Genomic DNA, 72,089 nt, shown 5'->3' on the forward strand with positions numbered 1-72,089 from the left:
TTTATTTTATTTCCAAATTAATTGATAAATAAAAGTTATAGTTTTTATTTATTTTATTTTACAGAATTTAATATTCTGTGGAATTAATTTGTTTAAATAAAATTTTATTTTATTTTCAAATTAATTGAAAAATAAAAGTTACATTCTTGTTTCTTTTATTTTTACAGAATTTAATTCTGTGAATTTGGTTTAATTTTCTGTATAGTATAAATTCTAATTATAATTTTGTTTTTATAATTTAGAATTTATGGCTACTAAAACTGGTCAAACTTATGTTCAAACCAGTACTGGTATGGTAATTGCCATTACGCCAATTTCTCCTTTTGTTGGGACTGTGCCAGTGAATAATAGTGAAAAGGCAGAGAAGTTCTTAAGAACTAATTTTTGCAAAGGCAAAGGAAGAACAAGTAAGAAGGTTACTAAAGTCGATATAACCAAAATGGATATAATTTCCAATGGTGTAGATGTCATAAATCTTTCTGTAGTTGTTTCCGAGGCAAATCTTGTCGGAAATCCTAAAGAATGGTGGGTGGACACTGGTGCTACTCGCCATATTTGTGCCGACAAAAAGATGTTCACATCTTATTCTTTAGTGGACAATGGTGAACAACTTTTTATGGGCAACTCCTCAACTTCCAAAGTTGAAGGACAAGGAAAGATTGTACTCAAGATGACATCTGGAAAGGAACTCACTCTCAACAATGTGTTGCATGTACCGGACATTCGCAAGAATTTAGTTTCCGGATCTTTGTTGAGTAAGAATGGGTTTAGGCTAGTTTTTGAAAGTGACAAGTTTGTACTTACCAAAAACGGGATGTATGTAGGAAAAGGTTATATGTCTGATGGCATTTTCAAGTTAAATGTAATGACCGTTGTACCCTCAGTTATTAATAATACTACATCTTCTTCTTACTTGCTTGAGTCTTCAAATTTATGGCATGGTAGACTAGGACATGTTAATTATGGATCTTTGCGTAGATTAATTAATATGGAATGTTTACCTAAATTTAACATTGATTCAAATCATAAATGTGAAATTTGCGTTGAGGCAAAATTATCTAAAACTCCTTTTCATTCAATTGAAAGAAGTACGGAACCACTTGAATTAATTCATAGTGACATTTGTGATTTTAAATCAATTCAAACCAGAGGTGGAAAAAAGTATGTAATCACTTTTATAGATGACTATACTAGATATAGTTATATTTATTTAATTCGAACCAAGGATGAAGCTTTGGAAACTTTCATTCAATATAAGAATGAAGTAGAAAATCAACTTGGTAAGAAAATCAAGAAACTTAGAAGTGATAGAGGTGGTGAATATGAATCACCTTTTGGTGAGTTTTGTAAAGAACATGGAATAATTCATCAAACCACTGCTCCTTACTCACCTCAGCAAAATGGAATTGCTGAAAGGAAAAATAGGACTTTAAAAGAAATGATGAATGCCATGTTAATTAGTTCTGGATTACCTCAGAACTTGTGGGGGGAAGCAATACTTTCTGCTAATTATATTTTAAATAAAGTACCCCGAAAGAAAATAAATCAAACACCTTATGAATTATGGCATGGAAGAGTCCCATCCTACAAATACTTAAAAGTGTGGGGGTGTTTGGCTAAAGTGGCTATTCCTAGTCCTAAAAAGACTAAGATAGGTCCTAAGACCATTGATTGCATTTTCATTGGTTATGCCAAGAATAGTAGTGCATATCGGTTTTTGATTCATAAATCAAAACATTCCGAAATGCATGTAAATACTATTATTGAATCTCGGAATGCATCGTTCTTTGAACATGTATTTCCGAATAAGATTGGACAAGAGACTAGTAATAAGAAAAGATCTTTTGATGCTATTACTAGTAATGATCAAGAACATGATCAAGAACAAGAGTTAGATCAAAATGAGGAAGAAGAACCTAGGCGTAGTAAACGTGCTAGAACCTCAAAATCTTTTGGTCCAGATTTTCTAACATATATGGTAGAAAATGAGCCTTTAACTTTTAAAGAGGCTATGTCCAGTCCTGAAGCTCCTTTATGGAAAGAAGCTGTCAACAGTGAAGTTGAATCCATCTTACAAAATCACACTTGGGAATTAGTGGATTTACCTCCAGGTTGTAAACCTCTTGGATATAAATGGATTTTCAAAAGGAAAATGAAAGCGGATGGATCAATTGACAAATACAAGGCAAGACTTGTAGTCAAAGGATTTAGACAAAAAGAAGGTCTTGATTACTTTGACACGTACTCACCGGTTACTAGAATAACATCCATTAGAATGCTAATTGCCATTGCATCTCTATACAATCTAGAAATTCATCAAATGGATGTTAAAACCGCTTTCTTAAATGGTGAGTTAAATGAAGAAATTTACATGGAACAACCAGAAGGGTTTTCTGTTCCAGGGAAAGAAAAGAAAGTGTGTAAATTGGTTAAATCATTATATGGTTTAAAACAAGCGCCAAAGCAATGGCATGAGAAATTTGACAAGGCAATGATGTCAAATGGATTTAAAATTAATGAGTGTGACAAATGTGTTTATATTAAAAACACAGATAAAGGTTATGTCATTGTATGTCTTTATGTAGATGATATGCTCATCATTGGTAGTAATAATGACATGATTAAAACTACCAAGAAAATGTTGAATAAACATTTTGACATGAAGGACATGGGCATTGCTGATGTAATACTTGGTATGAAAATTACCAAAACATCAGAAGGATATGCTTTGTCACAATCTCATTACATCGAGAAAATACTTGACAAATTCAGCAAAGATGATGATCATCTTGCTAGAACTCCTGTAGATGTTAATTTGTATCTTTCTAAAAATATACAGGAAAGTATTTCTCAATTAGAGTATGCCCAAATTATTGGAAGCTTAATGTACTTGATGAACTGCACCCGCCCAGATATAGCTTATGTAGTAAGTAAATTAAGTAGATACACGAGTAATCCGGGAGTAGAACACTGGAAAGCAATGATAAGGGTTCTAAGATATCTTTGATTTACTCGTAACATTGGGCTTCACTATACTAGATATCCAGCAGTACTTGAAGGATACTGTGATGCAAATTGGATATCGGATACTAGAGACTCGAAGTCCACCAGTGGGTATGTCTTTACTCTTGGTGGGGCGGCTGTATCTTGGAAATCTTCCAAACAGACTTGTATTGCTAGGTCTACTATGGAATCTGAATTCATAGCTTTAGACAAAGCAGGGGAAGAGGCAGAATGGCTTCGCCACTTCCTTGAAGATATTCCAATATGGCCAAAACCGGTGCCTGCTATATGCATACATTGTGATAGTCAATCAGCAATTGGTAGAGCACAGAGTCATATGTATAACGGTAAGTCACGACACATTCGTCGTCGACATAACACCGTACGACAACTACTCTCTAATGGAATTATTTCCATAGAATATGTTAAGTCTAAAGACAACATAGCGGATCCACTAACCAAAGGGTTAGCAAGAGAGTTAGTTGAAAATTCATCGAGGGGAATGGGACTTAAGCCTATTAAATAAGAGTTACCACAACGGCAACCCAACCTAGTTGACTGGAGATCCCAAGATCTAGGTTCAAAGGGACAACCGAGTTGTGATTGACTCAGAAGGATCACTGTGGAGTCCAACTCCTACCCATTTCTATGATGAAATAAGTGATGTCTGCAGCGATTTAGGTTAAGTAATACTTTTAATGATTCTTATATCTAGGTAAACCTAGTTGAGTATGGCAGGATACTTTTCATAAGAATCACCTATGTGAGTGTGAACTGGGCCGGTTCTATAAGATTTGGGAAGGGCTACAAGTCTTTAGAGCACTCATGAAGACCAGGTTGTTCAGGGCCAAAATGAACACAATAGTGAGAACTAAACTGTGTCTGGGGATAATCTGTGTGAGTTCTATTGTCTTGGTTTACACAAACGGCTGAACAGTTCAAGACATCATGTTCACTGGTTAGCTAGTAAATCCGATAGTGTCTCACAAGGGAAGGTTCAAAGCCAAAAGCTACCTATCCTTTGCAGAATATTTTCATTTTTTACTCTCTGTAATTAGATCATGTTGTTGCATTTTCTCTCCGTCAAATTCCTTTCATGTGGGGGATTGTTGGAAAAATGGTATTTATATGGCATATTTTTGAGGCCAACTTTGAGTGGGCTCCAAACGTTGTTTGGGGTGGGTCCGAAGAGGTGACGTGTTCTTTGCCGCGAGGCAAGTCACACGGTGAAGACGGAACGTCAAAACCATTTATGAGTGAATGGGAAGTTGACGTCGTTTTCGGGTCTAACATTAATTTTTTAGATAAAATTCATTTGAATTTTTTCAATAAAAATTATTGTGGGAATTTAATTTAATTCTAAATTCAAATTTTGGATTCCTAAGTGGTTTCCTAAAATTTGTAATTGTGAGAATTTAATTTAATTCTAAATTTAAATTTTAGGTTCCTATATAAAGTTTCCTAAAGTTTGTACCTCTTTATTTATTTATTTATTTAACTATTTCATTAGTTTAATATATATATATATATATGTATTTGAAATAGTTTAAATAATAATAAAGTTCCTAACAGGTTAATTTTCCACCAACGGTCCTATTTTCAAAGTATTTGAAAATATGTTCCAAGGAACAAACGGTGAGGTTCAATTATTCTTTGTACCTGTTCATTTTTAAATTCTACCTGTTCGGGTAAAGATTGATTGGTCACCTTGTGCCTATAAATAGTAGTTTCCTGCAATCTAAATATTAAGTATTTGAGAGATTCCAAAAAACAGTCTGTTCCTTTGTTACTGTCCAAGTTGTTATCTTTTGTCCATTGGTGCATTATTCTTCATTTTAGTATTAGAATAAATTTCAGAGAGTTAGAACACAGGTTTAGTTCGCCGAACAAATTGTTTGGAGTGCTACTACAATTTGTGAAGATCATTGTATCCTGGGAGATAGACGCCGCTCAACCGTCAGTACCATAGCGGGGCGAATCTGTCTTAAGGACAGAGTGTCACACACTCGACTTGGTCTTAAATTATTTATTCGGTTTAATAAATAAATTCGGTACGTTATTTATTTATTTGTTTGGATTTATTTCTATTTATTTTATTTACACAGAAGATTGTTCCAACAGGTTCACTCAAGCCTAATTAATCAATTCCCTAATCAAGCCTATATAAGGCATAAGTGGACCCTTGACTATACTTTACACTCTCTCATTTTGTTGGCTTGAGATCAAACATGAGAAGAGAGGGAGAGAAAAGCTTGAGAATTGAATACATCAAACAATGAAGGAAAGAGAGGGATTGCTAAACCTTGGAAGAGAATTTGGAAGATTTTAGCACTCTAGAGCATAATTGCGCATCTAAGGTGAGAATTCAACCTTTAGGTTTGAGTTTAAGTCATTCCATTCATGAATTCAAGAGAATAAGCTAAGTTAAGCAAGAATTCAACTAGGAGGTAAAAAAGAAGAGCATCTCATGCATGCATGTCCATTTGAACACAATTTGAGTTTGATGCCAAAGAATTCTCTCATGTATGTATCCATCTTACCTTTATTTTGAGAATCCATCTTGATTAATACCATTTCATGCCAATTGATCATGTTTGGAAGTTTTGAAGTCAAGACAATACATGCATGTTATGTTTTTCAAAGAATTGAGCTTAGTTTTAAGCATTTGGCATGATTTTGGGCCTTAATTTCATGAAACAATCTTGAATTCTCAATGTTTTCCAAACTTAAATGTGTTTTCTTAAGTATTTGGCCTAAAAGGATGAGTTTTATAGCTTTGAAGTTGAGTTTGAAAGCTTGGAGGTGAATCTGGAAATTCCAGAATTCGACCTCTCTACTCGAGCGACAGATTCTACACTCGAGCAGCCACTTTTGTTTTTGCATATCTGCTCAAGCGACTAGATGTCCGCTCGAGCGTGAAATGCAAGCTCCCAGAAGTTTCATGTTTTTACAGACCAATCAAGCGACAAGAGCTGTACTCAAGCGATAACTTGAGTCTCACGCTCAACCGTCCGTCGAGCATGAAAATCACATAACTAGTACTTTTGCAGAAGTTTACAGGCCGCTCGAGCGACAAAAGTTGCACTCGAGCGACCACTCATATTTTGTATGTCCGCTCAAGCGGGAACCTTATTTTCAGCAATTTTTTTTAAGTGTTTCTAAGTTCATTTTAGCATCCTCATTGCATCTTAGGCATTCCTAGGTCAAGGATAAGACATAATAAGTAGAAACACACAAAGATAAGAAGGGATTAAGATAATGATTCTGAGTGTGTAATTCAATATGTGTTCGTTTTGTAACTGTGTAGGTCATGCGCTGTAAGATGTCTGATTTGCCCATTCTGTCTGTTTGCTTTGGAGCCAATTGTGAGTAATAACTTAGTAAAGCTATGTTCAATTCTAATTATTTTCTGTATAATGAAATAAGATCTATTCTATGAAATGTTATATTCTGTAAAATGAATGATTGTTCAAATTCTGATAAGTATTCGGGGCTCAAGTAAGTTATACCTACTCGGTCCGGAGGTTTTTTTATGGAACTGATAAGTTATCCATACCCAGCCGGAGGTTCCTATATGGAACTGACAAGTTATCCGTAACCGGTCTGGAGGTTCTTTTATGAAACTGACAAGTTATCCGTACCCGGCAGGAGGTTCCTTTATGGAACTGACAAGTATAATCTTTGATGCCCCGTATGTGATCTGTTAGCGCTAATGGATGTAAGATTAAGTATGTATTCTGTTTTTTGCCATTGACTTGAACAAGAATATGAATATAAATCTATTTCTGATATGAACTCTAATTTCTGAATATGTTATGAACATTATTCATCAAATCCTTTACTCTATTATTATTCACTGGGTTTTCGCTCACCGTTTATATTATGTATGTAGGTGAGCAGGCGCGTGACCAGGCCTAAGTCGCTGCCTAACGAGTTTTGGAGTCCATCAGCCGTCGTGCCTTCCGTGGAGGTTCCCTTTTGAGATCTAACCAAGTTGTTGAGTCTTTGGGATTTTTGTACTTTCTGATGTTTATGTTTTGTCTGAACATGTTTTGGAAGTTCTGTATATGTGGCTTTGGTGACGTAAGACTAATGTATTTATAGTATATATATATATATATATATAAATTTGTTAAAAAGATTTATGTCTCATATAAGTTAACACAACTCTATGGACAATGTATATTTCTATATTTGCTTCTGCAACCCCTTATTATATGTCATTCTGTTAAGAGGTCTTTGGTAATTTAAGAATTACTGGCCAGTTACGACACTAAACCTATAAGACGGGTTTGGGTCGTTATATAGTTATGGCAGTGTGAAGGGATGCAAAAGGTGAAAAGAGAGCATTTTAGACATATTGAAGGGTGAAAAATAAAATAGAACTTATAGATAAACTAGTTAAGCCGGTACAAGTGCCCCTAATATAAAAAGGGAAAAATTTATAATATTATCCTAAAAAGGTGGTGTATTATATATTGTAGTCATCTTATGTGATTTTTAGTTTTGAAGTATAACTTCATTTTTAAAAGAATAAATGGTTTATTTAAAAAACATACTTGCTATCTATTTATTTGGAAACGAACACGTTAAAATAAAATAAAAAAATATATGATTTTTTTATGTGAATTATATACACTAAATTTTTTACAAAATAAATGATTTAAATTATCAAAACGAAACTCATAGTAAACTTTACATGCCTTTTAAATTCTCTCAGAAGCCAAACCTGTGCAGTATAATCATTCAAAGGTTTGGATTCTCTTGTTGAGTAAAATATTTATATAAAAAATTATGTTGATCGAATATTGGTACCTATATCTTTAAATCTCATTTGTTTTAAAACAATAGATAACAAATATATAATTTTAAGAATAACTATACACTTTTTAAGATACAAATGTAATTGAGATATATAATTATGGATATCCGATCATCTTACTTTTTTACATAAATATTTTACTCAAATAAAACATAAAAAATTATTAGCTTAGATTAATAAATAGAATATTTAACCTAATAATTATATAACACCTTTTATAATGTAAAGTTTTTTTTAAAAAAAGAGTTTAATTTATGAGTCGTGCTGGGTAGCTCGAAATGAGCTACCCCGAATCCCCCTAATTATATATATATATATATATATTTTTTTTTCAGAAGCAGAGAAGGAGGAGAGGAGGAGGAAGGAGGGAGGGGGAGGAGGAGGAGGAGGAGGAAGGAGGGGGCCTTTCAGAAGCAGAGAAAGAGAAGAGAAGGAAGAAGGAGGGAAGAGGAGGAGGAAGGAGGGGACTGCGACGACGGGGCTAGACTGCGATGACGACCGGCGGTTGGGCGACGATCGGCGACTGGGCATCGGCGATCGACGATCGTCTTCTCTCTCTCTCTTTCTCTCTTCCCCTCCCCTCTGCTTCTCTCCCTCTTCCTCTACCTGTTTCAGAGTCGAAAATGGAGAAAGAAAAAAAAAAAATCTCCAAAACGACGTCGTTTTGGGGATTAAAAAGGCCAAATTCAAGCTCTCAAACATTATTATTAATTTATGGTGATTTATGTTCTGGATTTTTATTACTTTCTAGCTACTGTGATTGTTTGACAATTCAGGAAATCGGTGAATCCAAGCCAAATAAATGAAAATGCTTTTGTCTCTTATAATCGCAGTCCCATCCATAAAACATAATAACTGCCACGCAATGACTATTTTGCCCACAGTTTTTTTCGCGTCAAATTGTTCGATTATTTTTAGGGAAAGTCTGCTAACCAGATTTATCCACTTATAATTTTTTATAAATTGATTTGTGTAATGTAAAATTTATATAAGATATGGTAAAAATTAATTTTTGTGTTAATAAAGGTATATTTGTAACATTACTATTTTTTTAATATAAAAAAGAAAAAAAAAAGAAAAAGAAATTTGATGAAAACTCCACTATTTGACCCTTCTTTAGTGAAAATGACCTCCCATAAATTTTTTTTTCATAATCCCCTTACTTGGAGACCCATATGGAGGACACCAAAATATTGTTATATTTTTTTGGGATAAATTTTGCCCTTCCAACCCCTCAATAACACTAACCCGTCAAATTCTCTCTCTACTGTTCCCAACTCTCTCTTTCTCACTTTCTCTATCTCACGTTATCTCTCTTCACCCATTGAAATTGCTTTTGGAGTTGAAACAAAACTTCTTGAATAAACAAATTGATTCTTCGCCGCTTCATGTTACGATGTTATTAGTTGAGATTCAAGAACAACAGAGCTTGATAGAGATGTATGAGATTACAATAAAAAAAATTAGAATCTAAATTGAAAACAAAAGAGAATAGTATCTATGCACTTGACGAAGAGCTTAATTAATTAATTTCCAATAACAAGTCCCCCGGAGAGAGACAATTTTTGGTGCTCGATGGTACATGTATCTTTAGGTCTCGTTTATTTTTAGAGATAGAATGGAGGGGATTCATAGTGAGAGGATTAATATTGAGGAGATTGTTAGTTAGGGGGTTAATAGTGAGGGGATTAATAGTGAGCAATTATTAAATTATTTTTATATAAAATAATAAAACAAATAAAAAAATATAAAAAATTAAACATTATATTTTAAAAAAAATTCCCAATATATAAAAAATAAAAATAAATAAAAAATTTCTAATCCCCTCACTATTTTTCTAATACCATCTCTACCTCTTCCTTACCAATCCCCCTTCCTCCTCCTTACTAATACCAAGGGATTACTAATCCCCTCCTCATCTCTCAAAACAAACACCCCATTCTCAATCCCCTCTTTACTACTAAATCCAATCTCCTTCCTAAAACTCCAAATAAACGGGCGTTATTGTTGATTTGACTATGAATTTATAGTGAAGGAACTTATAAAGTTTCCGTTAGACCATCTCCAACGCTTCAGCAAACGTGATATCAAATTCAAAATTTGATGAAAAAGTCACTTTTTTGAGCTCCAACCGTTTCACCAAATCGATATCAAATTCAGAATTCAGCAAATCTTGTACCAAAATGAGAACAGGCGAAGCATTTTACCATATCACTGTTCCTAACTGTTGGGAGAGACCAACCGGTCAACCAGCCGGTTGCCCGGCCGGTTGACCAACCGGTTGACCGCCTAAAGGTTCAAACGGTTCGAAAAAAAGGTTCGAACAGTAAAAAAAAAAAAAAAAAAAAAATTTTGCCTAACCGGTCGACCAGCCGGTCGACCACTAAAAGGTTCAAAAAGTTCAAAATAAAAAAAAAAAAAAAAATTCGCTTAACCGGTCGACCAACCGATTGTCCCTGGCACAAATTTGATGAAAGTGCACCGTTGGAGCGAGTGGTATCAAATTGGTAAAATGAGTCATTTTTGACTCAAATTTGGTGAAAAATCTGAGTAACCGTTGGAGATGCTCTTAGTTCCTACTTTTTTTTTTATTTTTTTATTAGTGATACTCTATTTAAGAAGATAATGTTATTCTGATAATCAATAATATGTTATTGTGAATTTTTTTTTTATGAATTTTATAGTCAATATAAATCTTATTTGTTTACAAATATTAATTTTATTAAAAATTGATATATAAATCAAAAGTTATATTATTTTAAATTTTAAAATATTAAATTAGTCATTAAAGATATTTTGATATTAAAATAGTACATGTTAGATTTTTCAACAAAATTTTTTTGTACTTATTCTTTATGTATTAAAATTTTGGATCTAGCTTGACTCAAGTTGAGATCAAGATTAGACCCGTCCGTCCGGCCCATGAGGCCTATTTTTTTGATCCGTTTTGATAATCTGAACCGTTAATGTGTAGAACTCATCGAGTACTCTCTATTTATAAAAAATCACGTTGATCGGATAACAATAGCTATGTGATCAAATCAGTTTTATATATAAAAAAAAAAATGGAAGGTGAAAAAATTAACAGCTGATAAAAAATTATTTTGTTCACATAACTATCGATATCCGATCAACGTGGTTTTTTACAGGTATATAGTACTCGACGAGTTCTACACATTGAACGGTTCGAATTATCAAAACGGGACTCGTGGTGGGCCCTCACGGACCTAACAGTATGATTCAGTCCGATCTTGGACTGGACCAAAGCTACTGCCTAAAATTTTATGGGTTTGTTTTTTTTTTTTTTTTGATAGAAAAAAGTTTAGGTGACGAGAGAGCTATCTTAGCTTAGGGTCAAGACAAGCCACATGTCTCAGCGAAGATTAATATTAGACTTATTGATCACTCACTAATTCTGTCTTTGATTAAAGGATTTGAAAAGAAATTTAGAAAGAAAAAGAATATTTTACTCACATTTCATCTTCTTTTTCTATTTTTTTTTAAATCTTTTCTTAAATTTTTCAAGCAAACAAAGCATAAAAATGACTGCTAGCATCGAAATCATGAAGACAAAAAATTCGATCCTTACCAACTCAGCTAACTCTGTTAATTTTTTTTATATATATTTATTATGGACTTTCACCAAATCCCCTCGTCGGGTTATTTCGTCCCACTATCCCCACTTTGATTTCGTGGGTCCTCCTCGATTCGTAATTCATTGCAGAGTCTTTCGACCCTAAATTAAATTTACAACAATGCTAGGTAGCTCAAAATTTTGTGGCTCAAATTGCTCAAATCACTCAAAACGACGTCGTTTTGACAAATTTTGAGTATAAAACGACGTTGTTTTGACAGATTTGAGCCATTTGAGCCACAAAATTTTGGGCTACCAAACATTTTCCTTAAATTTAAGCCTCTAACTTATTTTGAAAAATGAGTTAAAAATTTTTTAATTTATTTTTAAAAAAATATAAAAAAATAATTATACGATTTATCTTTAGTTTTCAGAATTTATTTAAAAAAAAAATTCTACTTTATCATTTTTTGTATTTTTATTGAATTTTTTTAATATTTTAAGTAATTTTTTTAATTTTTAAACACACCTAATATAAATATACTTTAAAAATATAATATTTGTGAAAAAATCTTTAAAAAAATCACTAATTACCAAAAATACAAAAAAAAATGAAAATTTAGTACATTTTTTATATTTTTGTGTATTTATTAATTTTTTAAAATATTTTTTTACAAATATTTTATTTAAAATTTTAAAAATATTCACTAAAAATAAAAAATAAAAAAATTAATTTTTAAAAAATTAAATTTAAAAAATCGAAACCAAACACACATAATATAATTGAAAAAAAAAAGTTAAGAAGTCAAAAAAAAAAAAAAAACTTTTAAACTACTTTTTAAAATGGATTGCGTCAGTCAACCTATGGAATCAAAAGTTGCGTCACATATGATATGGAATCAAAAATTGCTTAATGCTTACCACAACACGCAAGGGGTATTTCCGTCATTTCATCCCTCAACATTTCACTGCACGTCCTGCAGTCTATTTGTACACCTCCATTACACTCTATGCACATATTTCTTAATAAATAATTTGTTCAAGAATAGTATTATAAAAATAAACAATTTGTTCGAAATTAACATTTCAAAAATTATCATTCCTTTCAAGAATTTCAATTTCTTTTATATTTTTTTCGTTATTCAATTTTTGAATGTATTTATTTAAATTATATGTAATGTCTCTAATAATAATTTTACTTAAAAATAAAATTTTAATAAAAATAATTATCATTCGGTACGTGCAGGGTGGAATGGGTGCTGCAAATAGAAGTTGCCTGCCAACTCCCTCCCCCTCCTTCTTCTTCTTCTTCTTCTTCTTGTCTATATATAAAACGAAAACGCTCCCCAACAACCCACCCTTTTTCACACACAAAAGTCGAGTTTGTCTGTTTGTTTGTTTTTTTTCCCCCCTTCTCTGAAAGCTCATTCGAAATCACAACAATGGAGCGAAGCAATTATGGCCGTGGAGGTCGTGGTGGTGGTGGTGGTCGTGGAGGAAGAGGTGGTGGTGGTGGTGGTCGAGGTAGTGTCGATCGCCAGTATCAGGGCGGAGGAGGACGAGGAGGAGGTTGGGCTAGAGGCTCCACCTTCCAACAACCGACTCAACAGTGGGGCCCTCGGCCTCAGCCACCGCCGCCGAGGCCCGAATCGGCCGAATCCTCCACCGCAAGAGGCGGCGAACGAGGAGCTTGGGGTCGCCCTGCTCCTGCTCCTGCTCCTGTTCCTGTTCCTGTTCCTGTTCAGTTACAGAGGGCTCCTGCACCTCGTTCTGGTACAGATCTGCTACTCTGTCTCTTCTAGATCGTATTTGTAGATGTTTGATTTTATTTAATTTGGTTGATGAATTTATGTAACTTGGTGATCATTGTTGTAATTCTATTAGATTTCTTGTCTGTTTGGTAGTTTAAATTTTGTTGTTTTAATTTTGTTTTCGAAACTTCAATTCATAAAGGATTAGATTAGATGTGTGTACAGAGAAGAAGTTCACTATGGTGGGTCTTTTGTAATTTTTGGTTATTAGATTTTATTATTGGATTGTTGTCTTAATTGGGTGTTCAAATTTCAATTCATACCTAAATAGATGCGTGTACAGAAGAAAAATAAATAAATAAGGGAGAAAGAACGTTTACAAAAAAGTGAAATTTTTTATAATTTTAATTATTAATATTTATGACCTTTTTGTAATTATTTGTTTGTTGGGTTAATTGGGTGTTCAAAATTTCAATGCATACGAAAATTGATGTATGTACGGATAAAATATCCACAATTGTGGGTCTTTTGCAACTTTATTGTGGTTTCTGGAAATTATTCTTGATTAAGATAATGTATTTGTTTGGTTTTCATTTGGAAAAATTATATTTTACCCATCTTCATTTGCTCCAAAAATGGAGATCTGTAATCAAATTTTCAATTCATACATAACTATATTTGTGTACAGGAAAAAAAAAAAAAATACAATGGTGGGTCTTTTGCAACTTTGGTTATTATATTTAACTATTACATTGTTGTGTTAATTGGGTGTTCAAAAATTCTATGCATACATGAATAAGAGAAAAAAAAATCACTATGCTGGGTCAATTGCAATGATTCTAGATTAAGGTAATGTATTAGACTGGTTTTTCATTCGGGAAAATTATACTTTGGCCATGTTCATTTGCTTAAAAAGTACATCATCTACATTGGTTTAAAGCAGATACTCAATCCCTTGTGGTTGTGATTGCACTGCAACCGTCAAGTTTTCAGCACATATTAGAAGTTTTCAGTTCTTACCCATGTTAAATTTGGTTTGTTCTTCTATGCAGATCCTTCTATTCCAGATATCTCGTCACTGAAGATAAGTTCGGGGAGTAATCTGCTCCCTGTAAGAAGACCGGACACAGGTGGCACACTTGCCATTCAGTCTCCCAAACTTAGTGTCAACCATTTCCCAGTGAGGTTCAATGAGAAAACCATCATTATACATTATGATATAGATATTAAACCGGATGTTTCTTCCAAGAGTCGTCCTGCAAGAGTATCAAAATCTGTTCTGAGTATGGTCAAGGACAAGCTGTTCTCTGATGATCCTGCCCAATTTCCTCTGTCGAGGACTGCCTATGATGGTGAGAGGAATGTATTCAGTGCAGTTCCACTGCCCACTGGAACATACAAAGTGGATTTCTCTGGTGGGGAGGACATGAAGAGTAGTTCTTACACAGTTACTATAAAGCATGTAAATGAGCTGGAATTAGGCAAGCTCAAGGAGTACTTGAGTGGGAAAGTCCTGTCCATCCCTCGTGACGTACTACAGGGTATGGATTTGGTAATGAAAGAGAATCCATCTAGACATAGAATCTGTGCCGGTCGAGGCTTTTATTCTGCAACATCCGCAGATGATCTCGGGGTTGGTATTATAGCATCTAAAGGCTTCCAACAAAGTCTAAAGCCCACCTCCCAGGGTCTTGCCTTGTGTTTGGACTATTCTGTTTTGGCATTCCGCAAGCGATTGCCAGTTATAGATTTCCTTAAGGAACATGTTAGGGGATTTCGAGGAGTAAATGATGTGACAAGGTTGAGAACAGATGTCAAGAATGCATTGGAAGGCCTGAAAGTTACAGTAAATCATCGTATTACCAAACAAAAATACACCATTGCTGGGTTAACTGATCGCAGCACACGAGATCTTTCATTTGATAATGTGGATCCAGAGGGCAAAGCTCCACCAAGGCGAGTTAGCCTTGTTGAGTATTTCAGGGGAAAATATGGTAAGGAAATTATGTACAAGGATATTCCAAGCTTGGATTTGGGGAAAAATGGTAGAATAAACTATGTACCAATGGAATTCTGCATCTTGGTTGAGGGGCAGAGGTTCCCAAAGGAGAACTTGAACGACAGAGGAGCCAAGTTGTTGAAGGAAATGTCGCTGATTCGGCCAGCGGTCAGAAGGAAAACAATTTGTGAAATGGTGCAGGCTGAGGATGGACCTTGCGGGTAAATTTCATTACTTAAAGACCTTCATGTTTTCATACTGTGTATGTTTGATTGTGTTGCTTTTAAAAATATTTGTATTTCTATTGGTGTGATAAGTTTTGGTCAGATCAGTGCATCCCATAGTCAGCAGGTGGTTGTTTTCTTCCTTTGCTGCCAGAGGAGTAATTTGAGCATGCACATGCTCAAACAAGTCGGTGATGCACTTGATTTTGCATGCAAAATATTTTGAGGGCGTTTTAAACTCATTCATGTTATATTGATTCTAATTCTTTCTTTTCTATGTTTCAAAACTTTCTTTTGATACTAGTTTTGGCCAAGGAATTTCTAGGCAGTTACCTTACTTGGGCTCCAGTATTTTCATAATATAAGTAAAAGAAATTTTTTGGAGAAATTGGTGTTATTTATTTGATTATCCAATTCATGATTCCCAAATTTCTAGGCATTTAAACATTAATAAAGGATGCATCACAAGTCATCAATTTGCAGTGAAATTCATATAATTCATAAACGAAGGGTTACTTTGCACATGTTTGTGTTTGTTGGTTGCCAAATATATTCTTCTTAAATTTTGTTTTGTTTCTCTTCTATATATAAACGTTTTCAGTTTTTTTGACATACTGGCAGGGGGAATGTTGCTCGAGGTTTTGACATAGAAGTCATCAAGGACATGACAATGGTGAAAGGCCGTGTCATTGGGCCACCTCAGTTGAAGCTTCGAGCTCCCGATGGCAACCTAAATGCAGTAAGCGTGGACAGGGTGAAATGTCATTGGAATCTCGTCAGGAGATCAGTGGTGGAAGGCAAACCAGTTCAGAGCTGGGCTTTACTAGATTTCAGCTCTTCTGATCTAAACTATTTTGTTCCACAACTCATAAAAAAGTGCAATAATCTAGGGATTCGAATGAATGAGCCTCTCGTCTATCGGTCCACAAACATGCGCCCATTTTCTGATATTGATCAGCTTCGAAGTCTTATCGAAAATGTCATTAAGGAGGCTAATGAGAAATACAAGAGTCAATTACAAATCGTTGTCTGTGTAATGGATGGGAAGCATCCTGGCTACAAGTCTCTCAAATGGCTAACCGAGACCCAGATTGGGATACTGACTCAATGTTGCTTGTCCAATCATGCTTACGAAGCAAAAGATCAATATCTTGCCAATCTTGCTCTCAAGATTAATGCCAAGCTTGGAGGTAGCAACGTTGAGCTCAATCAACGCCTCCCTCGTTTTGATGGCGAAGGACACGTTATGTTTGTGGGAGCCGATGTCAATCACCCTGCTGCTCGAAATTCAACCTGTCCATCAATGGCAGCGGTGGTTGCTACACTCAATTGGCCTGCTGCAAATCGTTATGCTGCACGTGTTTGCCCCCAGTACCACCGGAAAGAGAATATTTTGAATTTTGGGGTCATGTGTCAGGAACTTATCCGAACTTATGCTCAGATCAACAAGGTAAAGCCAGCAAGAATCGTCGTCTTCCGAGATGGGGTGAGTGAGGGCCAATTCGATATGGTTCTCAATGAGGAATTGCTTGATCTGAAAATGGCCATTTATGAGGAACATTACCGGCCAACGATTACTCTTGTTGTTGCCCAGAAGCGACACCAAACTCGTTTGTTTCCCGAGAGCATGAAGGATGGGAGTCCTGACGGCAATGTGGTTCCTGGAACAGTCGTCGACACGGTAATCACTCATCCATATGATTTTGATTTTTACCTTTGCAGCCATTATGGGAGCATGGGGACAAGCAAGCCTACCCACTACTATGTCCTCTGGGACGAGCACAACTTCACATCCGATCAGTTGCAGAAGCTCATATACGACATGTGCTTCACTTTCGCTCGATGCACGAAACCGGTCTCTCTTGTCCCGCCAGTGTACTACGCTGACCTTGTCGCGTTCAGGGGGCGTATGTTCCAAGAGGTGGTTATGAAATTGCCTCCTGGCTCAGCATCATCATCATCCTGCTCGTCATCATCTTCGCATGCTATGGTTTCAATAACCCAGCAGTCCGCTTCATTCGATGAGAAGTTCTACAAGCTGCATCCTGAGCTTGAGAACATCATGTTTTTCATCTGAAGGCTCAGAAATGGTCACCCAATCTCCTTTGCAACACTCAATGGAGGAAAAAACAGCCCAGCGTACGCTGATCAAATCTCCTTTTCTAGACCAGTGAAGGAGTTTGTGCGTGAATCTAATGGGTTTTCTGTTTCTGCTTTTGTTTTTGTTTTTGTTTTTGCTGTGGGTTTATCGTGGTTGGTGTGGAACCTTGTACTTTGTGTTTATGTTTCTTTTTGCTTGTATTATGTTTGAAGGTTATGGTGTCTTTTGGATTTCATGTGTCTGTATGTGAACTGATGAAATATTTGGCTTTAGATTTGTTTGAAGATTGATCAAAATTTATGTCCTTCGTTTGGATTTTGGATTTTGGGGTTTTTGTTTATTTTTATTTTTTATCAGATTGGCACAATATAACAGTTGAATTTCCATATGTTTGAGCTAATTGTTTGTGCAAAACATATGCACAGGTGAAAAGCACATTCTGTTTGATTTTGATTTTAATGTTTAAAAAATAGTTGAGTTTTTCATTTTTTTTTTTGGTTTTTTTGCCGTGATTTTTTTTATTATATAATTTGCACTTAAAAATATAAAAGTATACTAATTTTGTATTTTTTATATTTAGTGATTTTTTAAAAAAAATAAATTCATTTAGTACAAACTTCTGTGGGATAATTAGAGTCTTATAGTATTAAGGGAGACTCTCAAGTTTTGTAGTTCATTTCACAATATTTGATTTGCAACCAAAATTGTGACTTGGGTTTTTTTTTTCTTTCAAGAAGTGATTGAGACTTCCTCCAATCACCAACCCTACACGCACGTGAGGGCTGTTGATTGGAGGAGAAGTAAAAAAAAAACTGGCCAATCAAAAAAAGAGGGGATCGTGGGAGTGCCTTTTGTGGGAGTCCAAGTTATTTTTCTTTTTTTCCCCATGAAGATTGATGAAGAATTCCACAAAATCAACTTCATTATTAATGTCAAAAAAACCCAAATAAGATTCTCCTAAGGCCCTGCTTGTTTAGGGTTTTTTTTTTTTTTTTTTTTTTACATGTTTGGCATCTGTTTTTGAACATTAATATTTAATTTTTTGTATTTTTTGTTAAGTAAAAATCATAATTTTATTTGTTTTATTTTTTTCTATTTATTTATTTATTTTTTATATGTTGGGCATTTTTATTTTTGAACATTAATGTTTAATGTTTTTGTATTTTTTTTATTTCTTTTATTATTTTATATAAAAATAATTTAACAATTCCTACACTAATAACTATAATCAAAACAAATACCCTCACTATTAATCCCCTCACTATGAATGCTCTCCATTCTATCTCTAAAAACAAATGGAGCCTAGAGTTATAACTCCACTAATTTTCAAAAAAAAATTTGGAGAGAGTTTAGAAATTTTTTTGGTTTGTTTGGTTGTACATTCTAAGGGTGTGTCTATTTGGACGGACTGAATAAGGGGGGATTGTAATCCATCGGACTGTTAGTCCTGAGATACATTGTCCCGGGACTATTTGGTTGGATTGGATTTGTATCTTATGTTTGTTTAGTCATAGGATTAGATGTCTGGATTGGACTATTTTTAGTAAATCCAATGTTTGGTTAGACGGACTGGATAAGGATAAATGTTCAAAAGACTATTTTACCCTTATAATCTATAATTTATAATTTAACAACACTATAAAAATTTAATTTATAAGGCCACAATTTTTAATTTATTATTTTCAATTAAATTAAATTTATATTTTATATTTTATATTTTTATTTAATATATAATTTTAAATAACGACAATAAAAAAATAATTTTATTTAATATATAAATTAAATTTTCAACAACACTAAAAAAATTTAATTTATAAGGTCATAATTTATAATTTATTATTTATTATTTTTAAATAAATTTAATTTATAATTTATATTTTTTATTTAATATATAATTTTAAATTAACAATACTAAAAAAAAATTATTTAATATGTAAATTTAATTTTTTAACAATACTAAAAAAATTTAATTTATAAGGCCATAATTTATAATTTATTATTTTTAATTAAATTTAATTTATAATTTATAATTTAATTTTTTTATTTAATATATAGTTTTAAATTAACAACACTAAAAAAATAATTTATAAATGTTCAAAAGACTATTTTACCCTTTTCTAATTGTTCACTAAGTAATAGCATGGAGGGTAAAATGGACATTTCACAAAATAATCCCATGGGATACTAATCCCATGGTTTCTACCCCACACCCTCCCATGGGATAGGATAGTCCCATGTTTGTGGGACTAATAATCCGGAGGGACTATTAGTCCGGAGCAAAAATTTTCAAACAAACAATGGACTATTAGTCCGGTGGGACTAATAGTCCAATCCCACCCTCTTATCCCTCAAAACAAACATGCTCTAAAAGTAATTTTGGAATTTGAGGGTTTAAGATGATTAGATATTTTGTTGTAATTGAGTAGATATGTGTAAGAGAAAAAATGATTAATTGATTTGTAAGATAAAGAGTGATTTTGAAATTTTTTTGAGAAAAATTATAAATCAAACAAAATTTTGAATTTTTTTTCAAAAACAACTCTCCCAAAAATGAACCAAACAAGCCCTTAATTTTTTGAAAAACTAGTGAGTCATAAGTTAGCAACCATGCATGACAAATGTAGAAGCTATTCATGGTCACACGTTCAAATTGTTTCACAAAAACTTCATTATTAATGTCCAAAAACTCAAATAAGATTCTCCCAAAGTAGTAACTCCACAGATTTTTATTTTTTGAGAAATTATCGAGTTATGAGTTAGCAATGGACAAATGTAGAAGCTATCCATGGTCACACGTCCATATTGCATTGTAAAACGTGTAAGCAAAACTTTATTACACATTTAGAGTGACACGTGACAACAGATAACATGTGTGCTTGTCAGTTACATTTATAACATGTGTGCTTGTCAGTTGCATTTATAGATGTAGTCCAATGACATCCATATTTGCAGTTAGAGGTGACAAACGATTAGATTAGATCAAATCAAAATAAGTTATACATTTATAATAATTTAATCCGGTTGGACAAATGAAACCAACTTAACCCATTTACTTTATCAATTTATTTCATCAAGATGAGTGAACATGGCATATGCATATACTTTAGAACACCAAGCAAACGACTCTTCAATAAATAAACCAAAAATGGTTATTTTCATTTCGCAAGGCCAAAAAAAAAAAAAAAATAGTAATTAGTTCCATCCAAGCATTTTTCTAGCTACACAAACACAATGTTGTGGGTTCTTGAAGGAACTATTTTGTACCAATGTTTGCCTGCTGAATATTGAAAGCGAAAAGATTCATAATACACAAATCCATTAGTCGGTCCAGCAACCAAACTCAGCTGATAAAAGCAAATCATTTCCCTATAAATAGTAATTGCAAGTGAATTTCCAAGCTCAATTACACAAGGGGTGTTTTATGGAGCTAACTTTGCTCTTCTAAAGATATTACACAAATTGAGCCCATACTTAACTGGCTCTCACTATAACTAGCGTCAAAACCGGGAACATATATATGTTGTTAAACTTAATAGAGACATTTGTCATATCAACACAATTTTCTAAATTTGGAACTTACACCGTTTCTCAGAGAAGATGAGGATGACGAGGAAGAGAAACCAGAACGGTGAAGCTCGGCCTTGTCCTTGTTAAATGCCTTCTGAACGTCTTCCTTGAGCTCTACAAAGCGCTTCCTCTTAATTAACTGCTCCTCTGGAGTCCCCTTCTCTAGGTAAAACAAATCAGGTAGGTCGTCCTCCATGAACTTATCCAACACCTCTGAGCAATGTGGGAAGTAACGTCGACCCATTTCCACTGCGCCGTGACAACCACAAATGTGTAGGAAAGTAATTGTGAAAATGAATTCATGTACGAGGATTGTAAATAACTTCCCTAATGATCAGCGTCATATCATAGTCTCAGTGTTGCAAGTAGCATATGGTCATCATCTCCAATTTAATATAGGCTGTTTGGTGCAACTTAAGGAGCTGTTTATAAGGGGTGTTTGGTGGGGCTTTTTTGAGCCAACTTATGACTTCTGGCTTTTAAAAAGTTATTTTGAACTGTTTGGTTAAACTTATTTCAAACAATTTCTGATTCTAACTTATTTTAAATCAAAAAAGCTGATTCTCAAAAGCTGCTCACCCCTTACTTCTGATTATCAATTTCTGCTGTAGACGTGTTAATTCACGGTTATACTCTTAAATTTTTTTATTTTTTATTTTTTAAAAAAATAGAAAAAGACCCAAATGGACTATAAAATATTATTATTATTTTTTATGAGAAATGTAGACAAATAGTGAACAATAAAAAATAAAAATTAATTGAAAAAGCTACTTCACAACTTATTTAATAAACACTACTCAGCAACTTAAATCTATAATCCAACAGCTATACCAAACAGATTAATAGCTTCTGATTAAACTCATAATTTATAATCTATTAAGCTATAATCTATAATCTGTTTTAACAGCTATACCAAACAGCACCATAGTTTGGTAACCGTCTGGTAATATAAATTCTAAGCAATTTTTCAAGCGTTCAATAAAGCAACGTTCAAAAACCACTAGAATACACATAGAAGTTCTCTTAACTAGAAAATATAGTAGGAATAAAAGAGATAAGATTAGTATATAAAAATCAAACAGTTGAACAAAGGGACAGTATAAATAAAAGTATATAAAAGGAAAAATTATCAATAAGTCCTATTTTTCCCTTTATAGATACCCAAGGAAAATTTTATAAAAATGAATGCAGAAATGTGAGGTGCTTTCCCCGCCAAACGGAAAAAAAAATCCATAAAACAACCTAGGCAATGGACTTGCCCACAGTTCTCACTCGGGAGAATTAGAAAACCTTTTAAATTCCTCAAACAAGATGAATGGGTATACAAAATCAAAAAGTATGAACGGGTATACACCGGCATTTAAGCAACCTAATCAACTCAAACTGAAACAAGCATTGGATGAAAATAATAATAATAAACAAATAAAGCTTCCACGTACCTGTTTTTGAAAGAGTCTGCATTCTTGAGAGGAGCCTTTTGTTCTGCATTAGGGGTGTTTCGTTCAAATCAACCTCCCTCAAGTTCCCATTTGAACCTCTCGACACCAAACGACCGGCAAACTCAGATGTCTCAGCATGTGCAATATCCATGGCTAGCTTAGCTTCAGTAGGGAAGAATAATTTTGCAAATGCAACTGCAATATACAAATATGAAAAATTAATACCTAGCACTGAATTTGCGCAAAGGCATAGAAATTCATGAAACTCACGTCAAATTCAATAAAAAGCATTATAACAAGTACGAAGTGAAGCTGAGATGGGACAGTGGAGAGGTTGATTCCTATGACTTGAACGCGCACTACAAAGCTGGAGGCGGATAGCACTTGTTATAGCGTCGTGTCACAACCTCTAACAACTAGACTAACATATATGACTTAAATTTAGAGAGGAGAAATCAAGATTGTCATCTGGAGAATATCACCTCTGTTTTCTAAGTATAGCAGCTTCATGTGCAGATCATCAGCCACTGTTGGGGAAGACATTGATACATCTCCAACCATTGGATTCCTCCACATCTCTCTGTCCAAAACATCAATGCATATCCGGTCTTTGTTTGCTTCCTGTCCCTGCTCTGTTTTCGCGTGATAATCCTTTGGCCTCGTTAATCTCCGGCAAATACTAACAGCACTACGCCCATCCAATGTTGTTTCTGATGCCCGAGCTCTTTTTGTCAGAAGGGATACTATTATTGATGGCTCTTTACGCATTGCAGCAATATGAAGCACCGTGTAACCCCGAGGATTCAGAAGATTGACATTAGCCAGACCCAAACCAAGCACCTCGGACACCACCTTTGGATCACAGTAGGCAACAGCATAGTGAAGAGCATACGCTTCATCTAAAGTGATATCAGACTCGGTTAATAGAAGTTTCACAAGCTCGACATCATCTGAGTCAAGTGCCTTGTGTATTCTTCTAATTCTCTTTTCACGTAAGGGGTCAACAACCGTTATGTCATTTTCATCGTCTTCCTGAGGCTTGAGGCGGAGCACTTTAATTTTTTCCGCAACTTCGAAGGGTAGCTCTTTCTCGAGAGAAATGCTATCAATATCTGATCTTGCTACTCTATCGACACACTGAACAAGAAGCTGGCTTGATTGGCAGTGGAAGGCAACAAGAAGGATTGGGATGACATCTTCCACAAGAGCCTTGCCAACAAAGTTGACAAGACGCCGCTGCAATAAGTCACAGATTGTCAAAAATAATTCTCTTTTAGTATAAAGAAAACAAAAAGTGACGGAAAACCAGTGCTTATATTTTCCTCTTTTTCTAAATAAATAAAGAAACACATCAAACTTTTGATTATACTCCATTCATATTTTACACTTGTAGCCGAAAACCTGTGAGTTTTCAGTCTTATTGTTTGCATCATATATTCGTGGATTAAATTGGTATCTCAAATACTTCTTTGTTTCTATTTTTCCTTCATAAGATAAGATAGTTGATCAAATCTAGAATATGTTTTACAATTTACATAACCAGCATAATAAGCAGAAGAACCACTCACAAATATATCCATTCAAAAACATGCAGCACCAAGACCAATTCAACCTGAATCATCAGTTATTTGTGTGATTTTTTGCATCACATATTCATGGTAGTACATCAACATTTCAAACTGTAAAGACAATTCTGTCAAAACTCCTTTACAGTTTGCTCACTCCAGCACCATCAAAGAATTTTGAAATGACTTGCAAAAAAATTCATCTGAAACAACATAATTAACTCAATTTAAGTCTTTTCTCGATATTTTAAGCTTCCACCTTAACAAGTTTGCCCACACTATAACACCACAAAGAACTGGAAGCTGTCTTGGTATAAGTCTATGAAAGCTCTTCATTTCTTGGTATCAGTCCATCACTTACTCAAGCTTTCTTGGTACCAGTTAATGAAAGCTCACTAGCCATGGGAAGCTTGGTTATATATATCCTAACACCCCCATTCTTCATTTCTTGATGAGAGAAGGCACCTTGAGTATTTAACCACCTCATAAACTCTTTAAAATACATCCTCAAGTGTTTAACCACTTTGTGTGAGTGAGAGGAGACTTCAACTTTCAACACAAATCTTCTACAAAGAGCTTGCTTCATATGAATGTTGAAGTTTTTTTGCTGGTGGAACGTATTTTTCTCGTCCATTATTGTATACATTGTACACTATTGACCATCATACACCTCACTAGTCTCACTTAGCTAGATTATTGGGTTTAAGGGTTGGCACCCATCTAACTTATTAGGAAAAATGTTAGATTTTGTATACCTAGTGAAATGTTAGGTTTGTGTATTGATGGCTATGGTTTTGGGTGAGCCAATTGAAAACCCATGGTTGTGTTTTTATGATAGAAGATAAGGGTGGAACCCACTGAAAGCCCGAGAAGGGTTGATGTAAAGGTTGTGGGTGAATCTAGAGAAAACCCATTTTAAATAGTGGATATAGGCAAGTAGCAGAATCACTAATATGTTCTTTGGATTCATTTCTTTCAATTTGAGCATTTAATTTGATATATTCATGCATGTGTTTGGAGATGAATGCGATTCATATATAAATTTTATAGAAGCAAACATATATTTGAATGCATGAATCTATGATTGTACTTGTATGGTCAATGAACTTATAGTCTCGATTGAGTGCAAAATTAGTGGACCAAGTGATAATTTCTAGCTCTATTGGAGCAGAGTTCTAGTCAATGAATGAATCGAAGGCTGACAATTTACTGGCACATTTACTATCCACCACAAGCAGCACAAAATGATATGAGAATCAATTTTATTGTTTGGTTAGCATTTTGAAATTGCTATACTTGTTTTTTCCAAGTAAATCAGTTCGAATTTGCTTCCTAAATCAACAAAGTATTTCCAAGATGCAAAAAATAAAAGATGCCTGAATCAATCAACTGCACAATTAGACAAATATCCTCCCTCACTCCTACTTGACTTTGCAAAATCCTGTGCTTATCCATAGAAATAGACGCATCAATTTGCTTTAAGGGATAGCCATTAAATAACATGTATAATGTACTCACCTGAAAAAGTGAAGCCAGCTCCGGAACCTGAAAAATGGAAGATGCATACATCATCTCCACAGCAAAATCTATAGCGGGTCTGCACGCATCATGAGCACATCCATTATCAACACATGTTGACACCTCTGGGGGAAAAGGCTGTAACTTTCCGGTATACACATAACTTAAGAAAATACGGAAGGCCTCATAGCCCACCCTACCATAAGGCAACAAATCACTCATACAATACTTTGGTTTACCTTCCTTCTCACCCTTTTCTTTCTTGAATAGCTCATGGAAAAACTTACTCCGAGCAGCCAATATACATCGGTGGACACCTACCGGGGCACCCTCAACAACAATATCTGCGTCACTATAATCACAACTAGAATCAATCAAAAGCTGTTCTAGATGACAGCTAAGCTTGTTCAAACTGATGATTTCAAGATTGGACCCTGTCTCAGAACCAGTGGCTGAGATATTGTAGCTAATCGATCCGTTAGATACATGGGAAGATGAAGTAAAACTTATAGATGAAGATGGTTCAGCAGAATTAGCCATTAATCAACTTCCAAAACTGAAGTCCTCCTCTTGAGCCTTATATAATATCAACCAAAATCAACACAAGAAAATTGAGAGTAAACGAGCAGAATCTATAGATCCCCATATGGGAAATTCAAGTACCTAATGATGAAGGTATGGCTCAAGCGACTCCTCATGGCAAAGACTCACAAAGAAATCTTAGAAAATTCAAAACAGTTCTCAATCACGATTAGATTTCCCTAATCGGACAATGGTAGGTAGTGGACTCAAGAGTCAAGAGTCTTCTTTCAAAAGCTAAACAGTGGGTTTCCTTCTTTCAATACTCCAATTCACATAAAATCAGAACATATATACAAAAAAGACTAATCAAATCAGCTCTAACAAACATAAAAACAAACACAAATTAAGCAAAGTTAGAAATCACCCCAATCAAGAACAGATCAAAATCAATCCCATCTCAGAAACCACAACAAGCAATCAGATCTCACTTCAATTCCAGCCATATTTTCACAAATCAAGCAAAACCCAGATGAATTCTAGCAAGAACCAATCCAAAATTGAAAAAAAAAAAACAACCCACATAAAGCTTGTTCTTTCATAATTAACTGTTTAGGATCAGACCCATCAAAGATCATAGGCTTGTTTGACGCTACACGTCCACGTCCCTCACGTAGTATGAGGAAGCTTCGTGCTTAGGTATCAAAGATAATCTGTGGAGAGAGGAAAAAAAAGAAAGAAAAAAAAATCGGTTTGTTTGAGAGAGAGAGAGAGAGAGAGAGAGAGAGAGAGAGAGAATTATTGGATGGTTCGTTTCGTTAGCAGAGATGAAGTCGTTTAGGTGACGATTGCGGTGTTGTCACGCTTCTTTGTTGGGTTTTGCTTTCGTCCTCAATTGCGTCACCTCCTCTGATCCCATCCTCCCACCCATCAAATTAAAGGCCTATAAATAAATAAATAAAAAGTTAATTGCACATTCACCCCCTTAAACTATGAGTTATTTATCGCTTTAGTCCTCAGTAAAAATTTCCCACTTCAGGCCCTATACTATTTGTAATTTCCTAACTTTAGTCCCTGAAAAAGTTTTTTTATTTTATTTTTTATTTTTTATTTTTTTAAGGATTAGGCCTCTTTAAGTTCAATTATATACTTCACAAGCCTATCTGACTCATCACATGATTTGTGTTAATAATTTGAACCGTTTATTTTATAAGTCTTCAATGTATATTATCAATGGAAAAAAATTAAGTCGATTGATATATCGTAATATTTTTATTTTTATTGTGTTTATCTCTAAAAAATAATTAAAAAGTATATTTTTGAAAATAGGTTATTTATAATTTTTTCAAACAAATATGATAAAATAAAAAATTGTAATAGATATGCACAATTAAAAAAGGAAAGTAGATGTGAATCGAAATCTGGAGTTGGAGAAAATCAGGCGGCGAATTTATGCCATTGGTAGAGGGAATAATAGCAAAAAGAATGTAGAATGGATGGAAGGGAAAGTTAGATGAGAAGAGGTAGGCCTTGGCATAATCAGTATATAGATGAAATAATAATATTGAAATATTTTATATTAATTTCTATGAAATTGTGGAGTTTTTGAAAAATAAAAAATAAAAGGTGTTTAGAATAATTTAAATAAATATATTTTTTTAATTTTTATAAATATATATATATATATATATATAAATAGTAATGTGATTCAAAACAAATAAAAATATTAAAAGGTTGTTTAAGATGATCTAAATAAGTGTATTTCTTGATTTTTATGAAAAAATGTGAAATATAAGTTGGGTTTGAAGTGATGTGATAGAGAAGTGATGTGATTTAAATAAGATGATGTAACTTAAATAAAATAATAATTTTTTAATTTTTTGATTTTTTAAAATTATGTCAAACTTAGGTATAAAAAAAAAAAACCTTTATAGGGAGGCTAAATAGTGCCTAAAACTTTTCTACCTTTATTCCAATTTTATTTTATTAAAATAAAAAAAGGTTCTGAGAATACTGTGTTGTCGGGCCAGCAGAGTGTGCTGTGGGGTTTCACACTTCAATAGTGTTTGTACCTTTACTACTACAGCATTCACACGGTTTTAATGATTAATTCAAGAAAAGTAGTTTTTCTTATAAGGCCTAAGGACCGGTTTAGTCAAAAAAATAAATAAATAAATAAATAAACAAATAAATAAATAAAATAAAAATTAAAAAAATATTAAAAAATTAACTATTCATATTAAAAAGTTAAAGATTTTCTTTTCTTTTTATTTTTTACACATCTTTTTATAAAAAGTTAAAAAATCATCTCAAACATAGTAGTTTTTTTTAGCTCATATTTTAGCCAAATAGTCAAAAAGTTACTAAATTAGTCTGTTCCCAAACGGGACCTAATTTTGTAATTAAAATATGAGTGGATAAAACTAGGCAAAATTACAAAAAGAATTGTAGGGTTTCGAGTGTTTTTTTAATTTAAATTTTAGAATTTTAATTGTAATAATTAATATCTTGATGTTACTTTTGTGTCACAATTTAGTCCCTTTGTCTATCTCTGCTCATTCATCTAACCGAAATCTAGGTAAAATTTTCAAATTCAAATTCACATATTTAAATCTTTGTATCTTCTTTGTCGTAACTTCATTTCGTCTTATTTTCCTGGCATTGGATTTACCTCATAGCCTAATTTTCATTCTATTCCTCATACGTCTTGTTCCACAACTTTTTGTATACTGTCGGAGCTCCAAAAATTGGCCAAAATTAAGATTTTTTTCTTTTTCTTTTTTTTTCAAATTCAAACTTACATGTTCAAACTCTTGTATCTCTCTTATCATAACTCCGTTTACCTTATTTTCGTGTCGTTAGATTCGCCTCATGGCATAATTTTCATTCCACCTCCCATACATTTTGTTCCACCTCTTTTTATGTCTCGTCAAAGTTCTGAAATTTGGCCAGAAATAAGAATTTTCTTTTTTTTTTTTTTTTTTTCCAGATTCAAATCCACATGTTCAAGACATTGTACATTTCACCTCATTTTTGTATCGTTGGATTCACCTCATGGCCAAATTTTAATTTCACCCCTCATATGCCTTGTTTCATCTATTTTTGCATGTCGTTAGAGTTTCGAAAGTTGGCCAAAAAAAAGAGATATTTTTTGACTAACTTTCGGAACTCCTATGACATGCAAAAAGAGGTGAAACAAGGCGTATAAGGATGGAATGAAAAGTAGGCTATAAGATGAATCCAATGACATGAACATAAGGTGAAACGACAATGAAGACACAAGGATTTGAACATGTAAGTTTGAATTTGAAAAAAAAAATTAAGGGAAAAATCTTATTTTTTGCTCTCACGACACACAAAGAGATGGAATAAGATATATGAGGGATGAAATGAAAATTAGGCCATGAGATGAATCCAACGACATGAAAATGAGGTAAAATGGAGTTGCGACGGAGATATAAAGGTTTGAACACGTGGGTTTGAATTTGAAAAAAATCTTATTTTTGACTAACTTTTGGAGATCTAACGGCATGCAAAAAGAGGTGATACAAGGCATATGAGGGGTGGAATGAAAATTAGGCCATGAGGTGAATTTGACGACGTAAAAATGAGGCGAAACGAAATTACGATGAGGGCGATATATGGACTTAAACATATGGGTTTGAATATGAAAATTTTGCCTAGCTAAAAGAGACGGAGATGGACGAATTGGTTAAATTGTGACACGGAAGTAACATCAGAGTTTTAATTGTTACAATTGAAACTTTGGAATTTAAATTGAAAAATACGCAAAATCCTGAATTTTTTTTGTAATTTGCCCAAAAAAATGTATATTTTTATTATTTTTTAAATTATTAGTAAATGTTATTTTATCTGTTTATTTATGAATTTATATACTTTGACTCCTAATTATAAAAATGTATATCATTTTTACTCCTCTATTGACCCCTCTAGACTTTCAAAATGATTGTATTTGTATATGTTTTTAAAAAAATGTTTCAGAGCTCTAAATTATAAGCTCTAGGGGAGCTCTAAACTGTAGGTCGCACTGTGTGATTTGATATTTTGACCTTTGTTTTGCTTTTTTTTTCTTTTTTTTTTTTTTTGAGTTGCCACATCAGTAGAGCTCTGATTGGAGCTCTACTATTAGAGTTCTTAATCACTACTAAGGGGATCTTAATGTAACTAATCAAAAAAATTAATATATTTGGACATGATTTTTTTTTATTTAAAAACATGTAAAAAAAAAAAAAGTAGAGTGACTTGATAATAAATCTTTGACTGTTGAGTGAATAGAAATGAATTTTTAACTTTTTGTATGAGTTGATTTTTTTTTTTTTAAATGATTGACATACAATTTAAAATTATTCACTATTCTCAAAATGATTAAAGGATTAACATCCAATTTAAAATGAATTTTTCCCTTGTGAATGGATTTAATGAATATTATTAATTTGACTAAATTATCACAATATGAAAATTAAAAGACAAATTATTACAACTAAAATTATAAAAAGTAAATTAATACAAGAAACAATTTACAAAAAAGGGATTTGGGCAATAAGTCCAATTTTAATAGTTTTGAAGCAATAGCCCCTACCTCTATTATTTTGGGAGCCAAAAGGATAAAACAATTTGGAAGATTATATTATCCTACACATTTGTTTATATATCTACTGTCCATATCATTTATCTGCCAATATATCATCTATTTTTCTACTTATATGTTCACATGTCATCTCCTGTTTCTCCACCTAATCTGTATATCTATTCATATCATCACCATCACTAATCGCCACCGCCACCCACTTCCAATGTGCATAATTTATTTGTCTACTTATATATTCACATGTCACTTCTACTTAATCTATATATCTATTCATATTATTACCACTACTAATTGTTGCCACTGGTCACTTCCGGTGACCTTTTCGATTATTTTTTTAGTGACTTTTATAGCGATCTATCGACAACAATCTAGCAACAGTAGAGTAAAAATAAAATAATTTTTTTAAAAAATAATAATTTATCTTTCTTACTAAACAATTTCATTATTCATGTCTTTATCATAAATAAATTAAAAAATTGAAAGGAAAAAAAAAAAAAAGGAAATATAATGCCATATCCATACCCCTTATAAAAATGGACATAATCACCCAGAGAAAACCTATGAACCGAGAATTGTGGACCATGAATTGAACCCAAAAAAAAAATATATGGGTTGAGTTATGTTTTTTATATAGGGGAGTCCACATATAAATTTAATCCCAACCATTATATGTATTTTTTTTTAATTTATTCATCTATTTTTTGAGATTGTAAAACTGCTGTATTACCAGTAAACCCTTACAAAAACTATTATGTACCCCTAATTCTATATTTGATTCTTATCTTAATCAGCAGGACGTTGAGGAGAGGGAAGATGACGACGTGAAACAACTTGGCTCTGATAGGGTGGCCGGCTTTGACATTTTTAGGTTCTCAAAAAAGAGAGGCACTGCGGCGCCACTTGTAGGACTTTCAACACCCATGTTAATAACAACAATAATGATTCATCCCATTAAAAACATAACTACTAATAGCACTAATGTATTAAAAAAAAAAAAAAAAAATACAATTCCAAGACCAGAACATCACATCAGTAATGGCAGAACTCACTGCCACCTAATTAGTGGGAGCACTAATTAGTGCTCCCAAATATTTTTCTAATAACAAAAGGACAAAAAATAAATAAACAAATAAAAAATAATTTAAAAAAATACACTAACATTATACAGTACACTAACATTAGTCAAATAGGAAAAAGGTGCAATGCTGCTAGACCCGGTCTTTCGTCTATTATATTTTATGGCGTTGGCTTCCTATCGGATTGGAGGGTATTATTGGATCCGTAGAGACTCACTATTAATTTTGTTTTGATAATTTTAATAATTTACTGTGTAGAACTCATTGAGTATTATATGTCTGTAAAAAATCAAGTTGATCGGACATCGATAGTTACGTGATCAAATTAATTTTGTATAAAAAAAATAGACGGTAAAAAAATAAACGGTTGATAGAAATTTGATCTGATGAGATAGTTATCGATATTCGATCAACGTAAGTTTTTACAGGCATATAATACTCGACGAGTTTTACACATTAAACGATTTGAATTATCGAAAAGAGACCCGTAATGGGCCCTACGTGCCCAACAGTACCTTCCAATTCGATTACAGACAGGAAGGACGCCCACCCATATTTTATTTCCTACACGGTGTTAGGCACGTTCCTAGTAATTGTGAATTGAATTTCACATTTGAGTTCTATTAAAGGTAAATTACATTTTAATATCTTATTTTTTAATTGTTACCATTAATCTCTTATATTTTTAATTAAATTGTAATGTGATCTTTTTGTTTCTAATGAAAATTGTCGCATCTCTAATGACAAATATTATAGTAATATTATTATTGCTATAATTTGGTGATGAATAGTAGTAAATTGCTTAAATTATAGCAATGGTATTCTAATGGTTAGATGTCATTTTGGCAAATCTCAACCAACTTTGTAAAGTCTTCCGATCGTTCGAACAGTCGTCTGGGCAGTTGTCCTATGCTTGATTCTGTGTTTGGTCATAAGTGTACGTAGTATTGCTGTTGCTGAAATGGTCTGAAATATAAACAAAAAATTAAGGGAGGGAGGTTTTGCCTAAGTTAGCACATATGATTGCCAAAACTTGAATCAAATTTGTCATAAGCTTTAATATTTGTCAAATTTGACAGCTGCCATATGGCACCATTAGAACACCACTTTTCATCTTCAATTGTCAAATTATAATAATGACAGTTCTAATGGCAAATCATTGGACATGCTCTAATCTTCACATGAGGTATTTTTTAAGGTAAAAATATATTTTTTTCTTCTAATTCTTTACTTCTCTATTTTTATAGTATTTTCTCTTTTTATTGTATTTTCTAAACCTGACTAACCTGCTTCTCTAATCGAGGGCTATTAATTTTGGTCAATTTACTTTAATTGGGTCCTAAAAAAAATAATGTGTGATTCACATGTTAATTTTCATAAGCCACATTTATGTCAAATAGTTGAAAGGGTGATAATAGTGGGTAATTCTATTTCTACACACCTACTTATTTCAATGCATATTATTTCTCAATGCACACACTTATTAATTTGATTATTAATTATTTTTCTTAATCCACACACTAAATATTTCAATTACACCCTTCACTCGTACAGATTTACACACACCATCTCAAATTCCCTTTTGGATTTCCAAACCTTCCACATTGTTTCACAAATAATGGTGTTGATGATGAGTGGATTAAATATGTCGGCAATCTACCAATCTATAGGAAGTAAGTAAGTTAACTGCTGCTTTTTCTTTGAACTTCCTTCTCCATACAAATCATTCCATTGCTTCAATTCACTCATTATACATCCCTCGACAGCAAAACTTGCAACCATCTGCAGCAAAACTTGGATTGGCTTGGACTCTCACGGGCAGTTGGTTGCCAAACAGAGTTCTCCGTTCCTCGCCTCTTCGGCGTTGGTGGCGGACGCTCATGCTTGCTGGAGTGCTGTGAGGTGGTGTTTCCTCAGTGGGGTGAAATCCATTACGGTGCTTACTGACAGTCAAAACTTAGTCTGGTAGCTCAATGGTTTTCACAAAGCTAGCTGGGATATTGCTCACATTGTTGATGATATTAAAAGTATGTCTAGGTGTTTTGATTTTCTTAGTATTGTTAAGGCACCACGTTTGTTTGTTACCGTTGCCCATTTGGAAGCAAAGGCAGTAGTCTTATAGTGTAATTCTAACTGTGTAGCTTTTTATTTTTGTTTAATATATTGCTATTAAGTTCCTAAAATATATATATATATATATATATATAAACATATTTATGGAAAATTTTGGATTCAAAGATCTCAACTTTCTGCCATAGTTCACAGATCTATTAACTTAGATTGAGGTTATGTCCTTTCGCAAAGACAATTCAGTGACGAGCCAATTTTTCACCCCAAAAATAAAAAATATAAAAAATTGTACTCTAATTTAGAGCTTCCCCAGTGCATTAGAGGTGTACTAAAATGGGGAAATCGAAAACCAAAATAAAAACGAACAAGTGAAGAAGAGTTGATAATACATGGAGATTGAGAGTATTACTCTGCAAGCAAGTGAGAAACAAAGGAACAAATGAGGAATAATAGATAAGTTAGGGTTTTTTTTACTAAAAGGATGTGCAGTGAGATTTTTTTTGTTTTAAAAAGATGTGTATAAAGAAAATTGGAATATATTATTAAAGGTGTATTTTGATACACATTATAATCATTTTACTTTAGGGTATGATTGTCATTAAAATAAAATTTCATTAAATGTGTACACTGAGGTAAGTAAGTGTATAGAAATAGAATTTCCTGATAACAGTGCTTAGAGAAGTGGAGAAAGGGAATGATAGTGATAATAGGTTGAGAAAAAGAAGTGAAGGGTATGGGTAGACCTTAGTGTATCGAGGGTGGTAGTGGAGGGGTGCAGGATGATCTAGAGGTGTTTGGAGTAGCGATGAGAAGAAGGAGCTAGTGGTGTAAGGTTGTAAAAACCTCGATCCCTGCGTAACATTAATCCGTACTTAATTATGCTTCACAGTAATTAAGGAGGGATTCTGAATTAATTTGCATGTGTGCTTTGCATTATTGTGTTTATATCTATCTGCTGTAAAAAGATCTGTTCATGTTTTGGTTTCGGTTTGTGGATGGAAGGCCTTATCGGCATCCGAATCAGAAATTGGCTTAAGTTATGTGCTAATTAGGATTTATAGAGTTTTATGGTAGGTTTAATTGAAATTCGATTTGGAACGATTAAATTAGATTAAATTAATGCCATTTGATTAATTTTGATTAATTATTACCTATAGGGCCATTTTTGCCCCACTAAGTTTACCTTTTCATTTCATTCTTCCTCAACTTGATGCTCAACGTGAGAATGAGAGAGAATTGAGGGATTTGGGTCCTAGGTTCAGGAATTGAATTCACAAAGAGGGAATTTGTCACGCCCCAAAATTTGAGACCGCAAGAGTAATATATAAAGTACAACTCAAACAAAATAGATAACCACAATACGTTAATATACACATACAAGCGGAGTTATAACATGGATAACTGATTTGAGTTCCACTAGAGGTTTACAAATATTGTCAAACCAAAAGGTAAAAGAAGAGAGAACACAAAAACAAACTACTAGTCTAAATTTTCAAGTGAACCACGGCTTTAAAACTTCATCTTGATTGTCTTCGGGATACCCTTCCCCGTCGTAAGCTGCTTCTTCACCTGGCATGACACGCCATGAGCTTGGAATGCCCAGTAAAAACACACACACCCCCATATCTTCTATCAATCAATCACACACAAAACAAATCAAGTAACATAACATACTTACATTAAGGTTTTATAAATCAGTAGTTAGGCTAGGCATTTAGGGACCCCCAAAGAGATCCTTCTACCCAACCACAAGGATTGAATATCAGACTATTCAGAACTCCCCCTTTTGCTGCTTTGCAGACCTTACCACCTATGCCCACCTTCCAATTATTTACCTGTCAGTGGCATTGATGGACCTCAAAAGGGACGGCCAACAAGCGGGCTCGCTTACACCCTGCACATACCATACCAAAGGGCTCGCTTACACCCTGAAACCGCCGCATAGAGTCTGAATACATCCAAGTCAACCCAGGGGTTCGCTTAAACTGCTTACGCAAGACTTAACTCATTTGGTATTAACCCCATCATAATTCATGTCATGCATATGTATAAAATTGTTCTAAAACACTAAGATAAACGTCACCCATTGCCAACCCCTTATCATTTCCCGTTTATTAGATCTTTTGCTAGGTGAGTTAGTCACATTCGGTAATTTGGTCAATTAAACGAGTATGGGAAAAACATACTAGAGGAAATATAGTCCATGATCATCATACATAAGTACATAAGTATAGTTAAGCAAGAAATAACATTAAAAAGGCCTGAAACACTTAGAGACAAGTCACATAGTAGAACACAATTTCCAGCACCGGTCGGTTCTACAGGGCTAACAAGAATGCTTTGGTAAAAATACTTCTAGGTCAAATTAGGGGCTGAAATTGCACAGAAATAATAATTAACCTGTCTAGTTTCAATTCCAATTCACAGAATGTGCATAGCACCTCCAGAAATTCATCCACAAGCTATATTCAAAAACCTGTCCAGATTTGTCACCCATCGGGAAAACTAGCGTTTCTCTCAATCTACCCGATGGTTTTCACTCAAATAAAATCTATTGGAAAGAGGACTCAGATTTCTAAATTTTGACAAAAGAACCAACCCGAGATGATTTTTCTAGAATTTTATAAAATTACTAAAAGTGGACTGTTTTTCAGAGATTCAGGACCAGATTTTTTTAACAAATTATCCAAGCCCTAAAAACACACAATTAGAGGCTAATAAAATTGTCACAAGCTCTATACACACCAATTACCTTACGATAAATTCAGATTTGAGAAATAAACAGGTTTGATATTTCTTTTAAATATTAGAAATTGCAGCAGTGCATATTTTGAATAAAATTGTAAGACAATGTCACCAATTCACACCCACACATGCATACACACCAAAAACTCAATTTACCATTAATACATAACCCAAGGGAGCATCTAGACAATAGGATGAGATGGGTAAAGAAAAAAAAAATTTTGAGAAGACAAGGGAGAGGTGTATTTTTACCTTCAAGAAGTCTTTTTTTTTTTTTTTCTTCTTCTCACTTCTCTACTCCCCTTGACTTCCCTTGAGCAAACTCTCCCTCTCTCACCCTCTCCTTGAGCTGATGAAAAACGTGGGTGTGGATTGGGACCAACTCTCAATTTATATAATATAGGTAGCTTAATGGCTAAGGGACTAAATATCTAGATATTTATTTATTTATTTATTTATTTTATTTATTTCTTTGTTGTTATCAACCCACTCTTCCACCAATATTATATATATATATATATATAAACTATGTATATATTCAAGTACACAATAATGTTCCATTCAAATAAATAATTAATGAAAGAACAATAATAAAAAAAATTAGAAATAAGAATAAAATGTGTGAATTAATTTAGAAATTATGAGGTAAATAAATAAAACCAAGTTTTAGGATAGTTCCAATCATAAAGTGGTGTTCTATGATTTAATTATGGTAACACACGGAGAAATTATTCTTTACTTGGGCTCTTACACAGATTTTTACGGAACTAGGGTTAAAATGCTATTAACCTAAGGCTCAGGGTTTCAAGTGTAATTAAAAAAATTTAGGGTCTCTGCAACCTATCCCCCTTAAATAAATTTCGTCCTCGAAATTAGATCATACCTTACGTCCCAAATAGTTGTGGATAATTTGCCCGCATCGCATCTTCACGTTCCCAGGTGAACTCTTCAATACCATAGTGACGCCAGAGTATCTTAAGAAGGGGAATTGTCTTCCCTCGCAAGTTCTTTTCTTGTCTGTCTATAATTGCTACAGGTCCCTCTTCAAAGGTAGCGTCCTCATTGAGTTGGATTTCTTCCCAGTTGATGATGTGAGAAGGGTGCATTATGTACTTCCGCAGCATAGATACATGGAAAACATCATGTACTCCAGCCAACTGTGGGGGTAAAGCCAACTTGTACGCAACCTCTTCGATTTTTTGAAGTATCTCGAAGGGTCCAATATATCGAGGTGATAATTTTCCTTTCTTTCCAAAACGAATAATCCCTCGGCGGGGCTGAATTTTCAGGAAAACATAATCACCGGTAGCGAAGGTTAGCAGTCTTCTCCTTTTATCTGCATAACTCTTCTGACGATCTTGAGCTGCCACTAATCTTTGTCGAATAAGTTTCACCTTTTCTGTAGTTTCTTGCACGATTTCTGGGCCCAATAGACTTACTTCTCCAGCTTCAGTCCAACAAACTGGTGATCTGCAAGGCCGACCATACAGTGCTTCGAATGGAGCCATGCCAATACTAGCCTGGAAACTATTGTTGTATGTGAACTCCACCAGCGGTAGGTGTCACTCCCAGCTCCCTTTAAAATCCATCACACAAGCTCTTAACATGTCCTCCAAAGTTTGAATGGTACGTTCCGACTGTCCGTCAGTTTGAGGATGAAATGCGGTACTGAAACATAATTCGGTCACTAACGCTTCCTGTAAGCTTCCCCAGAATCGGGAGGTGAAACGCGGGTCCCGGTCGGACACAATTGATACAGGAATTCCGTGTAATCGGATAATTTCCTTAATGTAGAGATGACTCAGCGATGTCAAAGTGTCGGAGATTTTATATGGCAAAAAGTGCGCAGTTTTCGTCAAACGATCAACTATAACCCATATAGCATCATATCCTTTCGGTGACCTGGGTAGTCCAGTGACGAAGTCCATTGTTACATGCTCCCATTTCCATTCTGATATCGGCAAGGGCTGAAGTATCCCTCCAGGTCGCTGGTGTTCTGCCTTTACTTGCTGACACGTAAGGCATCTGGCTATGAATTGAGCCACATCTTTCTTTATTCCCCTCCACCAATATTGACGTTTTAAGTTTTGGTACATTTTCGTCCCTCCTGGGTGCACTGCGAATACTGAATGGTGGAACGCCTTTAAAACTTTTTCTCTAAGTGACTCATCTTGTGGTACTAACACTCTACCCTGATGTCTCAAACTTCCATCTGAATGAATCGTCCAATCAGGTACAGGATCGCCGGATGCTATTCGCGTTTTTATGAACGCCACCTCTTGATCATACTTCTGTGACTCTATTACCTCGTTCAGTAATTTAGGTGTAGCGATTTGAGTGCCAAGGTATACCTTCTCGTCTTGAGCTTTCATCTGTACTCCAAACTCATTAAGTGTTCCGACCATGTTCCATTCCTTGAGTGCCAAGCTAGCAATAATTCTCCGGTTCTTGCGACTCAGGGCATCCGCCACCACGTTAGCTTTGCTAGGATGATAGGATAGAGTAAAATGGTAATCTTCGAGGTATTCTAGCCACCGTCTTTGTCTCATGTTCAAGTCCTTCTGCGTGAACAAATATTTCAAGCTCTTATGGTTCGTGAAAATCTCAAATTGTTCACCATACAAATAATGACGCCACTGCTTTAATGCAAAAACCATTGCTGCCAACTCTAGATCGTGTGTCGGATAATTCTTTTAATGCGGTTTCAGTTGCCTGGAGCCGTAAGCTACCACCTTCCCTTTTTCCATTAGCACACAGCCTAGCCCATCCTTGGACGTGTCGCAATATACCGTATATCCTATGTCTCGCTCCGGAATGATGAGTATTGGGGCACTAGTCAATCTCCTCTTGAGTTCTTGAAAGGATTGTTCACATGCTTCGTTCCAATCGTATTTTACCCCTTTTGCGTTAGACAAGTCATCGGCTTAGCTAGTTTAGAAAAGTCTTGAATAAACCATCGGTAATAGCCGGCCAACCCTAAGAAACTACGAACTTCAAATACTGAGGTTGGCTGTTTCCAATCTAATACTGCTTCCACCTTGGCCAGGTCTACAGCAATTCCATGTTCCGACACGACGTGTCCCAAAAATGTGACTTCCTTCAACCAGAACTCGCATTTACTTGCTTTTGCGTACAGCTAGTTGTTTCTTAAAACTTGGAGAACTACTCTCAAGTGTTGTTCATGTTCCTCTTCCGACAGTGAATAGACTAGAATATCGTCAATAAACACCACCACGAACTGGTCCAAGTACGGAGTAAAAATCTTATTCATCAAGCTCATAAACACGGCTGGTGCATTGGTTAATCCAAAGGGCATTACCACAAATTCGTAATGGCCATATCGGGTTCGGAAAGCAGTTTTTGGTATGTCATCATCAGTGACCCGCAATTGATGATAGCCAGATCTAAGATCAATCTCTGAATAACACTTTGAACCTCGAAGTTGGTCAAAAAGGTCATTAATCCGTGGAAGTGGATATCGATTCTTGATCGTCACCCGATTGAGTTGCCGATAATCTATGCACAATCTTAGTGTTCCGTCCTTTTTCTTTGCAAATAGAACTGGTGCGCCCCATGGTGAGGTACTTGGTCGGATAAATCCCTTGTCCAGTAATTCCTGCAGTTGCGTCTTCAACTCCCGAAGTTCAGCAGGAGCCATACGGTGGGGTGTCAGGGATATTGGTGCAGTACCCGCTTGTAACTCGATACTAAAATCTACTTCACGATGTGGCGGTAATCCTGGCAACTCCTCAGGAAAAACATCAGCGTATTCACAAACTACACGCGGAAGATTTAATTCTGATTGAGCTTCTTCATTAATGATCAAACTTGCTAACCATCCAGCAAATTGTCGATGCCACTGCATTTTACGATTTGTTGTGCTCAGGGAATCCTCTCTATCCCCCTTAAATTGGAAACACGTTCCACTAGGTGTGCAAACCGTCACCCTCTTGCGGTAGCAATCAATCATTGCTTGGTGGGCGGATAACCAATCCATTCCCAAGATTATGTCAAAATCGGACATGTTCATGACCCGAAGGTCACAACTCAAGTGTAACCCTGACACTTCTAATTTACACCCTCGACAGATTAATCCTACCCTAATACTTCCTCCCAAGGGTGATGCAACACGTAAAGTAGTTTCTAAAGGTTCACATCTAAGACCTAATGATTTAACACATGAGGTTGATATAAAAGAATGTGATGCGCCAGAATCGAATAGAACGTGAACCCAGGAATTATAGAGTACAAGGTTACCTCTAATTACTGATGGATCTTCATTACCTTCCTCTTGGAGGGCAAAAACTCTGCCTGTGCCTTTTTGATTACCGGTTGGTCCAACCTTTCGGTTTCCTCCTGACTTGTTCATCCATGGCCTTTGCCCGCCAATAACTTGAGCATTCGCTCTTGAACCCCCTGCTTGATTTCCCATTCCAGAAAGTTAGGGACATTCCGACTTCTTGTGCCCTATTTGGTGACAGTGAAAACGTTGGATTTGTGTAATAGGCTTGGTTTGTAAACTTCCTTTCTGGCTTTGCTGTTGCAGCTGTTGCGACGGTTTGATGTATGGTGTCCGTACCACATTCCTTCGGTCATTTCTTCTTGGCCCTACAAAGGACTGACCCCCTTTCTTCGTTTTCATCATCCAAAATCCTTTTTGAGTCTGCCCACTCTCTTTCTGCATCCAATGCCGTATCCACCACATCAGCAAAAGTAGGAAGGCGTAAGGGTAACACTTTACCTCTAATAATAGGGTCTAAACCCCACTCGAATTTTCGTGCTTTCTCTCCCTCATCTGCGACGTATTGGGCTGCGTATCGCGCTAGCTCTTCAAACTTGGCTACATACTGAGTCACTGACATCTCATCCTGTTTCAAAGTTTGAAATTGCCAAATCCGCTCTTGTCTAACTGTGTTTGGGAAATCTTTTCTTAGAAACAATTCTTTGAACTGAGCCCAAGTCATGTTTGTCGTGTCTGAGAATTTTTCATCAAGGACCACCAATGATCCGCTTCTCTTTCTAGCTGATAACTTGCCAGGGCGATCTTGTCTGTATGCACTGTAATACCCATGGTTTCCAACATCTTTTCTATTTGATGAATCCAACTCTCAGCGACTCTCGGGTCAAGCTCACCTGTGAACACCGGCGGTCTTTGCTTTCTGAACTCAGATAACAAATATATCCGCTCATTTGGTTGCGTTCTTCTAAGCCTTCCTAACTCTTCAAGAATCTGGTTTTCGACTGGTCTTGGCAACTCCTCCGCAGATATAGGTCTACCGCAATTAGCGCCTTGATTGCGAGCTGGACGTCCTCGTCGGCGTCTGACTTGATCGTTTGCTTCCACATTGTCCGCCATCTGCCAAGTTTGTGGGTAATATAAGCTTAGGGTTGTTGTGAAGGCGAAGAGGCGTTCAATAAATAGTCTAATTTAATGTGGTCCGAGGTGTATGAAATTTATGTATTTTTCTAAATGGATGATGCAATTAAACCAAGCAAAATAAAATAAAATACATACAACACACTAGATTAACCAACTAGATATTTTATAGATACGCATATAACTTCTTCTTACAAAAGGATACACTATCTAGGTTAGCGTGTAGCGTGTATACACCAAAACAAAACACGCTTCAACCACACAAAACACTATTTACAAAGGTACACAAAAGGGTTCGTCCCACAACTACTACAGTCCTAAGTCAAATGATTCCTCTGGGTCTTCTTCGAGATCTTCCTCAGGATCCTCTGGTGGTAAAGGAGCATATGTCGGGGAGGCCGGAAACTGCTGAGCCGGTGTAGGGGTGTACTCTGATGACACCTCTATAGGGAATGCAGGGGAAGCTCCAGGAAGTACTGAGACAAACGGAACCTCTAACTCAGGATGGTGAGAGCCACAGCTCTCGGGTCCAACGCGATGCATCACTGGACACGGATCCTCAGTCAATACCTCTTGCCTAAGCTCAGCAAAAGTTTGATCATTCCGCTCTATCTGAAGAGCAAACCTAAGCTCCTTGTATTTGCACTGGAGGCATCGACGTACCAACGCTCGTCTTGCTTGCGTAGTGTAGTATGAAAAATCCTCTTCTGTTTTCCGAATAGCTTTCTTTATCACGCGCTCCGCCCCTAATTGACACCGTCGGTTAAGTCTTTGTGGGCTAACAGCTACTGCCCGTCTGTTCTGGAACCGAAAAACTCCCCAGTTATCAACGTTTTCTGATGTAGAATCCATCCTATCGTAGGTAAACAAAATTTTTTTTTTTTTTAGTCCACCCTTAATATGATATAGTATAATGGTAACAGAAAATAGTAATGTGAAAGGCAAGGATATCTAAAATCACGAGTTAACACGCGTGGGTTAAGGGTTGAACCTAGGGCTCTGATACCAATTTGTCACGCCCCAAAATTTGAGACCGCAAGAGTAATATATAAAGTACAACTCAAACAAAATAGATAACCACAATACGTTAATATACACATACAAGCGGAGTTATAACATGGATAACTGATTTGAGTTCCACTAGAGGTTTACAAATATTGTCAAACCAAAAGGTAAAAGAAGAGAGAACACAAAAACAAACTGCTAGTCTAAATTTTCAAGTGAACCACGGCTCTAAAACTTCATCTTGATTGTCTTCGGGATACCCTTCCCCGTCGTAAGCTGCTTCTTCACCTGGCATGACACGCCATGAGCTTGGAATGCCCAGTAAAAACACACACACCCACATATCTTCTATCAATCAATCACACACAAAACAAATCAAGTAACATAACATGTGTGAATTAATTTAGAAATTATGAGGTAAATAAATAAAACCAAGTTTTAGGATAGTTCCAATCATAAAGTGGTGTTTTATGATTTAATTATGGTAACACACGGAGAAATTATTCTTTACTTGGGCCCTTACACAGATTTTTACGGAACTAGGGTTAAAATACTATTAACCTAAGGCTCAGGGTTTCAAGTGTAATTAAAAAAATTTAGGGTCTCTATAGAATTGCTAGGAGAAAAGAAGAAAACTTGAGGATTTGTTCATCTAGTTCAAGATTCTAGCACCTAAAGCCCAATTGAACATCTAAGGTATGAAACCAAGCCTTTAGCCTTGAAGTTGAGTTAATTCATACATGAATTCAAGTAAATTGAACTATAAGATGTAAGAATCAAGCTTAAGGAGTAGAGAGGTAGATCAATCCATGCATGCATGTGCATTTTCTTACAAATTGAGCATGATTTCAAAGACTTCTTTCATACATGTGTTAATCTCACTTACATTTTGGTCATTCATCATGTTTTCCATTAAATTACCAAGTTTGATCATGTTTTGGAGTGTTCGAATTCAAGGGAGTTCATGCATGTTGTATTAATGAAATATTCATAAAGTTTGTGTTGGAATTTTGTACAATTGGCATGCCTTTGAGCCATGATTTCTTGAATTGATCTTTAACTTATGTTGTTTTAAGGGTTTTCATGTATTTTCTCAAGTTTTGGCCCATAAAAAATGAGGTTTGATGCCTTGGAGGTCGAGTTTGGACTTGAAAATCAAAGCTGGAAATGCTAGAAATTTGATCCACGCTCGAACAGGGGACTTCACGCTCGAGCGAGCACTCTGAGTACGTATACTTCTGCTCGAGCAACGTAAGTTGCGCTCGAACGTGAAATGTATATATCCAGCAGTTCATATGTTTTGTAGTCCACTCGAGCGAGGGAAATCACGCTCGAGCGAGGATTTGAGTCTCATGCTCGAGTGGGGATCGAGCGTCCGTCGAGCGTGAAAATCATGTAACTAGTACTTTTGTCTACATTTGTAGTCCGCTCGAGCGAGGAAATTCATGCTCGAGCGAACCTTCGCATTCTGCATGTCTGCTCGAGCGAGAAAAGCCACGCTCGAGCGTGGACCCTATTTTCAGCAAATTTTGGAAAATGTTTTCAAGTGCATTTTTTTATATCTTCATTCCATCCTAGGCATTCATTGGCCATGATTAAGACTCCACAATGAGGTTGAAGACTAGAAACACGCCAAGAACAAATAAAGCAAGTTATGAATAATTCGAACGTGTATTTCAAGTGTGCATTTGTATGTATGTTCGTGTAGGTCGCGTGCCTCGAACCATTTGATTAATCTGCTTTATTCATCTACACCCAAAGCCAACTGTGAGTAATAAATTTGTAAAGCTATGTTCAATTGTAAGTATTCTCTAAATGATATAAGATGATCTGTTTTCTGAAATAACATTTTTTGTATGAATGATTGGTTGTCCAATGTTTCTGAAATGTATTTGTGGCATTCTTAGCTTCAAATGATATATGTTATCTGTTCTGTTACGTCCCAATTATGGGTCAACTGTATGTCTCATGAGCCAACTGTTATGGATCCTTACGTCTCATTTATGGGCCAACTGTACGTCTCATGAGCCAACCGTACCGTCTCCGTGCACGTGAGTCAACTGTATGCCTTTATGGATGTCCCTTTATGGGTTAACTATATGCCTTTATGGCCGCCCCTTTATGGGCCAACTGTCTCTGCTAGGGCTAATGAATGTACCACGTACGATTAACTACAAATTTTGATTATGAATATGATTCTGAATCTGTATCTGTTATGAATTATGATTTCTGAACAGGTTTATGAAGCCATTTCTGACAACTACCAAATACCGTTTTCTGTAACTATTATGGACAACATTCATTAAACCCTTTATTCTGTTATTGTTCACTAGGCTTCCGCTCACTATTTATTTATATATATGTAGGTGAGCAAGCGCGTGACCAGGCCTGAGATGCCGCCTGGCGAGTTTTGGTGTCAGCCAGCTATCATGCCTCCTGTAGAGGTTCCCTTTTATGATCTGTTGAGTTTTGTGTCCTTGGGACTTTTGTACTTCCAAAATGTTTATGTCTGGTCTGAACACGCTTGAAATCTTGTGTATGTGGCTTGGGTGATGTAAGGTTACTGTACTTTTCGACGCCATATCTGTATATATGCATATATGTATATGAAAAGTTTTAAAATTCCTGTCCCATATATGTCTGCACAGCTCTATGGACTATGTAAGTTTGTTTATTTGCTTTCGCAGCCCCTAGCTATATGTTAATCTGTTCAGAGGCCTTTGGTAATCCAAGGATTACTGGCGGGTTGCGATGCTAAACTTATAGGGGCGAGTTTGGGTCGTGACAAAGTGGTATCAGAGCACGTGTTTTACCACACACACAAGTCCATATGAGCTCAGGATGTCCTAGTAAGAAGTAAGGGCATTCCATCTGCATGCCTAAGTGTGTTTGTTTAAAAGTGAAAGCGTAAATCCAAATATGATCATGTGTTATGAGATCAAAGAAATTGAATAAAGTGACAAGGACTATTTGCCTATGTTTATAATGAATTGTTTACTTATAGCAAATGGACAATGCGAGAAGTGATGATACAACAAGGTCCTCAGAGGCCCGGATGAGTAGAATGGAACAAATGCTTACAGCCCTAACTGAGATAGTAATACAACAACAGAGACAACACCCTCTACCTCCTCCACCTCCGCTGACACCAGTGGAACCGGGCAACAGTGACATAATCAATCTGACTCAAAAGTTTATGAAGATGAAACCGCCAACCTTCCTTGGCGGAATTGAACCGTTAAAGGCTAAAACATGGTTGTTGGAAATGGAGAAATTGTTTGAGGTATTTCCCTGTTCTGAAACTCAGAAAGTCCTTCTGGCCACCTACACGCTGAAGGATAAAGCTCGGAGGTGGTGGTTATTGGTTCGAAACAATGACAAAAATATGACATGGGCTCAATTTAATACAATTTTCTATAATAAGTACTTTCCCCAGTGCTTTCGGAACCGAAAGGTTTCAGAATTTCAAGAACTCAAACAAGGCAGGATGTCCATAGCAGAGTACGAGGCTAAATTTATTGAGCTAGCCAGATTTGCTCCTCACATGGTCGACATGGACTATAAGAAGGCCCGCAAATTTGAGGGCGAACTAGATTTAGATATACTAGATCGGGTGGGAGTTCTTAACCTACCCACGTATGTGAACGTATTGGATAGGGCACTAATGACAGAAGCCATTTTGGCAGCAAAGAAACAAACTTTTGTTCCACAAACTGATTGGATGGGGAAAAGGTCCGGAACTAGTTTTAAAAGGGGCCATTCATTTACTGGGAATAAGAAACAAAATACGGGATCGTCTAGTAGTTCAAGTCAAAGTGGTGGATCAACGCCTAATTGTGCTCAGTGTGAGAGGAGACACAGAGGGGTTTGCCATCGAGTATCTGGTGCATGTTTCCGGTGTGGTAAGACGGGTCACATAATAAAGGATTGTCCAATCGGGTCCGAAAGTGTCAACCGTCCTGTAGCAGGTTCGGCAGGATCTACTACTGGATCAAAAGCAAATGTTAGGACTAATACTGAGAAAAAACCTCTGAAGCAAGGTCGAGTGTTTGCTTTAGTGCCTAGTGACGTACAAAACACCGAAACTATGGTGTCAGGTATACTTCCTATATGTTCTCAAAATGCATGTGTATTGATCAATTTCGGTTCTACACATTCCTTCGTATCGTATGCTTTCTCTCGGAAATTAACTAGACCACTAAAACTTATGACATATGTGTTATCTGTTTCTACACCGTCTGGGGGTTCTATGTTATGTACTTATGTTTATCCAGCATGCGACATTATGGTTAGTGATATGACATTGTATGTTGATTTGTTACCCTTGAACATTAATGCTTTTGATTGTATTCTGGGTATGAACTGGTTGACTAAATATTGTGCTACTATTGACTGTGCAAGTAAATTTGTTGCGTTTAGACCTCTGGGTATGCCTGAATTTGTTTTTACTGGAAATGGGGTAATTCCTCCCCCGTACCTGATTTCTGCCATGAAAGCTGTTAAATTGCTTAGGAATGGATGTAGGGGTTACATGTGTTGTGTTTTGACTGAGACCTTTGATAAGACCAATGTGGAAACTATCCCTGTTGCTTATGAATTTTTCGATGTGTTTCCGGATGACTTGTCTGGAGACTTAGTTGATAGGGAGATTGAGTTCACTATAGAAGTAGCGCCGGGAACACAACCTATTTCTAAGACCCCTTACAGAATGTCAACCTCAGAACTGTAAGAATTGAAAACCCAATTACAAGAACTATTAGACAAGAAATTCATTCGCCCGAGCACTTCACCTTGGGGTGCTCCAGTCCTATTTGTCAAAAAGAAAGACGAATCTTTGAGATTATATATAGACTACCGAGAATTAAACAAGGTAACCATCAAGAATAAATACCCTTTGCCCCGAATAGATGACTTGTTTGATCAACTTTAGGGAGCCCAAGTATTTTCCAAGATTGACCTTAAATCTGGATATCACCAGTTGAAAGTTAAAGCAGAAGATGTGGAGAAAACCATATTCAGAACTAGATACGGACACTATGAATTTTTAGTCATGCCATTTGGGGTAACAAATGCACCAGCAGCTTTTATGGATCTAATGAACAGAGTTTTCAAACAATATCTTGATGAATTTATTGTTATGTTTATTGACGATATTTTGATTTATTCTAAAGACAGGGAAGAACATGAGAATCATCTGAGAACTACTTTGCAGATTCTGAGAGAGAAGAAACTATATGCCAAACTGTCCAAATGTGAATTCTAGCTTGACAGTGTGGCATTTTTGGGCATGTGATCAACAAAGATGGTATTTCGGTTGACCCTCAGAAAATTGAAGCTATTGTGGACTGGCCTAAACCGACGAATGTGGCCGCGGTTAGAAGTTTTCTGGAACTTGCAGGTTACTATAGAAGATTTGGAAAAGACTTTTCGAAACTTGCCATGCCATTGACTCAGTTAACTCAGCAAAATGTGCCATTTGATTGGAACGAACAAAGAGAGTCGGCTTCTCAAGAATTGAAGACTAGATTAGTAACTGCACCGATTTTGACTTTGCCTAATGATACTGATGGATTTCAGATCTACAGTGATGCGTCCTATGAAGGTTTAGGTTGTGTGTTAATGCAAAATGAGAAAGTAATTGCCTATGCCTCTCGGCAAGTCCGTCCACACGAAAAGAATTACCCAATACATGATCTTGAACTGGCAGCTATATTTCTTTACCCAACACATTATCTATATGGAGTTACATGTGAAGTGTATACTGATCATAAAAGCCTCAATATTTCTTTACCCAAAAGGAGTTGAACATGAGACAGAGGAGATGGTTTGAGCTAATTAAAGATTATGACTTGCAGATTTTCCAAGGAAAGCTAATATTGTGGCGGATGCCTTGAGCCGGAAATCAATGGGGAATCTATCATGTTTGCTTACTAGCCAAAAAGAATTGTTATATGACCTGGAAATGAACGAGATTAAAGTAGTGATACGTGAACAGAGCGGAATACTAGCCGCTATTTCTGCTCAACCTACAATCTTTGAAGAGATCAAAGAGAAGCAACTTGAAGATGAATACTTGCAAAAGGTTGTGGAAGAACTTGATTCAAAACCAAGGCCAGGGTTTGTGTTTGAGAATAATGTGCTAAAATTTCAGAATCGTCTTTGTGTGCCTGATTATTATGATTTGAGAAAACATGTTATGTCTGAAGCCCACAATACTAAATTTGCTATGCATCTAGGGAATACAAAGATGTACCATAACTTGAAACAGAACTTCTAGTGGCCAGGAATGAAAAATTATATTGCAGATTTTGTGGCTAGGTGTTTACATTGCCAACAGGTCAAAGCCGAACATCAACGACCCGCTGGTTTGTTACAGCCGCTCCCAATACCGGCATAGAAATGGGAGCACATAACTATGGATTTCATTGTGGGACTGCCTCGCTCTTCTCGAGGTATGGATTCTATCTGGGTTATAGTTGACCGTTTAACTAAGTCTGTCCATTTTCTGCCTGTCAAGACTATTTATAATGCGGACAAATTGGCCAATATTTATATGAAGGAAATTGTGAGATTGCATGGGGTGCCAGTATCTATTGTGTCTGACAGAGACTCGAAGTTTACATCAAGATTTTGGCAGAGCTTGCAACAGGCTTTGGGGACAGAATTGAGGTTGAGTAGCGCCTATCACCCACAGACAGATGGTCAAACTGAACGAACTAATCAAACCTTGGAAGATATGCTCAGAATGTGTGTGTTAGATTTCCAAGAGAACTGGGAGACCTACTTGCCATTGGCTGAGTTTGTGTATAACAACAGTTACCGTTCAAGCATCGGGATGGCTCCTTATGACGCTTTGTATGGTAGGAAATGCCGATCTCCGATTTGCTGGGCCGAAGTAGGTGACAAACCGTTGTTGGGACCGGAACTCGTACAAGAAGCGACTGAAAACGTTAAGCTGATTCAGCAGAGACTGAAAACCGCACAGAGCCAACAAAAGAGTTATGCTGATGTTCGAAAAAGAGATAGAGAATACGAAGTTGGGAACCATGTGTTTATCAAAGTGACTCCAATGAAAGGGCAAACTCAGTTTGGTGTCGAGGGTAAGTTGGCGCCGAGATATGTTGGACCATATGAAGTTTTGGAGAAAATCAACCCAGTAACTTATCGGGTGGCCTTACCACCGGTTATGGAGCATATGCATAATGTCTTTCATGTCTCTATGCTTCGAAATTATCTGAGGGATCCGTTACATGTGATTGAGCCAACTCATGTACTCCTAAAGGATGATTATACTTACAAGGAAAGGCCTATTCAAATTGTGAACCGCAGGATCAAAAGACTAAGAAACAAAGAAATCCCGTTGGTGAATGTGGATTGGCAAAATTATGGAGGAACTTATGTAACCTGGGAAACAGAAGAAGACATGATGAAAAGATATCCGAATTTGTTTCCATTAGACCCAATGTTCTTCTAGAATGAAGGTAATTCGAGTTTGGAGAACCAAACTCTTTTAAGAGAGGAAGACTGTAACAACCCCAATCCCTGCGTAACGTTAATCCGTACTTAATTATGCCTAACAGTAATTAAGGAGGGATTCTGAATTAATTTGCATGTGTGCTTTGCATTATTGTGTTTATATCTGTCTGTTGTAGAAAGATCTGTTCATATTTTGGTTTCGGTTTGTAGATGGAAGGCCTTATCGGCATCCGAATCAGAAATTAGCTTAAGTTATGTGCTAATTAGGATTTATAGAGTTTTATGGTAGGTTTAATTGAAATTCAATTTGGAACGATTAAATTAGATTAAATTAATGCCATTTGATTAATTTTGATTAATTACTACCTATAGGGCCATTTTTGCCCCACTAAGTTTACCTTTTCATTTCATTCTTCCTCAAGTTGATGCTCAACATCAGAATTGATGGTTTTGGGTCCTAGGTTCAAGAATTGAATTCACAATGAGGGAACTGCTGGGAGAAAAAAAAAAAACTTAAGGATTTGTTCATCTAGTTCAAGATTCTAGCACCTAAAGCCCAATTGAACATCTAAGGTATGAAACCAAGCCTTTAGCGTTGAAGTTGAGTTAATTCATACATGAATTCAAGTAAATTGAACTATAAGATGTAAGAATCAAGCTTAAGGAGTAGAGATGTAGGTCAATCCATTCATGTAATTTTCTTACAAATTGAGCATGATTTCAAAGACTTCTTTCATGCATGTGTTAATCTCACTTACATTTTGGTCATTCATCATGTTTTCCATTAAATTACCAAGTTTAATAATGTTTTGGAGTGTTCGAATTCAAGGGAGTTCATGCATGTTGTATTAATGAAATATTCATAAAGTTTGTACTGGAATTTTATATAATTGGCATGCCTTTGAGCCATGATTTCTTGAATTGATCTTTAACTTATGTTGTTTTAAGGGCTTCATGTATTTTCTCAAGTTTTGGCCCAGAAAAAATGAGGTTTGATGCCTTGGAGGTCGAGTTTGGACTTGAAGATCAAAGCTGGAAATTCTAGAAATTTGATCCACGCTCGAGCGAGCACTCTGAGTACGTATACTTCCGCTCGAGCGACGTAAGTCGCGCTCGAGCGTGAAATGCATATACCCAGCAGTTCATATGTTTTGTAATCCGCTCGAGTGAGGGAAGTCACGCTCGAGCGAGGATTTGAGTCTCATACTCGAGCGGGGATCAAGCGTCCGTCGAGCGTGAAAATCATGCAACCAGTACTTTTGTCTACGTTTGCAATCCGTTCGAGTGAGGAAATCTACGCTCGAGCGAACCTTCACATTTTGCATGTCTGCTTGAGCGAGAAAAGGCACGCTCGAGCGTGGACCCTATTTTAAGCAAATTTTGGAAAATGTTTTCAACTGCATTTTTTTACACCATCATTCCATCCTAGGCATTCCTAGGCCATGATTAAGACTCCACAATGAGGTTGAAGACTAGAAACACGCCAAGAACAAATAAAGCAAGTTATAAATAATTCGAACGTGTATTTCAAGTGTGTATTTGTATGTATGCTCGTGTAGGTCGCGTGCCTCGAACCATTTGATTAATTTGCTCTATTTATCTGCACCCGAAGCCAACTGTGAGTAATAACTTTATAAAGCTATGTTCAATTATAAGTATTCTCTGAATGATATAAGATGATCTGTTTTCTGAAATAACATTTTCTGTATGAATGATTGGTTGTCCAATGTTTCTGAAATGTATTCATGGCATTCTTAGCTTCAATTGATATCTGTTATCTGTTCTGTTACGTCCCAATTATAGGTCAATTGTATGTCTCATGAGCCAACTGTTATGGATCCTTGCGTTCCATTTATGGGCCAACTGTACGTCTCATGAGCCAACTGTACCGTCTCCGTGCACGTGAGTCAACTGTATGCCTTTATGGCTGTCCCTTTATGGGTCAACTATATGCCTTTATGGCTCTCCCTTTATGGGTCAACTGTATGCCTTTATGGCCGCCCCTTTATGGGCCAACTGTCTCTGCTAGGGCTAATGAATATACCACGTACGATTAACTACAAATTTTGATTATGAATATGAATCTGAATCTGTATCTGTTATGAATTATGATTTCTAAACAGGTTTATGAAGCCATTTCTGACAACTACCGAATACCATTTTCTGTAACTATTATGAACAACATTCATTAAACCCTTTACTCTGTTATTGTTTACTGAGCTTCCGCTCACTATTTATTTATATATATGTAGGTGAGCAAGTGCGTGACCAGGCCTGAGATGCCGTCTGGCTAGTTTTGGTGCCAGCCAGCTATCATGCCTCCCGTAGAGGTTTCCTTTTGTGATCTGTTAAGTTTTGTGTCCTTGGGACTTTTGTACTTCCAAAATGTTTATGTCTGGTCTGAACATGCTTGAAATCTTATGTATGTGGCTTGGATGATGTAAGGTTATTATACTTTTCGACGCCATATCTGTATATATGCATATATGTATATGAAAAGTTTTAAAATTCTTGTCCCATATATGTCTGCGCAGCTCTATGGACTATGTAAGTTTGTTTATTTGCTTTCGCAGCCCCTAGTTATATGTTAATCTATTCAGAGGCCTTCGGTAATCCAAGGATTACTGGCCGGCTGCGATGCTAAACCATAGGGGCGAATTTGGGTCGTGACAAAGGTAGAGCAGGACATGGAAAGAGTTGGAGCAATTATTTAATAATTTCATAGTATAAACACGTAGTATTTTATAATATTGTGATAGGTGGAGAAAATTGATAGGTGGGATATTATATTAGGTGATTAGGAAACATAAGGGACATATTAAATGATGATTGATTAAAGAGGACAAATACATGATATTTCAAAAACATTCTATAATTTTCTATGCGAATGATAGTAGAAAGTAGAGAGGGCACCAAATGATTGTTCCCCACATTTTTTTCCTCGTCTTTGTCCTCTTTTATGTAAGGGTGGGCATAAATTTACATTTTGAAGGTATTTAGAGTTAAAATTGTAGTGGTGTGTGAAGGAGATGGTGGTGGTGGAGACGAGAAAGAAGATTTATGGTATATATATATGTATATGTATATGTGTATGTAACTTTTAAATGTGGATATATTTAAAAATTAAAGATTTAAATTGCAAAAAATTAAATCTAAATATTTAATTGTTAGAAGGGTCAAAGTTTGTTTTTATTTTATTTTATTATTATTTATAAATATCCTCTCAAAAAAAAAAAAAAACCAGGATTATTCTTGTAAATCAATAGAAAGTTTAGTCAAAACCCGTCAAGTGGACCCTTGTTTGGTAAAAAGGATATCCCAATTTATTTTTCTTTATAAACCCCCTAAGGATAAAACACATAATTGAGTAAGGATAAAATAAAATATCTTTTTTTTTTTTTTCTTTCTTGGATAATATTGCGAGAGTAACATATTATTGTCAAACAGAATAACATGTTATTGTGAGACAAAGTAACATGTTACTGTCAAATAGAGTAACATATTATTGTGTGACAGAGTAACATGTTACTGTTACCGTTTATATCAATTTTAATGGTAATAAATTTATTTTATTTTTTTTGTTAAAAAATTTCATAGTAAACACGAATCTTATTTGATAGATTTTGATGAGAGAATTCTAAAAATATTAATTTTATTAAAAACCATCATCTACATCAAAAGTTATTTATTTTAAAGTTTAATATTTTAATAATAGTGATATTTGTTGGATTTTTCAATAATTTTTTTTTTGTGATTGTCTTTAATGTATTAAAATTTCATTATAAGTGAGTTTTGACCAAATCTCCCTAAATCAATTCTCAAAATTTTAATCTTAAAGGAAAATACAACACTCAAAAACATAGAGAACCATACCTAATGGTGCAAATTGGCTGGCAATTCGAGTCCAACTTATAAAAATCTAGAATTTTTACATTATAATTCTAAATTTAGTCAAAGGTTGAGCTAACTTTTTCATTTTAAATTAAATTCATACAAGGCTTCACATTCCAAATTCTATTTTATATATATATATATATATATATATTTGGTAAATAAGGGTTTTATAGAAAGAAATGATTAATACATAGTTCTAGGATATAGTATCCCATCGCATCATACATAACTATTTGGGAAATACAATTGGTTGGAGGGTTAGAGAAGACATGAAAATCACCATCCACCATAAGCATTTCATGATTTTCTAACGCATCCGTGCTTTTGTTTGCTTCCCTAAATATGTGTTTAACAGTTGGCAATCTGAGGTTGTTCAGGAGAAACTTACAGTCAAGAACAATATTGAGATAGTGTTAGTCGTTATAATTGTTCCTTATCAAATTTACAAGAATCAAAGCATCAGATTCAATTTCAATAGGTGTGAGCTCCCAGATCAAAAGTCATTTTTAGACCATTCTCTGAGAACCCAATTTTGTGGTTAAACTGGAAGTTTTACCTAAATATCTGCAGAAACCCGTAACCCAATTGCCATGATTGTCCTGAATGAGACCTCCTGATACTGCATGGTTACCATTAGTTGGATTAAATCATATTGCAATGCAATATATTCTACTATTATTTGATTAACACAACTTAAACTAATTTTCTTGTCATGATCTATATTTTTGTTATTTTTGGACGTAATTTTTTTTTCACATTAGTTTAAAACAAGAAAGAGCACAAATTTGTATTAAATTTAGACAATTCAAATTTATCTCATATTCTTTCACATAAACTATGGCTCATGATTGTGCAAGTAACGTAAGAGACTAAGGTTGAAACTTGAGGACATCCTTGTACATTTCGGATCAAATTTGAAGAGACTTTCAGTCCAATCGATATCGCCTAAATTACAATCATAATCACACATAATGCAAGGAAGCTCAAGGTCTAAACTAATCCCACCTACTCCTTGTTGATTTCGACATGAACGAATACATTTCCAAACCTTAGCCAAGCTGTCAAGAATGGGAGGCCAATCATCTTTCACCATTCATTTATCTCTATCTCCAACAATATCCAAGAAAGGATATGAGCACACTTGCATCCATAATACACCAACCAACTCATATGGCTATTGCAAAATAAAAATAATAATAAAAAAATAAAATACAAATTGAGGTCATATCGTAATGATCGAATGGAATGTGAGGCCATGTATATAATGATGAGTTCTACATAAATACTAGGATTGTTAACGAATTGAATTGGTTTGGTTTCAAGGTATAGACTTAACGTTGTTTGGAGAACATAGAAAAAAAAGTTGCTTTTCTGCTTATAAACTGGTTTTCAGTTTACGTTGAAACCAGAAAAGCAACTACAAACGTTTTGAGTTTTTATTTACAAAAATTTTATAAATTAATTTTTGTTTATTTTTAGAAAAATATAAACTACAAACACGTTTGGTTTAGACAAAATATTTTAAAAATTTTAAAAATATAAAAAAGAGTAAGAAATGACAAGTAGTGACGGGTGGTGGGTGGAGACGAGTGGTGGCGGCGGAAGACGGTGGTGGAAAATGATGGCGGGTGGTGGTGGCGGAAGACGGTGGTGGAAAATGGTGGCAGGTGGTGGGTGATGGTGGCAGAAGACGGTGGTGGAAAGTGATGGCAAGTGACGGGTGCTGGCGGCGGAAGACGGTGGTGGAAAGTGGCGATGGTGGGTGGTGGGTGCCGGCTAGGTGGCAGGTGGTGGTGGTGGTGGTGGTAGGTGGGTAGGTGACGGTGACGGGTGGTGGGTGGTGGTGGTGGCGGGTGGTGGGTGGTGGTGGCGGGTGGGTGGTAGATGACGGGTGATGGTGGGTGGGTGGTGGTGACAAGTAGGTGGCAGGTGGTGGTGGCGGCGGGTGGTGGTGGCAGGTGGGTGGCGGATGACTGGTGGTAGTAGGTGGTGGCGGGTGGGTGGTGGTGGCGGGTAGGTGGTGATGGATGGGTGAGTGACGGTGGCGGGTGGTCGGTGGTAGCGAGTGGGTGGTGGTGGTGGTGGTGGCGGGTGGTAGTGGGTGGCGGATGACGGGTGGTGGTGGGTGGTGGCGAGTGGGTAGTGGTGGCGGGTAGGTGGTGGGTGGGTGGGTGACGGTGGCGGGTGGTAGCGAGTGGGTGGTGGTGATGATAGGTGGGTGGCGGGTGGGTAGTGGCAGGTGGGTGGCAGGTGGTTGGTGAGTAGTGGTGGTGGCGGACGGTGGATGGTAGTGGCGGGTGGCGGGTGGGTGGGTGGTGTGTGGTGGTGGCGGTGGCTAGTAGGTGGCAGGTGGGTGGTGAGTAGTGGTGGCAGGTGGTGGTGGGGGGTGGGTGGTGCATGGTGGTGGCGGAAGACGGTGGTGGAAAATGGTGGCGGGTAGTGGCTAGTGTTGGGTGGTAAAAAAAAAAACTAAAAACTCAAAACGTAAACTCATTTTTTGTGTTTTCATTTTTTGGCCAAATTTATAAACTAAGACCATTGATTTATAAATAAAAAATTTACCAAACAAGTTTTTATTTGAGTTTTTAAAATTTTTATAAATATAAACAGAAAACTGAAAATATAAATGTTATCAAACGGCACCTAAATTACTTATTTGAGGTATGTTTTCTTTTTACAAGAGATAAATAAGTCATAAGTCAAATTACAAAAATACCCTCAATTTATTTTATTGATTAAGACAGACCATCTTATGTGCATGAGAGTAATAGAGGAATTTCACAATTTTCACAAATGATATGAAATCATATTACAATACTTTTCCAAAAAAAAAAAAAAAAAAACTTATAAAAAAGCAATTCCCAAATACATTCTTGAAAAAGTCAAAAAGCATAATAAAAAATATATATCTATATATATATATATATAAAAGCAAAAAAATCAGCTTTTTTCTATGAATATTTTCGTTTAGGGACAAACTTTTTAGTAACTTTTTAATTTTTTAGATAAAATATGATGAAAAAAAACTAATATATTTGAGATGATTTTTTGACTTTTTACGAAAAGATATTCAAAAAAGTAGAGAGAAAAGAGAATTTTTGATTTTTTGGTATAAATTGTTGGCTTTTTGACCTCTTTAGTAACTTTTTAACTAAAAAAGTCACTTACCAAACGAGACCTAAGTCTACAATTTAAATAATATAATCAAAATTTGAATCAAAATAACACTGTTCAAATCTAAAAATAAAATAAAAATAACACTTTTAAAGTTATGTAACAGAATTATAATTGAACCATAGAAATTAATTTGATTCAATTTGATTTTAAGTTATTCTATTTCAAAAAGAATCCAATTATTAATCAAGAAAAGATGAATTAAATACAACAATAAATAAAAGGAAGTTGGATTTAGTCGAATGTAACAGAAATTTTAGTTATATAAATTTAAGATAATTTTACTTATAAGAAATCAATTTAAGGTCAAAATAATTATGTGTATCTATTGATTATATAAATTTATTGAATAATGTTATATACATCAATTGATATACTAACTAGTGTATCAATTGACGATGTGACATAATTTAAGAGGCAAAAATACTAGAGGTCCCAAAAATTCTACCAAAAGTTTTACCAAATGTCTCACATGGGTGTGGGATCCACATTCACATTGTGTGGGTCCCACACCCATGTGAGACATTTGGTAAAATTTTTGGTAGAATATTTGGGGTCTCTAGCATTACTCTTTAAGAGGTTTTGCTATTTGTAATGTTATTAATGAGTGGAGTCAATAATAAAATCATAACTAGTGTTGGTACATTAGTTAGTACACTAATTAGTGCATCTGACACCATCGATATTTATTAGTGTTAGATTCACATAAATTCGAAACAGCTTATTAGTTGGCAAAGTGCAAAGTCTCAATTTAATTCACGGCCATTAATACAGAAGTTCTAATTTATGAATTTATACTCTATTAAGTTTTAATTAAAAAATTTTAAACCTTCAAGTCTTATTAAATTTTTAACAATCAAAATTGCCCTTCAAACAATAATTGTTTATCATTTATGATTATCTATAAAGGAACATGATAGTTTAACGTTTATTTTGATTTTTAAAACTTTAAAATATCAACTTTTAAATTAAAAAAATTTTAAAAAAAAATTATGTGAAAAAAAATATATTTTTTTTAACAAAATTGAAAAAACAAAATTAATTTTTTGTGCAAAACTGAAAATTATGTGTTTATAATGGATCATGATAATGAAATATTGATGTGCAAAACTGAAAAAAAAAATAAATAAATAAAATTGATAATGTTCTCAATTTTAAAACTGAAAAAAAACTTAATATTCTCGATTTTATTGGGTAGTTAAATCAAACCAATAAGTAAAAGGACAAAAATGTTTAATCTCGTGCTCTATTTTTTTTATCAGTTAGTGAAATAATTATTTGAAACAATATTATGCAAATTGATAATATTTTTAGTTTTAAAAATTGAAAAAACTGATAATATTCTAAATTTTACTAAAAATATGACTTATTGATTCAAAAAATCTTAAATATAACCTAAACTACCATAACGTTTATAAATAGAATTTTTAAACAATTAACTCTTTCGTGGTGTTTGTTTTGAAGGATTGGGGTATGTGATTGGACTATTAGTTCGGATGGACTAATAGTCCGTTGTTTGGTAGCCAATTTTTTATTCGGACTATTAGGCCACGTTTGTTTGGCAGATTAGGTTGGATGAGATTATTAGTGACAGAATTGTTGATGAAGAGATTGTTAATGTGTGGATTGTTAGTGAGGGGATTAAGTAAAAGTATGTTTGTTTTGATGATAGTATGGGAGATGATTAGTAATGGGATTGTTAAATTATTTTTATATAAAATAAATAAATAAATTATTTCTATATTAAAAAAAAAACTAAAACAAATATTAAAACAAATAGGTGCACTTGGTTAAAAAAAATAAAAATAAAAAAACTAAATTTTTTATATAAAATAGACTCAATCCCCTCACTATTTTCTTAATCCTATCTAAAATTTACCCAAGCTAACCCCCTATATGGGGGGATTACTAAGCCTTCACTACTAATCCTATGATATTTTTTTGCATCCAAATAAGGGTTTGGTGGGTCCCACGGATTGATAATCCAATTCACTCTCCCAAGCCTCCAATCAAACATGGCCTTAGTCCCATATTTGTTGGATTGTTGTATTTCCGAACATGGCCTTAGTCCCAGGACTAACAGTCTGTTGAATTACAATCTCTTTTATCCAATCCGTCCAAACAAAAATGTCTTCAGTTTTTTTTTTTTTTTTAACACAAAAAAAAGGGCTATGTGGTGTCATCACAGTCCCGTTGGGCCTTAGTCCCGGGGTAACAGGTTGCGAGCTAGGAATTAACCCTCACCAAGTGAGGGACCCACCACCAGGGCGCCAATGGAGGGCAACCCCACGCCGCAGCAGAAGCCAGGAACCAAGGAGAGTAAAGGCATTACTCACAAGAAGTAATCTCAAATGTCCCTCCCAAAAATCGACCCTAGATCCTCGGCTGGGGAATGGACAGCATCCTCCGCCAGGCCACCAACCCTGGTGGTCATGCCCTTAGTTTGTCCTAGCATTTTAATATCCTCTACTTCATCTACTAGCATTAATAAATAAATAAATAAATAATAATAGAAAAATAGAAAACAGTTCGATGTGGTTGAATACCATTTTTGTCTTAATCCAAGAATCAATTGGTAATCATGGTTCTTAATTATTTAGAGTCAGAATCGAATCAAATCAAATTATTTTAAAAAAAATTAAATCAAAACCATACAGTTTTAATTCAAATTGGTTTATTGGTTCTATTTTGAAATGTGCAATATATATATATATATATATATCAAATCAGTGTAGATTTATAAAAATATTTTCAAATTAATAATAAATTTTACATATATTAAATTACAAAGGCATAAGATTTTTTATCAATTAGTAATTATTTTTTAAAATTATCATTAAACTGTGATTCTTTTAACCAAAAGAAAAAAGAAAAAAAAAAAATGGCCAATCCATGCCAACCCAAAACAACTGGTGTGATTTAGGATGGGTTGTGTTAGGTTGGGTTGGTTATATAATAAAAAGGAATAATGCTTGGGACCCTCTTTTGGGGGTCACCCCCTCACCCCCTTTGTCACGTGGCGGGTAGTGATTGGAGGAGTAGGAAAAAAAAGAAAAAGAAAAAGAAAATGTAACCAATGAGAGAGAGAGAGGGAGTCAAAGAGGGTGGGGAGAAAAGGGGGATGAATCATTGTTGAATAAAAAATTCACGAGTGAGTTGATTTTCGAGTTAAAAATTTGTCAATTCGCTTACAAATCAATCCAATCTGTACATATTTATATATAAGGAAAAAAAATATTAAAATTTGTATTCTTTTTCTTTCATTTAAAAAGTTAGATAATATTTTTTATAAAAGTTGTAGGTATCTATCTATATCTTATATATTATATTATAACATAACAAAAAAAAAATTAAAAATCAAATATACAAACAGATAAAATTAATAAATTTGATTTTTATTTATTCAGTTAAAATATTTCTTTTGTCTCTCAATATTTAATTTTAAATTTTCAAAATCTATAAAGTCTATCTAAACAAATTTGATTTGAAAATATCTCCCACTATCATACTTTAAATCAATAAAACTCACATATCTATCACATATTTAACTCGCATCATAACTTACCTACATAATAATAATCAAAACAAATAGAAACCACAAATAAATTAAATTAAAAAAATAGAAACTCCCAACTCCATCTAAAATAAATTGAAAAAAAAAATAGAACCACACAAAAATAAAGAATATAAGAATTTAGATATGGATCTCAAAAAGATATAACAATATCTAAATTTGAATTATAATTTAGTAATATAATTATCTTTTTTTTTTATGTATATCTATCAAAATTTTAAACCACTTAATGGGACAAATTAATCAATTTTTTAAAATTATTGATTTTTCAATTTATAAAATAGATTAAAAAAACTATTGACTAATTTATTTATTTATTTTAGAAATAATAATTACCCCTTAATTTATGGATTTCAAATGGAAAGATAACAAAAATATTTCAAAATCTCTTCATTATAATCTCTCTCAGTGATTTTCAAAAAAATATATATTAAAACTTAACTTCACTCTCTTTGGATAATATTTTTCACGAAAATTGTAAATATCTATCTATATCTTATATATTATATTATAACATAACAAAAAAACTAAAAATTAGATATACAAACAAATAAAATTAATAAATTTGATTTTTATTTATTCAGTTAAAATTTTTCATTTGAACCTCAATATCCAATTTTAAAATTTAATTTTTTTTAAAGTTTATCTAACAAATCTAATTTGAAAATATCTCCCACCATCATATTTTAAATCAATAAAGCTCACATGTCTATCATATATCTAACTCACATCATAACTTACCTAAATAATAATAATTAAAAATAAATAAAAATTACAGATAAATTAAATTAAAAAAAATAGAACTCCACAACTCTATCTTAAATAAATTGGAAAAAAAATCAAATAGAAACCACATAAAAATAAAAAAGATAAGAATTTAGATATGAATCTCAAAAAAAATAACAATATCTAAATTTGAATTATGATTTAGTAATATAATTATCTATTTTTCTGATGTATATCTATAAAAATTTTAAATCACTTAATGTGACAAATTAATCACTTTTCAAGTTTTATTTAAAGAATAATCTGATTAGTCATCCCAACTCCTAAACTTTGCGAGCACTGGCAGAGGAGCTAACGAATTGGGTTAGGTGCGATCTAACTTGTTGGAGGTAACATTCTCTCACTATATAAATTTATTTTTTTTATTTTTTATTTTTTTTCCTTGTGTGATTCTTTTTTTCTGTTGTTGATTTGGTTTTGGTTTCTGTTTTAGTGAGTTTATGTGTTTGTTTACAAGTTTGCATGGTGGAGAAGAATTATTGATAATTATGGTTGCAATCGAAGTATCTATATCCGTTCTATGCTAAGGACTTTGATCGGATTTTATTTTCTTCAATGAATACCACAAAATTGAAGTAAAAAAAAATAGATATCAAATTTTTTATTGTCATTTTATTTTACAAAAAATGTGGAAATTTATTGAGAATTCAAGATTTTACTATAATATTAGATTTTGCATAACTAGAAAAATTTTAAATTTTTAAATATCGTTATGTTCTTTATTTTTATCCTCTTTCTATCCCATTATATAATTACTGCTATTTGTTAGTTTGTTAATTATAATTCAATTAATTGAAAATGAAAGCTTAATATAATTTTTCATATATATTATAGTTAATTTGTTATAGCTATAGTTGTATATAATAGCATAATATATAGAGATAATCTCTAAATATAATTTTTATTTTTTTATGTGATTAAAATAGTCCATCGTAAATAGTATATAGAAAAGTTAGATGCTTCTTTTGTCTCTGAAAAACTCAATCTATTTTTTTTTTTACTTTTAAATTTTTAAAATTAAAACATCAATTGTTTATATCCATAAAACAAAACTGATAACACACATATCTAAAAGTTACACATTTTTTTTCTTTTTTTAATATGTAGGATATTTACAAATGGAAAATATTTGACACCTCAAAAGTTTTTTCATAATCCAACTTATAATGATGTAGTCATAAGTGTCAATTTTTATACAAATATGAAAAGAGAATTAATTAACTTATACATTTCAACCAATCACACACTCAAATTTTGATTATTTTAAAATGTTATTTCACTATAATTTCAATTAAGAGAATCTTTCAACCCGTAATATTTTTTTTATCAAATTATAATTTGATAAAAATTTAAAAAGATGAAACTTTAAAAATTATTGTTTTTTCGATCAAAATTAGTGAAAAGAAAAAAAAATTGGGATAAAAATGAAAAATCTTTTAAAAATTGATAAAAATTTAATGAAAAAATTATAGTAATTCATATCAAATCAAAAAATTTATTCAAATTTAAAATCAAATTAGATATAAAAAAATAAAAATAAAAATTATGAAAATTTGAAAATATTTTAAAACCTTCTTATTTTTAAAGACTAGAAATTCGTGTGTGTATTATATTCATATTGTATTTTTCATTATGAAATTGAAATCAAAAGAAATGTAACTTAAATTATTGGATTAATAATAGAAATATCATATTAATTATTGTTAAATATCACTTCACTTCACATTTAATAATAAAATTATATATTTGTCTTAATTATAACTTTTAAAGTATATTTTCATAACAAGAAGAAATATGTCACAACTCATTTAATCAAATTTAACTTTTTTTAATGCAAATTATCAAATTTGCACTAAATAAATTTATATATATATATATATATATATATATATTTTTTTTAATTTTTTAAACTAATAAGTTAAAAAATTATAAACATAAAAGTTAACTTATACATGTACACTACAACACAAAATATTAAATAATTTCAAAGTAATTATAATAATTTTTTTTTTAATTTATAAAATTTTACCACGTGTATATATATATATATGTAAAAAGAAAACATTCACTTTACCAAATGTGACTTACTATACTCTCTATGCAATTTGTCCAATGTCTAGAAATATATAACTTCTATGATTTATAAACTAGAGTGCATTGTCAGACATTGTGTCTAAGTTAGCACCAAATGCAAAACTCGTGTCAGAACATAAAAAGATTTATGTGCTTATTTTTAAATGAATGAATAATGTTTGAAGGCAACAAAATGTGTGGTTTAAATGGTTCGAAATTGTCAAAATAATTTCGTTTTGCATCGTTTTGACAGCAAAACGACGTCGTTTTGACAGTTTCGAGCCATTCGAGTCACAGATTTTCGGGCTTTCTACCAGTGTTGTAAATGAATAATGTTTGAGGGTCCGAAATCAATGGCTCGAATTCGGTTTAAATCTCAAAACGATGTCGTTTTGGGTTTCAATTTTTTTTATTTTATTTCTTTTCTTCTTCTTCTTCTTCTTCGTTTTGAACACAGAAGAAGAGAAACAGAGGCGAGAGGCGAGAGAGAGTCGTCGCAGCTCGTTGGCTGATCGTCGCAACTCGTCGGCTGATCGTCGCATCGCAGCCCCGCCTCTGCCTCCAGCCCGATTTTGATGGCCCCTCCAGTTATGCTTCTCCGTCTTCTTCTTCTTTCTCATTCTCTTCTTCGTCTTCTTCTTTCTCAAACAACATTCGGGCCACTCTCAAGCCACAATGTTCGAGCTACGAATTGGAATTGTTTTTAAATATCAAAGGAGTAATAAATGTGCTATTTGAATTATGGAACTTATTACAAATCTCTTTCAATTACTCAAATTATTTATTTTCACAGTCATGTGTATATCATTTATAAAAAAAAATTTAAGTTCATTTTATCATACTTGTCTAAAAAAATAAACAACCAGGGCATTTTTTAAAAAAATCATCCATTTCTTATAGATAAACATGACAAAATAAAAATGGGTAAATTACACTGACCCTCCCTAAGGTTTACATTTGTTACAGTTTCCTCCCTCATATTTTGAAAATTACACCTCTCCCTAAGGTTTAAAGTTTCATTGCAGATTCCCCCATTCAGCAATTTAATTTTTTTAAATATCAATTTTGCCCTCATTAGGTAAATTACATTGACACCCCTCACATTTTAGAAATTACAATCCTCTCCTAAGGTTTAAAGTAGCATTACCAATTGCCCCATCGGTTAGTATTGGTTAAAAAAAAATTAATTGAAAAAAAAATTAATTGAAAAAAAATTTGTTAGTAAAGTTTTTAAATATTTGTTTAAAAACCAACGTAAGCTCATTTTTTGAATTTACGCTTTTTCCTTAAATTTACAAATTGAGATAATCTTTTATAAACCAAAAAAATTATCAAACAAATTTTTATGACAGTTTTTAAAATTTTTGTACATATAAATTGAAAACTGAAAACGAAATGGTTACCAAACAGGCTTGATGGTAAAAATGTCGTAAAATTAACAAATAATTAAATAAGTTACTAACATAAGAAATGACTTATCAAAAGATTCTTAGGCTATATATGACTTGATTTTTAGATTTTTAGATTTTTTTTTTAAAATTAAAAATTAATTTGGTTAAGAAATAAAAAATAAAAAAGTAAAAAATATTATGTGTTTGGTGGTACACAGTCTAAGAATTTAGTATTCTTAGGCTATGTATTGTTTGATAATTATTTTTTATTTTTTATTTTTTAACCAAATTAATTTTTAATTTTTAAAAAAAAATTCTAAAAATCAAATCATACATAGCCTAAGAATCTTTTGATAAGTCATTTCTTTTGTTGGTAACTTATTTAATTATTTGTTAATTTTACGACATTTTTACCATAAAGCCTGTTTGGTAACCATTTCATTTTCAGTTTTCAATTTATATTTATAAAAATTTTAAAAACTGTCATAAAAACTTGTTTGATAATTTTTTTAGTTTATAAAAAGTTGTCTTAATTTGTAAATTTGAGGAAAAAACGTAAATTCAAAAAATGAACTTACGTTGGTTTTTAAACAGAAATTTAAAAAAATTACTAACAAATTTTTTTTTCAATTAATTTTTTTCCTAATTAATTTTTTTTTCAATAATTTTTTTTTTCCAACTAATACTAACCAAGGGGACAATTGGTAATGTTATTTTAAACCTTAGAGAGGGGATTGTAATTTCTAAAATATGAGGGGTGTCAATGTAATTTACCAAATGAGGGCAAAATTGGTATTTAAAAAAATTAAATTGTTAAATGGAGGAATCTGTAATGAAATTTTAAACCTCAGGAAGAGATATAATTTCTAAAATGTGAGGAAGAACTGTAATAAATATATAAAAATTTTTTTAAAATAAATAGTTAAAATCATCCAAATAAAAATCATAATAAGACTTGATCTGATTAACATCTAAAATCTAAGAAGGTAAAATTATTAAAATTTACCATTTTCCAAAATTATCATAGACTTGACTATACACAACCACCACCCAATGCCATTTTTTACATTTTTCTTTGGTTTGAAATTTGTAAGAAAAACTACAAGCAAAGGTTGCTGATGCCTCTTTCTCTTTGATCTCAAATATTCACGGTACTCTCTCTCTAATGCAACCCTCACATCCAATATCTGCTCCCTAAGGCTTAGGCACTACCGCAAAGCGACGATCGATCAGGTAGATCAGTCATCGACCACGACCATTAGAGGACCACCGTTGCAGATCCCTCTTTCTTTTTGATCTCAAACCCATTTACGGTACTCTCTTTGATTTGAATCCATTCTCATACCCTTTTTTGTTCTTTCAATTCTTTCATGTAAAAATGGGGTCAAACTTGATGGGTATCAATGATTTATTGAATGATGTGTTTTTGGGTTATTGAATTTTTTATGTATATTATGATGAGTGGCTTATTGGTTCTGAGTTCTGATTTGTGTTTGTTTTGAATTATGGGTAGTGCTAGCTCTGTTTTGCTACATTTTTGCATTGAGGTCCAATTTGCAAAGGGTGAAAGCAACTCTCTAAACCCACTTGTATAGCTCAATCGACCTGCCGGTTTGGGTGAGCCACCGTTGGCATATAAAGTCAATCCATCATTGGTGGTTTGGTCTTTTCCAAAACCGCACCACACCAACCCTTTGCGAAACTTGACATTTATATTATATCTATCTATATATATATATATATATATATTCTTTTGATTTCTATAGGATTTAGGATTCAGTGTGTCGGCAAATTCTGTAGACAAAACGTGTGCTAGATGTCTAGGCTAGATGGGGAGGTTTGCTTGTCCAAGTGCGGACTATTGAAAACATTTAATAACTATTTTAGGCATGCTCCAACCCAAGCTCAAGTAAAATTGCACGAGAATATTGTGTTAGTGTACGACCCATTTTTTCCATCAAGGATTTTGTGTTTCATATGGAAATCTACTAAGAGTCAGAGGCTGTGAAAGAATAAAATGTCAAAAACTCCTAAATTTGAGTATCTCATGTTCAATATCTTTGCATATTTGTAATGTGGAGCTAAAATAAGACTTATAACATCTGAGGCTAGGGTAAATACCTTAAATTTGCGAAGTAGCTATTTTAAGCCACTCGTGTGATTTTCGAATTTTGTTCTTGGATGAGAGAATAGGCTTTTTATTTATTCAGAGTTTCGTTGTTTTGAATTTTTCATTGAATTTAAATACGAAATATTTTCATGGAGTGTCTCGGAATATAATATGATGGGTGTTAGAGAAGAAATGGGTGACAAAAGGTTACATTGATGTGATTAAGAATATATATGAAAAGGTGGTGACCACTATTAGATCGCCTGCTAGACAAATGAATTTCCTATCACTGTAGGGTTACACCAAGGATCTACCCTAAATCCTTATATTTTTGCTTTAGTTATGGATAAGTTGACAAGAAATATTCAGGATGACGTGCCATGGTGTATGCTTTTTGCAGACGATATCGTGCTTATGGATAAGACTAGAGAAGGAGTTAACACAAAGTTGGAGATTTGGAAAAAAGTTCTTCAATCTAAAGGATTCCAGATAAATAAAACTAAAATAGAGTACATGGAGTGTAAATTTAATAACAGTGACAATGAAAATAGAGGATAAGTGAATATTGAGAATCAAGAACTGTATAAGAGTGAACATTTTCGTTATTTAGGGTCGATTATCACAACAATTAGGGAGATTGATGTGGATGTGACCCATAGGATTAAGACGGGATTGTGTAAGTGGAGAAGTACGTCTGTGGTACTATGTGATAAACGAATACCCACTAGACTAAAGGTAAGTTCTATAAAAAGACTATTAAACTAGCGATGTTGTATGGGACGAAGTGTTGGGTAACAAAGAAACAACATGTAGATAAGATGAGTATGGTTGAGATGAGGATGCTAAGATGGATGTGTGATAAAATTAGACAATATAGAATTAGGAATGAGTGTATTCGAGAATGAGTAGGAGTAGCACCGATAGAAGATAAGTTGAGAGAGAGAATCGATTGAGATGGTTTGGTCATATTTAACGGAGACCAATAGAGGCAGTAGTAAAGAGATGCGATACTGTAATGGTGGATGGAAGTGTCAGGGAACGGAATAGGCCTAGATTAACGTTTGCTAGCGTTGTAAATAGAGATATCGATTTACTTAATTTGACTAATGAATTGGCCTTTGACAAGGCCACGTGGAGAAAAATGATTGATGTAGCCATCCCCATTTGATGGGACTTAAGACTTGGTTTGGTTTGGTTTGGTATACATAATATCTTAAGTCAATGAAAAAGAATAAAGATTAAATGAGTTTGTGTAGGGGGCAATAGTGCTTCAAAGTGTTCATAGTGCATTCAGACTGAGCTGCATGATACGCGCTCGATAGGTGCTTGAATGGGCAAACTCATGAGAGACCACTTGATACCCACTTGATAGTGGCTCAAGCGTGCTTGCAAGATTTGCCTAAATTCGTGTCTTAGGTGGATTCCACTTCCCTCAACCTGTATAAACAATGTTTTCTGCATCAATTGGGTTAAACATAGGTGTTTAGCAACTTTTCTTCAAGACCTATTTTGCTCTCATTTTAAGTGTGCAAACAAGAAGACAAAAATTACACTTAATTTCCCCATTCATTAGAATTATGATTTCTATATTTACATAAAATGCAAAAAACTACGCCCAACAACACCTGAAGCAACAACCCCCTTCACTCTCTCTCTCTCTCTCTCTCTCTCTCTCTCATCCCATAAACACAACTCATGATGTTTGTGAGTGAGGGTTGTTCGTTGCCATCAACACCACACTCATGCATGGTATGCTTTTAACCCTCTTTTACATATATATTTATGTTTGAATGCTTAAATTATTTGCTACTAGAAATTTTTTTTAATACATATATAATATTTTTTGCTATAAATCTGAAACTGTACCCGAAAACATATCAATACCGGTAGGTACCGTACCAATTGAAAAAATTGTACCTTGTCCGGTTTGAATTGACAACTTTGATCTCCACTACCTCTACCAACTACGCAATTCATCAAACCATTGAAAAGAAAGAAAAAAGAAATATTAAAAAACAACAGTTGCAAAAAATTATCCATTTGAATCCCCCTCTTTTGCATTTCCTCAAACACCATATGAGCTTTCCATCCAACTCCTTCCACAGCCCTTCTTATGTCCCAAAATCAAAACCACCTCCACCAACACTTGCCCACCACTGCTGCCCACACAACCTCTACCACCATGGGCAAGCCCGACCCCTACCGCATTGCCACTACCAGTATCTTGTCCAATTTGGAAGGGGGGAAGAAAAAAAAAAATCCTTTATTGACTAATTTAATAGATTTGTCTTTATTACAGGGAGAGGTTGAGTGAGAGTTCTGTTAGAGAGTGGTGAAGGCTCATGATGGTAGGTACGGGTTATGCGGTCGTGGTGGATCAAACACGATAGTGGGTGAGAGTTATGCAGTGGTGGCTGGCTGGCTCGTAGTGATGGCTGAGGGTTGAGGGATATGGTTTTGCAACGGTGGCGGTTGTGGGGATGGGGCTAGCAGTGGTCTTTTATCCCCTGCTTTCTTGGCTTGAAAGCTTGGTCCTTCGTTCTCCATATCAGCCTACCCATATGCCTCAAGCTGATATATATATTAATGCATACCCCCAAAATGCTACAAGATATAACAAGAGTGATATGTGTGTGTATGCATTGTAACCATGGGTTTATCACAAGTGTTTTCAGGTCCAGTTTTGTTGAAGGATGGACCAAGGGATGATATACGTATATATATATATATATTGTGAGAGAGTTTTGTCGATGTGTAATTGATTAATGGGTATGAAGGGTGATCGTTGAAGGAGGAAAACGGGACTGTTGGGAATTGGGGATTGACAGGAGGGTGGGTTTGGGTGTGGTGAGGTGCATGGCAAGGGTGTGGGAGAAGTACATTTTTGGGATAGAAAAAGAAGAAAACATTAAGGTTGAAATTGTAAAAAACCACATTTCGTTAATCTAGTTAGTCTGACAACACTGGCAGGGAGGTCAATGTCATTTCAAAAACGTGATGGGAGGTTTTGTAATTGCCATAAATTCTAAAAGAGGTCAATGTAATTTACTCTTATTATTATTAGGGAGAAGAATTATACAACAAAGGGATTTGGGGCAGTTATTTACAAATTAATGGGGAGCCAAAAAAATTGATCCACTGTGGCAATTACTCAAATCTCACTCCTCCCTTCCTCTTCACTCCTCCACCCTCAGCAACTACCGGCTAACACTCACTATTCTAATACGATTCCAAATGTTCATTTATTTTTGTCCATCTCTTTAGCAATCAAGTAGAGTATTTATGCTTTTGTGTAATACACTAATACAATATGAATGAAAAGTATTAAAACTTTGACCAATTGTTACGTTCTTGTAAACGCGAGAATGTCAAAACAAACAAACAAAAATCATTTCTACACTCTCCCCAATCTTGCTTAATTTTTGCTGAGTGATGGTTGAATAGGTTGTACTGTTTCTATATAGAATTTTATTATTATTATTTTTTATTTGGAAAATGGGTGAGCTTGGGATTTATGCCTCATGCATGCAGAGGTTGAAACAGCTTCTGTCATAGGCTCATAGCATCACCTAAAAGGAGTAGGTATAAAGTTTCATAATATTTTTTGATATATGCATTAATCTCTATAATTCTATGGAAAGTGTATATGGATGATAATTCTTATGTATTAATTTGTAAAGATGAAAGCTGCGATGTAAGAGAGCTTTGTTGAAATCTGTTTCCAGGTTGCTGGGTGGATAGTACATAAACAAAATTATCATGTGGTTGGAAATTATCATGGCTTAAGTAAATGAGCATGGAAGTTTCGCAAAAGACGGTTATGGCATTCAAATCTTACCAAAATCAGGCTGAGGTGCTGGTTAAGAACTATTTACTAGCAGATCCTATCATTCCATATACGTCTGTCCTAGGGGGCATATTTGCCTGCAAAATGGTATTGTTCCAACCTTCATTTTAATTTTTTGCCTAAGGGAAAAAATGAATGAAAAAATGCTTTGTTATCTGTTTCTATAAAAAAAAGGTAGAAGCAATATATATATATATGTGCATTTAACATACAATATCTCTAGTAAAAGCAGTTTTTGCTGGGTGCTTTGGTAAATTCTATAGATTTCAAAGTTTTTTTAGGATATGTTTTGAATAAATTTTCCCACGTACAGGTATATGATCTTACCCAGTTGATCAGCACATTTTACTCCAGGAGCTATAATGCACTTACGAAACTACAGCGGATTGAGTGGAACAGCCGGTGAATGCATAATCACATTTTGTCTACTCATTATTTTATTATATCAACAATCTTTTGTGATTTTCCTCTTATGTTTTTTTTCAATTGATCATGCAGCGGTATTTCTACTGTTCATGCAATTTTTATTGCAACTGTGTCATTGTACTTCGTGTTCTGGTCAGATCTCTTTTCTGACCAACAACATACTGGCCTTATTACATTCAGACACTCGCAGATATCAAGTTTTTCATTGGGAGTAAGTCTTTTTTTTCTTAAATCCTTTTTGTTACTTTTTTAATTTTTCCTCCCCTCATTTAACTCCAAAAATGGTTACCTGTGGAGGTTTCAAACATTAACAGCCATGCTTAGGAGGCTATAAGTGCACTAAGTATGTCTAACAACTTGTTGCACACAAAAAA

General features: G+C 34.3%; 4 protein-coding genes and 1 long non-coding RNA gene across 6 annotated transcripts in view; 3 read left to right on the forward strand and 2 right to left on the reverse strand.

Moving 5' to 3' along the window:
• The first annotated feature begins 12,415 nt into the window (after positions 1–12,415).
• On the forward strand, positions 12,416–17,778 carry LOC114265872 (protein argonaute 2). The gene is made up of 3 exons (XM_028206707.2): positions 12,416–13,172; positions 14,203–15,370; positions 15,995–17,778. The coding sequence occupies exons 1-3, from the start codon at positions 12,842–12,844 to the stop codon at positions 17,448–17,450; spliced, it is 2,955 nt and encodes a 984-aa protein (XP_028062508.2). The 5' UTR covers positions 12,416–12,841; the 3' UTR covers positions 17,451–17,778.
• A 3,041-nt stretch (positions 17,779–20,819) lies between these two features.
• LOC114265952 (BTB/POZ domain and ankyrin repeat-containing protein NPR1) lies at positions 20,820–27,010 on the reverse strand. The gene is made up of 4 exons (XM_028206822.2): positions 25,564–27,010; positions 22,963–23,716; positions 22,481–22,675; positions 20,820–21,290 (listed from the first exon to the last, which is right to left on the reverse strand). Exons 1-4 carry the CDS (start codon positions 26,101–26,103, stop codon positions 21,025–21,027), a joined length of 1,755 nt encoding a protein of 584 aa, XP_028062623.2. The 5' UTR covers positions 26,104–27,010; the 3' UTR covers positions 20,820–21,024.
• Positions 27,011–35,183: 8,173 nt separating this feature from the next.
• LOC114265871 (uncharacterized) lies at positions 35,184–36,945 on the reverse strand. Its single transcript, XR_014339376.1, has 2 exons — positions 36,835–36,945; positions 35,184–35,406 (listed from the first exon to the last, which is right to left on the reverse strand). It is a non-coding gene; the product is annotated as an uncharacterized LOC114265871 (long non-coding RNA).
• Positions 36,946–45,971: 9,026 nt separating this feature from the next.
• On the forward strand, positions 45,972–49,241 carry LOC145799243 (uncharacterized). The gene is made up of 5 exons (XM_082888783.1): positions 45,972–47,011; positions 47,384–47,689; positions 48,140–48,216; positions 48,267–48,713; positions 48,820–49,241. The coding sequence occupies exons 1-5, from the start codon at positions 45,972–45,974 to the stop codon at positions 49,239–49,241; spliced, it is 2,292 nt and encodes a 763-aa protein (XP_082744909.1).
• Positions 49,242–66,326: 17,085 nt separating this feature from the next.
• LOC114265868 (uncharacterized) overlaps positions 66,327–72,089 on the forward strand; it is a 9,266-nt gene continuing 3,503 nt past the window's right edge. Inside the window, exons 1-4 of one of the 2 annotated variants that reach the window (XM_028206703.2) lie at positions 66,327–66,645; positions 71,168–71,376; positions 71,603–71,691; positions 71,788–71,926. In XM_028206703.2, coding sequence (XP_028062504.1) covers positions 71,233–71,376; positions 71,603–71,691; positions 71,788–71,926 — 372 coding nt within the window. In that variant the 5' untranslated portion in view covers positions 66,327–66,645; positions 71,168–71,232. The remainder of the gene's footprint in view (positions 66,646–71,167; positions 71,377–71,602; positions 71,692–71,787; positions 71,927–72,089) is intronic. The other variant, XM_028206704.2, reaches the window with a different exon arrangement.

This window comes from Camellia sinensis, chromosome 9 (genome assembly GCF_055761805.1).
Source record: "Camellia sinensis isolate YWXY chromosome 9, ASM5576180v1, whole genome shotgun sequence".
Lineage (NCBI taxonomy): Eukaryota > Viridiplantae > Streptophyta > Magnoliopsida > Ericales > Theaceae > Camellia > Camellia sinensis.

Bases quoted from the DNA above. Each gene is read 5' to 3' on its own strand.
- LOC114265872 (XM_028206707.2), top strand. From the start codon at position 12,842: ATGGAGCGAAGCAATTATGGCCGTGGAGGTCGTGGTGGTGGTGGTGGT. The intron at 13,173-14,202 runs GTACAGATCTGC...TCTTCTATGCAG, and splicing joins GGCTCCTGCACCTCGTTCTG to ATCCTTCTATTCCAGATATC. The intron at 15,371-15,994 runs GTAAATTTCATT...ACATACTGGCAG, and splicing joins GCTGAGGATGGACCTTGCGG to GGGGAATGTTGCTCGAGGTT.
- LOC114265952 (XM_028206822.2), bottom strand. From the start codon at position 26,103: ATGGCTAATTCTGCTGAACCATCTTCATCTATAAGTTTTACTTCATCT. The intron at 22,676-22,962 runs GTGATATTCTCC...TGTATATTGCAG, and splicing joins GCTATACTTAGAAAACAGAG to TTGCATTTGCAAAATTATTC. The intron at 21,291-22,480 runs GTACGTGGAAGC...GTCACGGCGCAG, and splicing joins GCAGACTCTTTCAAAAACAG to TGGAAATGGGTCGACGTTAC.
- LOC145799243 (XM_082888783.1), top strand. From the start codon at position 45,972: ATGGACAATGCGAGAAGTGATGATACAACAAGGTCCTCAGAGGCCCGG. The intron at 47,690-48,139 runs GTAAGAATTGAA...TTCTAAAGACAG, and splicing joins AGAATGTCAACCTCAGAACT to GGAAGAACATGAGAATCATC. The intron at 48,714-48,819 runs GTGAAGTGTATA...TATGACTTGCAG, and splicing joins TTATCTATATGGAGTTACAT to ATTTTCCAAGGAAAGCTAAT.